General features: G+C 42.7%; 1 protein-coding gene across 2 annotated transcripts; it reads left to right on the top strand.

Annotated features, from left to right (window-relative positions):
- Positions 1-12896: 12896 nt before the first annotated feature.
- On the top strand, positions 12897-68903 carry MFGE8 (milk fat globule EGF and factor V/VIII domain containing). 2 transcript variants are annotated; one of them, XM_070762021.1, is made up of 10 exons: positions 12897-13080; positions 33096-33221; positions 35349-35474; positions 37207-37320; positions 42442-42623; positions 45241-45396; positions 56667-56811; positions 60771-60955; positions 61869-62024; positions 67214-68903. In XM_070762021.1, exons 1-10 carry the CDS (start codon positions 13008-13010, stop codon positions 67355-67357), a joined length of 1407 nt encoding a protein of 468 aa, XP_070618122.1. In that variant the 5' UTR covers positions 12897-13007; the 3' UTR covers positions 67358-68903. The 2 variants fall into 2 exon arrangements, with proteins under 2 accessions (XP_070618122.1, XP_070618121.1); XM_070762020.1 differs by having other exon boundaries at positions 60753-60955.
- Positions 68904-72089: the final 3186 nt, after the last annotated feature.

Genomic DNA, 72089 nt, shown 5'->3' with positions numbered 1-72089 from the left:
AAGAATAAAATGATCAATGTTAGAGAGCTGAGCATAGATTAAAAGGTCTGAGTGAACATGCAAAGTGGCATAAGGAACTTGCAAATTATAAAAAAGAAAAGGAGGAGGAGGAGGAGGAAGAAGAGGAGGAGGAGGAAAAGGAGGAGGAGGAGGAAGAAAAGGAGGAGGAGGAGGAAGAAAAGGAGGAGGAGGAGGAGGAGGAGGAGAAAGTAATTATACTTCTCTCTATCACCTAGGCTTGGCTTAACATCACAGGATTAGGTGGCCATGGCTGCGAAGTAAATGGTTACAGCTCTAACAATGAATAAGAATATGAGTATCAATGTTAGATAGCTGTGCATAAATTAAAAGGTCTGAGTGAACAAAGTGGCACAAGGAACTGGCAAATTATAAAAAGAAAAAGGAGGAGGAGGAAGAGGAAGAGGAGGAGGAGGAGGAGAAGAACTTTTAGTTTTATTTGTGGTTTTCATTTTTATAGAGAAAGGGATGTTGAGTTATGCAAAAGAAACCTGTGTTTCCTCTCGACTTTACACCTCTCCAGCTGTGGCTAGAGAAGTTTTTTTTACCTGTTGTGTTGTTTTCCTATTGCCAGGTTGTCCCGGCGCCTCCTGCATCGCACCACATGACAAAGCTTCCTCCCGGATCATGTCAAGGCGGGTTGCAAGTAATCCCTGAGGAAATTGGACCCCCATTAATGACTAAAGGCTTGGCGTGCTTCGTAATCTCATGATCCTGCAGTCCAGATTCCTTCTCCAAGGCTGATAATTAGCCCCGGTGTCTCTGCAAGACAGAACAGAGGGACAGGAATTGACGCTTCTTTGCTTTCAGATCTTAAAAGCAGGAATTTAAGAGATCTTGCAAATAAAAGCCTTCTAACCACCTACTACCAATTGATCTGAATATACGAGGGTCACCCAGAAAGGAATGCACCACATTCTTTTTCTCAGCCTACAGTAAAACTTTAGATATACATTATTTCAATTGTCAGGAATGCATGTGTAAATTTTGCGTTTCTTCAGACAGATAACAGTGTTTCGAAATGGGGTCTGTAAATGATGTACATTAGAAGCAGCGTGTCGTCATTGAATTTCTCACTGCGGAGAAAAAAACTGTTGGGAACATTCACAAATGTTTGTGTACAGTTTATGGAGAATCTGCAGTCGACAGAAGTACGGTTAGTCGCTGGACACAGAGGGTGAGGCCATTAGAGGTGATTCCCCCAGTGCAGAAATGGCTTCGTGACCAGAACAAGGAGTGGTACCGACAGGGCATAGACGCCCTTGTGTCTCACTGGAGGAAGGTCATAGAACGGGACGGAGATTATGTGGGAAAATAGGAAGTGTAAAAAGAAACATCATTCTTTCTTGTGTGTAAGTTTCATTGCGTTCATTCAATAATTGTTGAAGAAAAAAATGTGGTGAATTACTGTCTGGACGACCCTCAGAGAACAACTCAAAAACATTATTTGAAGGCCTTTGCAGGATCACATAACCTTGCTACATTTATCTCACAGCTCCAGAGTCACTCCTTCTTTTTATGTAGTAATCAACTTTTTTTGCTGTCTGTTTGCCGGCCTTGAATACTGTGGACATCTGTGCAATGTCTAGATAATTGCATTGTGTACTTTTACTCTTTTTATTTGCAGCTACAAAAGACCAAGACAAATTATGGTGGTGGAATCCGATGACAAAATTTTCAAGACAATGTTCATCACATATTTGCCTCGGCAGTCACACAGTGTTTGCGTGATGGTTGTGCATGAGTGTGCTCACTTTGCTAGCCTTGCAGTTTGCTGTAAAAAACCACTGGTCATCACAGCCTTTTTCTCAAAGACTGTCTAGCTCCACGTGCCACAACTTTCAAGGCTGTGAGTAGAACATTCTTTGAGTAGCCTGCTAGAGCCCCCAGGCCTTCAACTTTGCTATCTAGCCAAGGCAAACATCAAAACATTCCTCACGTGTTTCAATATCTCAAAGGCTGCAACAAAGAAGAGGGGACAATCTATTCTTCAAAGCACCTGGAGGCAGAAACAGCAGCAGCAATGAATGGAAATGTCTGTGGAGATCTCAGTCATCCAGGTTCGTGGTTGTCCCAAAGAGGCTTTTTCAAGAGGCAACTGGGCTTGTTCTGCTCCTCATAGAAATAGAAAAAGACCTCATGGTCCATCTACTCTGCCCTTATACTATTTCCTGTATTGTATCTTAGGAAGGATATATCCCAGGCATGTTTCAATTCAGTTACTGTGAATTTACCAGCCACGTCTGCTGGAAGTTTGTTCCAAATATCTACTACTCTTTCGGTAAAATAATATTTTCTCACCTTGCTTCTGATCTTTTCCCCAACTAACCTCAGATTGTGCCTCCATGTTCTCATGTTCATTTTCCTATTAAAAACACTTCCCTCCTGAACTTTATTTATCCCTTTAACATATTTAAATGTTTTGATCATGTCCCCCCTTTCCCTCCTGTCCTTCACCCTCAAAGAAAAACCAGAAACTCCAGTTGCCTCTTGAAAAAGCCACCTTTGGGGCGATGGATGGAAACCAACCAAGGAGTGACCCCAACCTGGAGCTAAGAAGAAACTTCCTGATAGTTAGAACAATTACCAGTGGAATCTCCTTGTCTCCAATGGAATGTTCCAATGCTGGAGGTTTTTATTTATTAATTTGACTTATATGCCACCCTTCTCCGAAGACTCAGGGTGGCTGATAACATATATACATAATATAAAACAACAATTCTGAAGCCCGATTATAAAAAGGGGGGACATGATCGAAACATTTAAATAGGGGTGGGGAGGGCGTTTTTACCCTGCCCCGGTTCCAGAGAAACCTTTGGAGCATGGGGAGGGCAAAAAACGAAGTTGGGAACAGGCCATTTCTGGCCTCTATAGGACCTCTGGGGGGGGAGCTCTTTTTGCCCTCCCCAGGCATTGAATTATGGGTGTGGGCACTCGTGCATGCTCTTTTGGCCCCCGAGGGGAAAAAAGGTTCACTAGACCTTTCCATCTTTTTTCTTTTAGTTCTCTTAATGCTGCAACACAACTACAATGATTGACACATAGACTGATTCATTATTACCGGTATTTCACAACAAAGAAGAGGCAAGGATCCTCAACTTGCCCATCAAATTTCAAGGAAGACATTTTTGCAGTCTGCCAAGTTCATCAGAACCCTTAATTTATCAGATCTTGGTTTATCATGTTTATATGATGGTATCACTGAACCTAATTTGTATATAGGAGAGATATTATCACCCAAATGGCATAAATCAGTCTAGTGATGTGCGTGGCTACTTCATGGACTTTCTCCAGGAGCTCAAATCCTCAATTAATTTCCTATGATACTGCATGTTGTTTACTGCTTGCAAATCCTTTGGAAGCATCCTACTTTGGACATATTACCTGAAGACCAAAAAGGGACTCTAATGTTGGGAAAAGTAGAAGGAAAGAAGAAGAGACAAAGTTGATGGACTTAGTTATGGTGGTGATGAGTGCACTTTAAAGAATACACAAGGGATGGATTGTCATGGAGAAAAAAAATCATGTGGTTTATAGGAGTCAACAATGGCACATAATAAATCAATCAACACAAAACTTTGGACTGTAACATAAAACTAGAGAAATGGCAAAATTTATGGGAAAGAAAGTATAGGTTAACAATGGCAACCTCTTATTAAAAATTTTTATATAAAATCTTTTGTAGATGGCATTTACCACCTGCCAGGTTAGCTAAAATGTTTAAAAATAGCAAATGTTGGATATGTAATTAAAAAAGTGGGCATATTTTATCATATGGTGGAATTGTGTTAAAGCAAAAAAATGTGGGCAAAAATACACAGATGGATAGAAAAGACAATAGGGAAACGTGTAGATTTTAAACTTGAATTGTTTTTAATTATTCCTGTCATTCCTATCATCCATTTCCTCCCACTTATGACTGTAACTTGTTGCTTGTGTCCTTAAGATTTTTATTAATATTGTTTCTTCATTGCTTATTTGACCCCTATGACAATCATTGTACCTCATGATTCTTGACAAATGTATCTTTTTCTTTTATGTACACTGAGAGCATCTGCACCAAAGACAAATTCCTTGTGCGTCCAATCACACTTGGCCAATAAAGAATTCTGTTCTATTCTATTCTATTCTTGACAAATGTATCTTTTTCTTTTATGTACACTGAGAGCATCTGCACCAAAGACAAATTCCTTGTGTATCCAATCACACTTGGCCAATAAAGAATTCTATTCTATTCTATTCTATTCTTAGGGATGACGCCAAAAGTTTGATTAAAAAATGCATTTAATATTACAAATTTTAACAGCAGCGAGCGATTATCTTCACACAATATTGGAAAGATGAAGAAACGCCTTAAAGATGAAGAGATAATTACGAAGATATTAGACTAGTGCAAAAGTGGATGGACTTACATCATAAAATAAACAGCAAGATGACACAGAATATTTTCAAACATGAAACTTATTTTATCAATGTCTAGGAAAAAGGGTTGAAGGAGAATAAGAAGGAAATTTCTATCGTTCAGCAATTTAAATACCCAGACAACACAGTATTTATTAAGCACTAAGAAATGTAATAAATAGAAAATTAGTTACATTTTTTTTAAAAAAAAAATCGATTAACCAAAGCCTGTCAATCACATAACAACTGCTAGTGTTTGCAAGGACCTACCGATACCTCTATCAGACTTATCTGGATTGCTGAGTCAAAATCAATAATCTCTGATAAGAAGGACCTCCCCCATCTGATGTTTGCGAGTTTCTTTTTTTTCCTGGCAATATTTTGCCTTTCTCAATAAAGTAAAGGAATGCAAAATACTTTTGATGAAATATTTTTGATGAATATTTTTTGGAGTATAATATAAAATAATATAAAATATTTAATATTTTAATGAATATTTTTTGAAGTATAAAATGCATTGGAGTATAATTTGTACCTTAGTTTTTGGGTAGGAAAATGGGGGGGGGGGAGAATGAAAGAAAATGGATTGGCTTTTTCAAAAAACGGAGCTGCCTCCCCCACATGCAATAAGATATTTATGTAAATAATTAGTTTTCAATACATTTGCTATTGGGTTTTTGATGAGGTTTTATTTTTTTATTTAACTGCAGTAATAGAATCTGGGCCTTGGGCAGATTAAAGTAAAAGAGTGTAATTTGTTTTAAAAGCTAGAAAACATATTTTTTTATTATAGTAATTATTTATTTATTATTTATTTATTACTTAGATTTGTATGCCGCCCCTCTCCGAAGACTCGGGGCGGCTCACAACATGTAAAAACAAATCATAAGCAATCAGACAAATTTAAAATATTTAAATATTTAAAAAACCCCATATGCTAACAGTCACACACACAGACATACCATGCATAAATTAAACGTGCCCAGGGGGAGATGTTTCAGTTCCCCCATGCCTGACATTTGGCTATTAAGCCAAATTGATTGGCTTAATAGTATAGTAGGAGTTATAATCAATATTTATTGCTTTTATCCCATTTTTTTAGCACTAAACATCTAGTTGTCGATGCGTAAACTTTTCCTAAAGGTTTTTGTAATAACACTTTAAATATCTGTTTTGTTTTAAAATTTGTTTTAATACGCATATTAATTTTTTTTTAATATGCAAGTGAAGGAATATGCACTAGTTTTTCTTTGCATGTCTGTTTTTAAAATGATAGAGGCTATGCAAACATTGAAGTTGTGTTTCAAATTGAGTGTCAGGAACTAGAAATTTGATTTCTTTTGGGTTCAGCTCAGAAGAGTGGAGACACTTCTGTAAAACAGTCTATCCTATTTGCAGAATTATGAAAAGATTGGTAAGCAAGTTTTTCGATGTGGCTTTAGATGAGGAATCAGCTACAGGCAACTTCTTGTTGGGCATAAACTTTGATTTACCTTCTCCTCTGTTTCTTTATTACTTCTGCTTTTTTACTCCTGGGGGTTTCCATACCTCTATGACCTAGAATATAGAATAACAGATTTGGAAGGGACCTTGGAAGTCTTCTACTCCAACCCTTTCCAGACAAATGGCAGTCTAATCTCTTTTTGAAAATCTCTAGTGATGGAGCACCCACAACCTCTGAAGGCAAGCCATTCCACTAATGGTTCTCACATGTCAGGAAATATCTCCTTAGTCCTAGGTTGAATCTCCCCTTCATAAGTTTCCATTTAGTCTTGTTCTTTCCTCAAGACGCTTTGGAGAATAGGTTGACCCCCTCCTTTCTTTAATAGTCTGTCTGTAGCTTTTAACTGGGTGAAATGGTGCATTAGGACCCAGATTGTTGGGGGCAAGAAGCTGACTCTGTAAACCACTTAGAGCAGTGGTTCTAAACCTGGGGGTCGGGACCCCTTTGGGGGTCAAAAGACCGTTTCACAAGGGTCGCCTAGCTAAGACCATGGGAAAAGACAAATTTCTCATGGTGTTAGGAACTAAAGTTTCTATTTTGGCTCCTTGGGTTATATTTTTACAATCTGACAGTGGGGGTGTCCCTCTGACCTTCCTGCCAATCAGCTTCAAGCTCTGTTGGGGAGAATTGGCGCTAGACTTATGGTTGGAGGCCACCACAACATAAGGAACTGTATTAAGGGGTCGCGGCATTAGAAAGGTTGAGAACCACTGACTTAGAGGGAGCTATAAAAGCACTGTGAAGCATTATATAAGTCTAAATGCTATTGCTACTGCTATCACAGAGCAAAAATGTGTGAACCAATCAAATGGACCAACTTACAGAAGACATCAAAACTCTAGAATCCGTGACTCCTCTGGAATTCAAATTTGGCCAAGTTTTATAAAACAATACATGACATGAAATTAATCACAAAGCATTTTATGAGATAATACCAAACATCACCAAATATTTCCTGCTGATGTTTGTCCATGCTATGCAGTCCAACATCCTGCTTTACATAGCACAAACTCTGCTATGCCATTCCAGATGAATTATTTCCAAGGCAGATGCCTCAGTAAATATTTCCCTGTGGAATTCAAATTTGGCAACTTTTATAAAAAAACCAGTACATGACAGAAAATTAATCCTAATTTTTTTAAAAGGAAATTGGATGCTGAACCATGCGCAGAAGCAAAATCTCCCTGGGACGAATGCACACACCTGCAGCAGAAGCATGCACAGCGCACTAGTAGCAATGGAATCGGGGATCGGCCCCTGCCCCCTGCCCAAACAGGAGACCCTACACCAGTGATGTTCTGCTGGTGTGTCCCAACTGCCTGTAATTACAGGGTAATTAGTCCAAAAAGACACACACCACGCAATAGAAGGAAAACCAAAAGTCTTTATCAACAGAAAAACAGAAAAAAATCCCTTTTTAAATGTCAAAGGGATTTTCTGGTACACACAAGGCACAGGTTAAATGCAATCCAATTTCTCACCCAATAACTTGGAAATTGAGTCCAATTCTAAAGTCCAGAAAGTCCATACATAGTCTTGAACAGGGAAACAGCAAAAACCACGATCTTGATGAAACTATGAATCAGATAAACTGCCACAAGTCTAAACCAGCACGCTGCTCTTTTTATCTGTAGCACTAATTACAGCAGCCCCACCCAACCACAGGTGGCCTCACTTATCTCCTGTAATAATCCTTCAGTTGTTCTCTCCTATGCATCACTCTACGCATGCGTGTGTCTGTCATAAGTTCTTGTTCAGAATCCAGGGATGATAAGGATGATTGATATCCTCCTGGGCTATCTGCCAAATCCCCCCCTTCCCTGCTACCCATGCTTCCTTCGTCAGAGGAGCCTTCGTAAGGAAGATTCTATCGGGAGCAAAACAGACCTGTGGCATGTGGATGTTTCCCCCACCTCCACCTCCACATTCCTTGGGGCAGGAGCTGGGACAGAGCCAACCACAACAAGTGATGGCAAACCTTTTTTTTCTTGAGTGCTGAAAGAGCGTGGGTGCATGCTATCTGTTGTGCTATCTGTGCCGGCAGAACACTATCACACATGCACAAGTGTCCACACCCATAATTCAATGCCCGGGTAGGGCAAAAATGGTTTACCCCACCCCTGGAGGCCCTCTGGAAGCTGGAAACAGACTGTTTCCCAACTTCTGGTGGGCCTAGTAGGCTCATGTTTCACCCTCCCCAGGCTCCAAAGGCTTCCCTGGAGGCTAAAAACGCCCTCCACCATCCCCACGGAGGCTCTCTGGAATTCAAAAATGCCTTCTCAGAGCCTCCCAGAGCCCCAAATCAGCTGGCTGGCACACACATGCTCATTGGAGCTATGCTAGGGCAATGGCTCATGTGCCAGCAGATATGGCTCCGTGTGCCACCTGTGGCACCCGTGCCATAGGTTCGCCATCACTGCCCTACACAGCATTTCTGCCAAATGGCAGTCCAATCTCGTTGAAGGCCTTGAGGAATCTGGGAAGGAAATATCTCTGCAAAGATATTTGGCCCAAAGAGAATCATGAAATGTTTTATCTGAAAATTAAAAATGTTCCCGTTTGAAACAAAACAACTATCCTCTGGATGTTGGCATAAGCCAAGGCTTCCATTTAGGAAACTAGCCAACTAGTCCAGTGACTCATAGAGAGATGCCTCAGAGCCTCTGATTAATCTCTACACCATTCCTGCATGGAGAATGGTTGAAGGCTCTGGCCACACCCTGTCCAAAAATGTGGGTCAGTGTCTCTTGTGAAGATTAGGTTCCAAACAGGTCTTGCAGGCTGCTGTAATGAGCATTTTACTTATGGAGCAAACAGCCTGTGATCGTTGACATTCGCTTGATGTTGAAGCAATATTGGAAGTTCTAGTTTGACAACATGATGGAACATTATCATTATGGAACTAGAAAAGGTGCAAAAAAGGGCAACAAGAATGATCAAGGAAATGGAGCACCTCCCTTATGAAACCAGGTTGCAACGCCTTGGTCTCTTCAGTCTTGAAAGACAGCGTTTAAGAGGTGACTTGATCGAAGTATATAAAATCATGCATGGGATAGAAAAGGTGGATAGAGAAAAATTCTTTTCTCTGTCACACAATACTAGGACAAGGGGGCCCTCCCTAAAGCTCATAGGTAAGAAAGTGAGGACAAATAAAGGGAAATACAGTATTTCTTTACCCAGAGAGTTGTTGGTTTATGGAATTCCCTTCCAGACGAGGTCATGACAGCTGTCAGCCTGGATAGCTTCAAGGCAGGATTAGACAGATTCAGGGATGCCAAGTGTATCGGTGGTTATTGAAACGGATGTCCAAGTGGTTGGTTGAGGTCGGCAGGATTCCCTTGGGTACCATCTGTTGGGGATCAAGGGAAAGGGAGGGTTTTGGCTTCTCTTTCTGCTGAAGATCCCCATGTACAATTGGTGGATCACTGGGTGACACAGAATACTGGACTCAGTGGGCTTTGGCCTGATTCAGCGTGGCTCTTCTTATTTCCTAACATCTGGAGCCAGACAAATCTTCCAGCAGAGCAATCAAAACTTGAGCTCTCACAGAGATGCAGTATATGTCTTGGGTTGCAATCAGGGGTAAAATTCAGCAGGTTCTGGCAGGTTCTGGAGAACCGGTGGTGGAAATTTTGAGTAGTTCAGAGATCCAGCAAATACCACCTCTGGCTGGCCCCCCAAGTGGGGAGGGAATGGGGATTTTGCAGTATTCTTCCCCTGCCACGCCCACTAAGCCACACCCACAGAACCAGTAAGGAAGATGTTGAATTTCACCTTGGCTGCAATCAGTGATGGGCTCCTACGGTCAGGCACCCAGAACCAGTAGATTTCCCCCCCTTTTTTCCCCTTCTGGGCTCTGGGTGTGTTTTTCCTATCGCAGTAAATGAGGTTGAATGTGTATAATTTTAGAAGAGCTGTGTGTGTGTGTGTGTGTGTGTGTGTGTATACATACACATACAGTTTATATAGTAGATCATATATATTTTTGTGTGCCTGTGTGTAATATGTATGTACACATGGCATATATACATAGAATTAAATAGTATAGTTTGGATGTTCGGTAATAGTAAATAGATAGGGAAATTGTATCTCTTTGAGGTGAGGAGAGGCCAGGCGCCCTAACCCTAACCTTGACCCTTGACATGAGTGACATCAAGTTGGCCCCCTTTAAGCCAGTCACAATGACCTTTAAGCCTCCTTCCAGTCACATGATCATCAAGCCACTCCCACCTGGTCACATGGCTGGCAAGCCAAACCCACAAAATAAGTCACGCCCACAGTGTGGTAGTAAACATTTTTGCAGCCCTTCACTGATTGCAATTTATTTAATTTATTTTATTTTTTATGCCGTCCTTCTCCTTAGACTCAGGGTGACTTACAGCATGTTAGCAATAGCACTTTTTAACAGAGCCAGCCTATTGCCCCCACAATCCAGGGCCTCATTTGACCCACCTCGGAAGGATGGAACCCTGAGACAACCTTGAGTCAGTGGTGAGATTTGAACCGCTGACCTGAATATCTAGCAGTCAGCTTTAGTGGCCTGCAGTACTGCACTCTACCTGCTGCGCCACCTCGGCTCATGCAATGTAACAGTAAAAAACATGGTACATCCCATAGAACAGTGTTTCCCAATCTGGGGAATTCTGGGAGTTGAAGTCCAGATCTCTTCAAGTTGCCAAGGTTGGGAAACACTGCCATAGAACAATTAGTCAGCTGTTCTAAGCAGTGGTTGAGGTGGAGGTAATCCTTGTCTTATAACAGTTTGTTTAGTGACTTTTAGAAGTTACGACAGTACTGAAACAAAGCCACTGATGACTGGTTTTTTGTGACATTTCCATCCCCCCCCACCTGTGGTCATGTGATCAAAATTCAGACGCTCGGGGCCGGAGTGGCGCAGTGGTTAGAGTGCAGCACTGCAGGATACTTCCGCTAACTGCTAGTTGTAGTTCAGCGGTTCAAATCTCACCAGGTTGACTCAGCCTTCCCCCCTTCCGAGGTGGGTCAAACGAGGACCAAGATTGTTGGGGGCAAGAGGCTGATTCTGTAAACTGCTTAAAGAGGGCTGTAAAAGCGCTATGAAGTGGTATATAAGTCTAAATCAGGGGTGGACTGCTAACCAGAATGCTAAATTGGGCTCGCCGCAGTGGCTCGTGAGTGCTAGTGGAGCCAGTGTGATTTTGTTTCTACACCTGCCACAGGTGTGCCAGTGTTTCGGCAAGGTTTTTTTTTTACTTCTGCGCATGCCAAAACATGGGCGCACTACCTCTGCCTGTGCGTAAGCAAAATCGCGCTGGACCTGGAGCTGCGGCGGCAAGCCTAATTTAGCGTTCCAGCTAGCAGCCCACCCCTGGTCTAAATTTATTTTATTTATTTATTTATTTTGTCCAATACACAATGAGGGTTTTAGTGGGTATATAGAAGAAGAGATATAGGAATAGAATAAAGGTATAGGAGATATAGGAGAGCAATAGGACAGGGGACGGAAGGCACTTGTACTCGCCCCTTACTGTCCTCTTAGGATCTGGATAGATAATCTAAGGGTAAAGTGTTGGGGGTTTGGGGATGACACTATGGAGTCCGGTAATGAGTTCCATGCTTCGACAACTTGGTTACTGAAGTCATATTTTTTACAGTCAAGTTTGGAGTGGTTAATATTAAGTTTAAATCTGTTGTGTGCTCTTGTGTTGTTGTGGTTGAAGCTGAAGTAGTTGCCGACAGGCTAAAATGCTATTGCTATCATGCTATCATAAAATAGCTAAAATGCTGTTGCTATCATGCAGCAGTCATGATGTGGATCAAGTATTGGGTTCAATTGAAATGTAAGAGGATATTGACATTAGAAGGTCACGATCTGCGAATCGTCTGGCATGCATTCCTCTGGGAAGGGAAGAATAAAACTCATGCATGTTTTCAGAGACATATAGTGAGGGATGCCCTGTTAGCAGTCTGGGAGAAGATGAAAAAGAACCATTATAGGAAAGTTCCAATTTGTGCGTCTATGATGGGGGCTATGATATACCCAAATGCTCTAGCCTGGATTAGGCACTGTGGGCTCTTTTATGACTTGTGGACTTCAACTCCCAGAATTCCTGAGCCAATTATGTCAGTTTAGGAATTCTGGGAGTCCACATGTCATAGAAGAGCCGACTTTGCCTAGCCCTGCCCTAGACCTGAGTAAGATGGAGAGATTTTTATTTTAGTTTTTAGTTTTTATTTTTTAATTATTTTTTATTTTTTAATTATTTTTTAATTTTTAATTTTTAATTTATTATTAAAATCAGAACAGACACTGAAAAAAAAATCAAGGAATAAAGATTGGTCGGTGAGCCTATTTGCAAATCAAAACAATACATAAAAAAAGATGTAGTACAATTTGGTATTTACAGAAAGCAACTAAAATTAGACAAAACCTTGTTGTACGGCACGGGATAAAAATGATTACAAAAGCGTGCAATATACTTCTAAGCTTTAAAATAGCCACTTCGTTGTTGAGCTCAACCACGGAGGATGCTCCAGGGCTACCTTGTACAATGGAAACAGCTTGAGTCCGTGCAATAGGTTCACCTGAAGCCCCGTTGGTTGAGCTGGCAGACGCTGACCTACATTCAAAGGGGGGAAATCAGCCCAGTTTAGGTTGATTGGGCATTAGTCTAGTTCTCAGGGACTTGCGGGAATAAATCCGGCTAATAAAATCACGCGCTCTTGCGCACAATGGCTAAGGAGACCATCCTTGGAGCCCTGCAAAGGAGCGCACCGATTCTCTCCCACCCCGTTTTGGGGTTGACTGTGAACCGCCTAGCCCGGTTCATCAGCCGGGCTCACCGGAGCCAAAGGAGGCGACTTTTTGGAGTGGGGGTGGCGGAGTTAGGGAGGGAGGGAACCGATCCTGGCTTCTCCCCTACGCCTTCTCCATTGGCTGGCCGGCTGGAGCGCGTGGAGGCCGGGCGTAAACTTGGCAGGCTTTGAGTCCCCAGGGAAGGCGGGGGCGGAGGGCACTGAGTCAGTGGCTTACCCACGAGAAGAAGAGCAAAACACCAAACAGCCGCGGAGTTAAGGAGCCGATTGGTCGGGTGTCCGGAACCTCATGGAGCGATCCAGCGCCTGGCAGCTCCTGCTGGGGCTTTGGATCGCCTTCTCCAGCTTATCTGGCATCAGAGGTAAGGAAGCCAGCCGGGTAAAGACCCCGGGTTTGAGTTGGGGCTTTTAAAGGTTCTTTAGGGACTCCGGTTCCGTGCTACCAATTTATTAGGCGAGGGAGCGCGCGATGGGGGGACGCAGCCAGGTGGAGAGACCCCCGTTTCTCATCTGCTTGGCAAACCTGCCGCGGCGCTTCGTTGGCGTTCCCAAAGGTTGGAATCCGGTGGAATTTTCTGCTCCGGCTCCTCATTGTATTGCGCTTTTGTCGGGCTTTTCATTTTTTGGCCCGGCCAGCCAAATCGGTTCATCTCCAGGCTAAAAGGTTTCCATTTTGCACGTGAGCGCGAGCTGGCTAAATAAAATCTTCCCTGAGCTGGCTTATTACGTAGGTATGGCGCGCTAAATTTATTTTATTTATTTATATTGGTCAAACAATTATAGGATGGCAAATTTGTATAAATAGAACATTAGATAAGTACTGTACAGTAATGATAAAAAGTGATGGTAGAAGACGATAGAACAGTGAGTAGGACAGGGACGGTAGGCGCAATGGTGCGCTTCTGCACCCCTTTTACTTTGCTTGCCAGAAACAGCGAGGAATCCTGGTTTTAATCTTTCCCCGAGGTAACCCAGAACCCAGAAAAGCACCTGAGGGTAGGGACAAGAAGCAATGGGTGGAAGCTAAACAAGGAGAGAAGCAACTGAGAACTAAAGAGAAATTTCCTGACAGTCAGAAGAGTTGATCAGTGGAACAGCTTGCCTCCAGAAGTTGTGAATGCCCCAACCCTGAAGTTTTAAAGCAGATGTTGGATGACCATCTGTCTGAAGTAATGTAGGGTTTCCTGTCTAAGCAGGGGGTTGGACTAGAAGACCTCCAAGATCCCTTCCAACTCTGTTGCTATTATTATTGTTGTTGTTGTTGTTGTTGTTGATGTTGATATTATTATTATTATTATTATTATTATTATTATTATTATTATTATTATTATTATTTACTAGAATGCAAATCTTGCTTGGAAACCTCTCTGCCTGCTTAATTTCCTGAGCTGCTAATATCTAGCCCCAGCCAGTGATTGTATGCATGGGGTGTGATTGATTAATTTTAAGCATTGGGGTTTTCACACAGTGTTTTAAATGTAGATTTTATTGTAGATTTCTAACCTGTTTTGCATAATTGGCTGTGAGCCGCCCTGAGTCTTAGGAGAAGGGCGGCATAGAACTCAAATTAATAAATAAAGGATAAATAAAGAATAATTATTTGAGGGTTTTTAAAATTCTGTTTATTCTGGGGTTTGTACTCTTCCTTGAACCACGAGCTAAGACAATCTGAATAAGATATGCTGAATCAATCTTAATGCTAACCAAGTGAATAAGTTGTTAGGTTTGGCATAGCTGGGCTGTTGTGTGAACCTTGCCAATGCACTTTGCATGATTTCTTTTTCTCTTTTTTTAAAGGTTCAGGGTGACTAAAGAATTATAACTTCTTTAAGAGGGAGATTGTGATCCCACTGTACAGAGCGCTAGTGAGACCACATGCAGAATACTGTGTTCATTTCTGGAGACCTCACCTACAAAAAGATATGGATAAAATTGAATGGGTCCAAAGACGGGCTACAAAAATGGTGGAAGGTCTTAAGCATAAAACTGATCAGGAAAGACTTAATGAACTCAATCTGTATAGTCTGGAGGACAGAAGGGAAAGGGGGGACATGATCGAAACATTTAAATATGTTAAAGGGTTTAATAAAGTTCAGGAGGGAAGTGTTTTTAATAGGAAAGTGAACACAAGAACAAGGGGGCACAATCTGAGTTTAGTTGGGGGAAAGATCAGAAGCAACGTGAGAAAATATTATTTGACTGAAAGAGTAGTAGATGCTTGGAACAAACTTCCAGCAGACATGGTTAGTAAATCCACAGCAACTGAATTGAAACATGCCTGGGATAAACATATATCCACCCTAAGATAAAATACAGGAAATAGTATAAGGGCAGTCTAGATTGACCCCGAGGTCTTTTTCTGCCATCAATCTTCTATGTTTCTATGTAAACTATAGTTAAATGTAAGCTGACATATGTGAGCGCAGCTACTGAATCATAATTGAAAGAGGGTTCTTTCTTCAGCAACTGGGATAGCTGTTTTTGGAGCTTTGTGGGTTTCTCTCTCTCTCTCTCTCTCTCTCCCATTGATGTATTGAAGATATTTCTGACTTCTTGTTTGCATCTTAAAAAATCATATTGTTAATTTGGTTTGGGTTTAGAGTCATGGTTCCCAACATTGGGCCCACACCCCCACAGGGGGCAACTTGATTTTTAGTGGGGGCAATTGGAACCTTGTTTGAACCAAGTTAATGGCCTTTTAGGCTTCCTCTTCATGTGTAGTAGTTCATTTTTTGAATAGTTAGAATTATATGTCACGGAGGGGGCATGGCCAAAGGATTTTAGAGATGCTTGGGTAGGACATGGGCAAAAAAAAGATTAGGAACCACTGGTTTAGAGTGTTAAACTGACTTGTTGTGATTTGTAGGCAGCGTGGTTGGGATTGTGCATCATTTTATCCCAAGGTGCCCGAGACTCAACCTTAGCATTTTGGGGATTGTGCTTGCCAAGTCGATGAGACCATGTGGCATAATGAGTGACAGTGAATCATCCTTGGGTCCCATTTGTTGGAGGTCAAGGGAAAGGGAGGGTTTTGCCTTCTCTTTCTGCTCAAGATCCCCATGTACAATTGGTGGGCTACTGGGTGACACAGAATGCTGGACTCGATGGGCTTTGGCCTGATTCAGCATGGCTCTTCTCATGTTCTTATGTTCTTGAAGTGTGCTTGTGAGGCACCAATTAATTGCAGCACACTAACCTGTGATATATATCCTGCACCTTCAAACAGGCAACATTGTGCTGATCTCTGAAGGCCTCAAAAAGGAGAGGGGATCATCTTTGCTCTGAGCTGTGGAGAAAAGTCTGAATCCAGGCAATGGTGACTATTCAGCAAACCCTAGTTCAGACCTATGGTATCTTGGAATGATGTGTGAACTCAGCATGCATTTTTTGCAAAAAGAAATGTGGGAAGACTAGAATAGAACAGAACAAAATAGAGTAGAATAGAATAGAGTGGAATATATGGAATAGAATAGAATAGAATTAGAATAGAAATAGAATAGAATTAGAATAGAAATAGAATATAATTCTTTATTATCCAAATGTGATTGGAAGGCAACTTAGACTAAGCCAAACTATTTGTCCATTTGGCTCCGTACTGTTTATTTTTAAAACACTTTGCAGTATGTTATCTGAAGGATGCTTGGCTAGTTTGTGGGTCCAGTGTAGTGAGAAAATCCAGGCAGTTGAATTTATTATGTCCGGTTCAGTTATCCATGGGTTAATGTGCTGGGTGAAAGCAGGCACTGACTAAGAAGACTTTGAGGTTTTTGATCAGAGCTTTCCCTCCCTGGGACGAGAAAACTCAGGATCTTTGGTCAGTGAAACATATGTTTTACTGCTAAGCAACACGTCCCTCTGGGCTTCCTTGTCCTTGAAAATCTGGACATTTTTTGCCTTGATATGCACTTCCTAGCCGTGATTCCTGAGAATGAGAAGAACCTCTGTCCATGTCTTGATGAAAACATGCTTTTGACATTCCCATAGAGCCTGCCCCTGCATACTTGGCTGAAATGAAGCTAGCTCATTAACTTAAGTGTGTAGTTGGCTGGTTCAACTCCACTGCAGATTCTTTTTATTGAGGTAGTAGCTTTAAAACAAGATAAATTGTATAGTTGGCAGGGACAATCTTGGATCAAAGGAACTTCCATTTTTATAGAAACTCAAGATTTAATTTGAGATGGCTATTATTATTATTATTATTATTATTATTATTATTATTATTATTATTATTATTATTATTATTAACATTTAGATTTGTATGCTACTTCTCTTCGAAGACTCACAGCATATAATATAAAACAGTAAATACAAAGACAAATCTAATTAATCAACAACTACATAAGCTAAAAACCCAATTTATTAAAAACCAATCAAACAAATTCAAATCACAGTCATACATTACATGCCAAGATCTAATTACCCCAAGCCTGGTGACATAACTGAGTCTTAAGACTCTTGCAAAAGGCGAAGATGGTGGGGGCAGGGTGAATCTCCGGGGGGAGCTGATTCCAGAGGGCCGGGGCCCGCACAGACAAGGCTCTTCCACTTGATCCCACCAAATGACATTGTCTGGTTGACGGGACATGGAGAAGGCCGACTCTGTGGGACATAACCGGTCGCTGGGATTCGTACAGCAGAAGGCGATCCTGCAAGTAATCTGGCTCAATGCCAATAAGTAAATCTGCAAAACGCTGCTAGCCAGGATCTATTTTCGTAGCCATACTTAAGCTACTAATAAAGGAGAATATTTGTAGCTCAGAGTTCACATGAGGGGCCCTTAGTGATGTCCGAGTTTCCTTGCAAATGTTTCATTGCCCAAAATCGGTAACTTGCACTGATGATGTTATCTTGTTAGGTTAATGAAACGTTCTGCAAGAAAACAAGCAAGCTCAGAGATCACCAAAGACTCCTCCTCCTTCTCCTCCTTGCAAATCTCACTCCTTGCTAGCACTGCTGATGTTACCTAGTTAGGTTAATGAAACGTTCTGCAAGAAAGAAAGAAAGAAAGAAAGCTCAGAGACCAACAAGAAACTCTCAGTAAACCGTTTCTCTTCTCAGTGACCGCTTGCAAGTTTGAACTGTTGCCAGTAAGTAGCATATAATTTTTCTGTATGTGTGGAGAACAGAGTGTTTTTTCTGGTGAATAAGGCAAATAAGGATAATAACATCCTCCTCCCTTCGTACACTTCCGCAGGGATCGACTTGAGGTTGAGCTGAAGCTGGATACTTTGTGGTTTACGTTTTGGAGATGGATTGCGGGGGGAAAAAACAAGCTGTGGATCCTAACTTGTCCCTGAGGCATCCTAATTACTCCTGCACTAAGTTGCCATCTGACAGCTTCTTAGTGATCTGATGCTTATCTCTCGGATCATGTTATAATATTTGGAGTTTAATGAAGTATAAATATTTTGAAAGTGAGTTCTTAAAACTTGGAACACACCATTACAGGTTTATTTATTTATTTATTAGATTTGTATGCCGCCCCTCTCCATAGACTCGGGGCGGCTCACAGCATACAATTAAACAATTCATGACAAATCTAATAAATTTCAAAAACATTTAAAAACCCCATTATTAAACCAGACATACACACAGACATACCATACATAAATAGTATAGGCCCGGGGGAGGGGGAGAATGCCTCAATTCTCCCATGCCTAACGGCAGAGGTGAGTTTAAAGGAGTTTACGGAAGGTAAGGAGGGTGAGGGCAGTTCTAATCTCTGGGGGGAGCTGGTTCCAGAGAGTTGGGGCCGCCACAGAGAAGGTTCTTCCCCTGGGACCTGCCAGACGACATTGTTTAGTCGACGGGACCCGGAGAAGGCCCACTCTGTGGGACCTAATCGTTCACTGGGATTTGTGCAGCAGAAGGCGGTCCCGGAGATATTCTGGTCCAATGCCATGAAGGGCTTTATAGGTCATAACCAACACTTTGAATTGTGACTGGAAATTGATCGGCATCCAATGCAGACTGCGGAGTGTTGGTGTGACATGGGCATACCTGGGGAAGCCCATGATTGCTCTCGCAGCTGCATTCTGCATGATCTGAAGTTTCCAAACTCTTTTCAGAGATAGCCCCATGTAGAGAGCATTACAGTAGTCGAATCTCGAGGTGATGAAGGCATGAGTGACTGTGAGCAGTGAGTCCCGGTCCAGATAGGGCCACAACTGGTGCATCAGGTGGACCTGGGCAAACGTCCCCCTCACCACAGCTGAAAGATGGTTCTCTAATGTGAGCTATGGATTAAGGAGGACGCCCAAGTTGCGGACCCTCTCTGAGGGGGTCAATATTTCCCCCCCAGGGTTATGGACGGACAGATGGAATTGTCCTTGTCCTTGGGAGGCAGATACGCAAGCAGATTCCTCCCTAATTCCAAATGACATTCAGGTATTAAATCAAAGATTGGGACATAAGAACATAAGAAGAACCATGCTGAATCGGGCCAAAGCCCACCGAGTCCAGCATTCTGTGTCACACAGTGGCCCACCGATTGTCCATGGGGATCTTGAGCAGAAAGAGAAGGCAAACCCCCCTTTCCATTGACCCCCAACAAATGGGACCCAAGGGAATCCTTCCCTTTTTCAGGGTTATTGGGGATGACGTTACTTTCCAGAAAAGGGTTAACTTAAATTATTTGGATGAAGAACAAAGCTATAAAAATAGTTTGTGTATTGCAAATAATAATTGGTTGACTAAGCCCCTGTTGAATTCACACAACACTAAATCATCAATCATGGCTTGTGAATTACAGGGGCTTGCTTTGTACAACAGTCAAAAACCAAGCTGGTCATATTTTGGCTTAGCATACGGTGTGATGTTGATCCTAATTCAGCACAGGACAAGGTTACAAGCTTTAAGTAAACTATCCTGCGATGTTTGTCACTCTATCTGAGAGCCTTTTTTGTTTCTGTTGAGGAGTTGTCTCATTTCCAAAACAAGCACCGACGGGAGAAAGCATAATGTACCTTTATTCCTGATTGATGATGACAGCAGGAAGAAACTGTTTAAATTTCTACCGTGAGCTGCTTGCGTGAGGTTGTGGCCTGAATTTGCAGCAGTAAGCATTTACCTGCCCAGGCAGTGGAGATGCTTCTAAGCAGATTCAGCACATTCAGCCCTTTTTACAATGGAAAATGAAACCAGTTAGTTTTGAAGAGGTTTGGGTAAAGTCAGTTAGAGAAATGAAAATCTCAGTGTGAGGTTTCTTGCTGTCGCAAGCGTTTAAAAACAGGACAGCTTTTCACGAATGTTGGCGAATAAGCGGGATGAAGTCTGGCAATTGAGTGTTTTAATGGCCAGATGCCTTTCCTGTCACCAGTGTGGAGTTATGTTCAGCAGATATTATTTACTTACTTACTTACTTACTTACTTACTTACTTACTTACTTACTTATTTATTATTAGAGTTGAAAGGGACCTTACAGGTCATCAAGTTCAACCCCCTGCCTGAACAGGAAATCCTACAGCACCCCAGCCAAATGGCAGTCGAATCTCCTCTTGAAAATGTCCAAAGTTGGGGAGTCCACAACCTCCGCTGGCAGGCCGTTCCACTGGTTGATCGCTCTCACTGTCAGGAAATTCTTTCTTATCTCCAGGTTGAATATTTCCTTGGTCAGTTTCCAACCGTTGTTCCTCGTTCGGCCCTCTGGTGCCCTGGAAAACAGTGTCCCCCCCTCCTCTCCGTGGCAACCCCTTAAGTACCTGTATACAGCTATCATCTCCCCTCTAGCCCTTCTTTTTACTAGACTATCCATGCCCAGTTCCAGCAACCTTTCCTCGTATGACCTGGTCTCTAGTCCCCTTATCATTTTAGTTGCTCTTTTCTGCACCCTCTCTAGAGTCTCTATATCTTTTTTGAAGTGTGGTGACCAGAACTGGATGCAATACTCCAGGTGCGGTCTGACCAGGGCCTTATAGAGTGGTATTATTACCTCTCTGGTCTTGGAGTGTATCCCCCTGTTCATTATTATTATTATTATCATCATCATCATCATCATCATCATCATCATCATCATCATCACCATTAATCTCCTGGTGGGATTGTTGTGAGAAGGAGCAATGACGAAGGGAGAACTGTTTTTTTGATGATGGGATACAGCTAAGACCTCAGAGTGACCTAATAATTCTATGCATTCTGTAAATCTTACATGCTTCTAAAATCCTTCTATCATGTTTATAGATTGTCATCTTAATGGACATAAAGAGTGGAAACAATGAACACGAAGAGCAAACTATACTGCTCAAAAATAAATAAATAAAGGGAACACAATATAACTCCAAGTAAATCAAACTTCTGTAAAACCAAACTGTCCACTTAGGAAGCAACACTGGTTGACAATTTCTAGTTGGCCAACATACATTCCATTCAACATACATTTCATCCGTAGGCAGGGGGGGATGATTAGCGTCCCCAGGTCTGTCGGCACAAGTGTGTCTTCATTCTCTTATGGAAGGCAAGGAGGGTGGGGGCAGTGCAAATCTCTGGGGGGGGGGGAGCCGGGGCCCCCACAGAGAAGGCTCTTCCCCTAGGCCCCATCAACTGACATTGCCTAGTGGACAGGATCTGTGAGGGCTGACTCTGTGGGACCTAACTGTCCGCTGAGATACACGAGGCAGAAGGCGGTCCCATTCCAATGACCAGGTCATTAAGTGAATGAACATATGACAGGGCTGGAGGGAGGGAGGGGGAGAGAATGAGAGAGACAGACAGACAGACAGACAGAGAGAAAAGCAGGGATAGGAAAAAAGACACACAATATTAAGATGTTGAACATCTGGTGAGGAGGCCTATATGCAAATTCTTTAAGTGCCTTCGGGAGAGTAACAAATGCAATTTTTAGCCAGATTTGGAGAAGTGGTGAAGCCTTAGTACTACTTTTGAAGTTGTCTGATTTTCACTCTCCCCCCTTTGTGTTCAGCACTTTGGGTTTTTAACCCAAACCCTAATCCACCACAACCCCCAAACCTCCATAAACATGAATAGATTTGGGGGAGAAGCTCCTGCACAATTGAAGCTGTATCCAGTGAAGGGCTACCAAAATTTTTGCTACCACACTGTGGTGTGTGGCTTATGCATTTTCTTGCAACATCTTTCAGTGCAAATTGGGTGCTCTGGGGTGGAGCTCCATTTTTGCTCCCCCCACTGCGTTTCCCCCCATCCGGGCAATAGCCCACCCCCTGGCTGTATCTATATTAAATAGGTGCAATGATCCCAATTCCTGAAAAATGAGTAAAGTTATGACAACAAGAAGCTGGCTTGGACCCAGCTTTCTTGACACGAAGCTGCAATTCTTTAGGCGGTCCTTCCCTTGTTAGCTTGTTATCCTTGCAGCCAGATAAGGTTTCTGTCCTCATTGTTCCTTGGCTGTTTATTTAAGCGACAGGAAGGTTGCTTAATTAAGGGACAGAAATGGGCTTCTTGCAATTTTGAAAGTAAATATCAAAATGACAAAAAAACATGACTTGGCTCACTGAAGCAGGAAGAGAAGAGGATTGAATGAGATGCCCTTCAACCTTCTCCAGTCCGGCATGCTGCAGTTATATTTGGGTGGCAATCAGTATACAGTGGAATTTAATTCATTTTGTGACCAGGATCTTAAGTAGAAAAGTTTGTAAGTAGAAGCAATTTTTCAAATAGGAATCAATATAAAAGCAAATACAGGTAGTCCCCGACTTACGATGGGGATCCGTTCCCACGGCCCGTCGTAAGCCGAGTTTGGTGTAAGTCAGAATATTCCGATTTACATGAATATTCCGACTTACAGGGCGGCGGCTTCTTCAAGGGACCAACAGCCGGTCCTTCTTGGTGCTGCGTTGCTGCAGCCTCCAAGGCTGCCGCCGCCGCCGCCTCTGTTTGGGCAAGGGAATCTGTTTGGGCAGCCTCAGAGGCTACAGCAACGCAGCGCCGAGAAGGACCGGCTGTTGGTTCCTTGAAGCCGCCACTGCCTCCGTTCAGGCGAGGGGATCTCCGCGGGGTCTCTAAAGCCGCTGCCCACCACGGAGATCCCTTTGCCCGAACGGAGGTGGCAGCAGTGGCTTTGAAGCTGTCCCCGGGTCGTTGTAACGACGAAATGTCGTACATCGGGGATGACGTAACCCGGGGACTATCTGTAATGCGTACAAACCCATTAGGAGAGAAATAAAAGCTTGGAATTTGGGTGGGAGGAGGACGGGGAAGAAGAGGAGGAGGACAGTTGCTGCCGAAGGAAGAAGGGGAGGGGAGGGGAATAAAAAAAATCCAAAACTTTAAGGCTTAAAAAAAAAGAGGTACTCTTAGGCGGCGAGGAGGAGCACGCACCTCCCATACATTGCACCAGAGAGAGAAACCCAGGCGGGCAAGAGGGGGGAACCTCCCACTCCTTTGACCGAAAGGCGGCTGCTCCTGGTGCTGCTACCTGCTTCCTCTTTCTTCCCGTGCTGAAGGGCACCCCTCTTCTCTCGTTCACTCGCTTTGTATCCTTTCCTTCACTGTGGTGACTCCTCAGTTTGGCTGAAGCCGAGTTGATCCGGCGGCGCGAAGCACCCCCATTTGCCTTTCCATGCCCAAATGATCCAGGAGGCAACCTTACGCCGGGTATATGGGAGACAGTGTGAGGGAGTCACCCCAGCGAAGTGGTTTATTCCCTCTCTAAGCACCCAGAGAAAGGAAAATGCTTCACTCTGGGCTGCCAAAGCCTCCTTAAGTGCCACCAAAAGGCTCCTCTAGCAGCCCAGAAAAGCCCGAGATGACTGGGATTAAAGGCAAAAAACTGGCTGGGCCCTCGTGCTGCTCTCAAACTTCCTGGGAAATTTTTCCGGGCTCGGGTTCTTAAGTAGAAAATGGTTCTTAAGAAGAGGCAAAAAAATCTTGAATACTCTGTTCTTATCTAGAAAAGCTCTTAAGTAGAGGCTTCTTAAGTAGAGGTACCACTGTATTGGGTTACTACCCGATGCAGGCCATACTGCACACTGGTAGTAAAATGGGAGCAGTTTGTGCAGCTTCGGGTGTCTGGTATGTGCATGTGCACATTCCAGCGAGATTTTGCTGCTGCGCATGTGTGCATGAAGTAAAATCTCATGGGGGGATTTGTGCGTGCATGAGATTTCGGTGATATTTTGCTTCAGAGATTTTTTGCCCCACCGGCAGTAGGAGCAATCTGCCCCTGGACTCGACCACACCCACTCTGGCCACGCCCACCCAGCAACCAAGCAGACACCCGCCCTTGGTAAAATCTTTGAAGCCGACCCCTGATTATAACCATTTGTTTAGTGCCTGTTCAAAACTCTTAAAAACACCGAAAAAGGTGATTTACGACTAGTCCTCACATGGATGATGATTGCAGCGTCAAAATTTGGGTGCGTCTTATACTCTGAATGTAGCTTTTTTGAAGCTTTTTTCCACCAGCCCTAATAAGGTTCTTACCAGCTTGCAGGCTTTTTTTTCATTGCTAATCAATTCGAAGAATGTTTTTTTTCCAGTCCTAACCAGCTTGCAGGCTTTTCTATTGCTACTCTCTCCAAGAAGTTTTCCCCCCCAGCCCTAACAGTCTTTGCAGGCTTTATTTCATTGCTACTCGCTGCAAATAAGGTTTTTTAAAGCCCTAATCAGGGGATAAAATAATGTGCTGAAACTGAGCAGACTAAAGACGCTAGCCAGATAAATACCTGGTAGGCAGATTTCCCCCCCCCCCCCACTATTTTCCTCCCCAAAAAACTAAGGTGCGTCTTATGCTCTGAAAAAATACGGTATTTACAGTATATAAATAGGTTGTAAAATCAGTTGTGACTCACTTAACCACATTGCTTAGCAACAGAAATTCTGGCTCCAGTTGTGATTGTAAATCAAGAGCTACCTGTGTAGAAGAAGGACCAACCTTGATTCCACACAACTGTCCCTTCTGGGACATTTCTGTAATAATAATGCTGAGATACCTGCAAGAGAAATCCAACTACTGTTGACAGCCAAGACAATAGGTGATAACTAGGGTCATGTTTTTGACTGTTTGGGGCACAAATCTTCCCTCTTAATCCCCTGTTCACATTGCACTTGTCAGATGAAATCAACTTGGCCAGCATCTGAGCACTGTGAGCTGGTAATTCAGTTTTCCTGCCTTTTAACAACTCAACTTTAGCAGCCCTCATCCTCTTTGTACACTGATTCAGAGAAGTTGGAAGATTAATGTGCAATTGAAATCAGAATTATTTTTTTTAGGGCAGTGATAACGAACCTTCTTTTCCTCAGGTGCCGAAAGCATGTGTGTTATTTTGCATGCGTAATTGCCCGCACCCATAACTCAATGCCTGAGGAGGGCCAAAATGTGCTCCTCCATTCCGCGGAGGCCCTCTGGAGGTTGGAAATGCCCTCCCAGAGCCTCTTTGCAAGCTGAAAATCAGCTGGTCGGCGCACACATATGCGCTGGAGCTGAGCTAGGGCAACAGCTTGCCTGCTGGCAAATATGGCAGGCATGCAGTGGTGGGCTCCTACAGGTACAGTCAGGTATGTAGTACTGGTAGCAAAATTTTGGTTAGGTACGCAGTACCGGCAGCAAAATTTTGATTTCCCCCCCCCCCCTTTCTTTCCCTTCTGGGCTCTGGGTATGTTTTTCCTATCATAGTAAATGAGGTTGAATGTGTATAATTTTAGGACAGCTGTGCATGCGTGTGTATATATACACTTTATATAGTAGATAATTGGGTGGGCTACTGTCCGGATGGGGGAAAACGTAGTGGGGTAGCGAAAATGGAGCTCCACCCCAGAGCACCCAATTTGCACTGAAGGATGTTGAAATAAAATGCATAAACCACAGCCACAGTGTGGTAGTAAAAATTTTGGTAGCCCATCACTGCACGCGTGCTATAGGTTTGTCATCAATGCTTTAGGGCAGTGTTTCCCAACCTTGGCAACTTGAAGCTATTTGGACTTCAACTCCCAGAATTCCCCCGCCAGAGAATGCTGGTGGGGGAATTCTGGGAGTTGAAGTCCAGATAGCTTCAAGTTGCCAAGGTTGGGAAACCCTGCTTTAGGGGAATTGATGGACAAAACTGGAAAAAGTCACGTAGCTTTGTTTTTACCAGTTGATTCGAGATGACTTTAGTTTTACATGTGACAACTGCAACAAGAAATGAAATGACTCAACATTATTACTCACCATGGTGGAATGGTTGGCAACAACGACGGGCTTTGCAGAGATCAGCTCAATCAATCGGAGCAAAGACAGTAATAATACGCTGCTCAATAAAACAAAATAAAATAAAGGGAACACTTAAACAACACAATATAACTTCAATTAAATCAACCTTCTGTGAAATCAAACTATCCACTTAGGTAGCAACATTGATTGACAATCAATTTCACATGCTGTTGTACACATTCAACTTTGTGCAGAACAAAGCATTCAATGAGAATATTTCATTCATTCAGATCTAGGATGTGTTATTTGAGTGTTCCGTTTATTTTTTTTGAGCAGTATATTTATTGCTGATTGAAAATTCCTTAGAAATCTTTTGCATGAAATGGAAATAAATAAATATCCGATTTGGGTCATTCTTTGTCAAGTGGTGTCCCCACTCAACCACCTTCTATTTCAATGACACTTTGCACATATATTCCTTATGGTATAAAACTAAGCTGTGCAACATTTTAGGTCCATTATCCTAAAATTTTGCACACCTCAATTTTATAACATAAGGAATATTTGTGCAAAGTTTCATTGAAATTAATAATAACAATAATAATTTTTGTATGCCGCCCCTCTCCGAAGACTCAGGGCAGAATTGAAGGTGCTTGAGTGGGGACATCTGGTCCACTTAACAAAGAATGAGCCATTTACTGTTTTGATGTTCAGACAGAATCTGTATACTACTAAAAGCATCCTGGCTATTTAATTAGCTCAAATGATGCATTCTAGTGTTAAAGTATTTGAATCAAGCTGGCGACCTCAAATCTGCTGACTTTAAAAATGTATACAAAATCGGGAAGTCATTACTCCCATGCAATTGAAATTTCAAGGATCTTTAGCCCATCTGTATTCATTAACTTGTGACTATTACAATGCCTCCATGGTCAGCTGTGGTCACATTATCAGGATTTCTGACATTCTTTGTCAATTTCCCACAAACAAAGTCAATGTTTATTGGGATTTCTTTTGCCCAAATATGGTCATTTTGTTTATCTCTTTAGGTAAGTAAATATTTACCAAAGGATGAACCGCCAAATATTATCTAGCAGATGATAGAAAGAAGAGAGTTAAATTGTAGCCATGGGATAAGATGCACATTTATAATTGTACCTATCGCTGCCAAAGTTTGATAGCTAATACTGTGCAGCCGCCACCAAACGAGGTGAGTATGTCCAGTTTAATGAAAAGAAGGGGCAGGGGAGACACGATAGCAATCTTCCAATATTTCAGGGGTTGCCACAAAGAAGAAGGAGTCAACCTATTCTCCAAATAACCTGAGAGTAGAACAAGAAGCAACAGATGGAAACTAAAGATCATATGCTGCAACGTCCTGCCTGTCGGCGACTACTTCAACTACAACAACACAAGAGCACACAACAGATTTAAACTTAACATTAACCCCTCCAAACTTGACTATAAAAAATATGACTTCAGTAACCGAGTTGTCGAAGCGTGGAACTCATTACCGGACTCCATAGTGTCATCCCCAAACCCCCAACAATTTACCCTTAGATTATCTATGGTTGACCTATCCAGATTCCTAAGAGGTCAGTAAAGGGGCGAATTCAAGTGCACTAGAGTGCCTTCCGTCCCCTGTCCTATTGCTCTCCTATATCTCCTATACCTTTCTTCTATTCCTATATCTCTTCTTCTATTCTTTCATTGATATGTTCTATTACTATATCTTCTTTTCTAATCTTTCTTAGATATATTTTTACTATGAGTATATCCTCTACAACCTTCATCATGTATTTTACTATGTGTATGTATGTATGTATGTATGTATGTATGTATGTATGTATGTATGTGTATATATATATATACATACACACACACACACACACACACACACACACTAAAACCCTCATTGTGTATTGGATAAAATAAATAAATAAAATAAATAAATAAACAAACCAGGAGAGAAGTAACTTAGAACTAAGGAGATATTTCCTGTCTAAGCAGGGGGTTGGACTAGAAGACCTCCAAGGTCCCTTCCACCTCTGTTGTTGTTGTAGTTGTTGTTGTTGTTGTTGATTCTGCTGCTGCTGCTGCTGCTGCTATTATATTATTATTATTATTATTATTATTATTATTATTATTATTATTATTATTATTATTATTATTAAGCCTGGGTGGGTTAGTATGGAGGATAGACTGTTACCTATCCAGGGCATGATACCATGGTCTTTTGAGACTGAAGGATGCCAATGCAATTCTTATAATCTAATGAAAAGAAGGACTTAAGGGAGACTTGAAAGCAGTGTTCCAATTTTTGAGGGGCTCCCGAAGGTGCTTTTTCAGGAGGCAACTGGACTTTCATGTTTGTTTTCTTTTGAAGATGTTTCGCTTCTCATCCAAGCAGCTTCTTCAGCTCTGACAGGATAGCGGGGAATGGAAAGATTTGCATTCCTTGCAGACTGCTGGTCATTTGATAGAAATCCTTCCATTCCTTACTGCCCTGTCAGAGCTGAAGAAATTTATGATTTGATTTGATTTGATTTGATTTGTATGCCGCCCCTCTCCGTAGACTTCTTGGATGAGAAGCAAAACGTCTTCAAAAGGGAAAAAAAACCCCAAGAAAATCCAGTTGCCTCCTGAAAAAACACCTTTGGGATAAACATGACCTGGATGACTGATAATCTCCACAGATTTGAGATTTTTCCAAAGCACCAAAAGGCAAGGCAAGAAACAATGCATGGGAAGTAACCAAGGAGAGAAGCAACCTAGAAATTCTAAGGAGAAATGTATTCACAGTGAGAGCAATCCACCGATGGAATAGCTTGCCTTCCGAAGTTGTGAATGCTTCATCAGTGGAGGTTTTCCAAAAAAGAGATTGGACAACCATTTGTATGGAATGCTATAGGCTCTCTGCCTGAGGAGGGTTGGACTAGAACTGTGTTTCCCAACCTTGGCCACTTGAAGATATCTGGACTTCAACTCCCAGAATTCCCCAGCCAGCATTCGCTGGCTGGGGAATTCTGGGAGTTGAAGTCCAGATATCTTCAAGTGGCCAAGGTTGGGAAACACTGGACTAGAAGACCTCCAAGGTCCCTTCCAATTCTAATATTCTACATTCGATTTCTTAGTATCTTTTTCCCTTTCTTTTCTACTTTCTTTTAATCTCCTGCATATTTAGCTTTTACGTTGGCTTCTTCTTTCTCTTTTAATTTCCCCCACTTTGATCTGAGTTTCTATTAGTTTTTAATCTTTTTTAAAAAAAATAACTTTAATAACCTTGCCTCTGAGATTTCGCACCTGCTGGAAGCGAGTGGATGAACCTTGACTTCAAAGGAGCCCTGAAGGGATAAGAGAGAAGAATCCAAACAAACAAAAGGACACATGGTTATTCAAACATTCCTTGTCTTCCAAGAGCCCTGGGGTTTTTTACAGTAGCTTGGCAGGAACTTTAGCTGAAAGCTGTTCAAGAGTCAGACTCTCTTCCCAGCCTTTGATGGTCTGGTCTGGATGAAGACCATGTTTTGCTTTCTTCCAATGGCAAGCCAAGGCCCTTCTCCTTTGGTTCTATCTCATGGTGATGCATAGATAGATGGTGAAGTCATCCAGAACCAGCCAGGGAGACAGTAGAAGCAAGGATTTGAACCCCTGCCCCAAATGCTGCTGCTTGGTTTCTTTCCCCCAGGGTTGGCTGTAGGAGTCACACCAGAACCTTTGAACTCCTTCCGTGGAGCCAAGTTTCTTTGGCAAAGTCCACTCGAAGTCTGCGGAATGGCAGGAAGCGAGATTAACTCCAAGGAACGTGTGCTATAAAAAGATCTTGGGAGCAGCTTAAGCCAAAGAAAGCTGCCTTTCACGAGGCAGCGTGGGAAGCTCCTCCGTCTGTCTGATCACAAGAGAGTTTTGAGTTTGCGATGGTGACTTCGGTGACTTCTGGTTCTTTTTCTTTTTGGCTTTTCGTTTTGGAGGCCCTGCAGTAAGTAAGCACAAGCGATTTGGTATGGACCAGGTAGCTCTTTACCAATGGTCATTTGATATTTAAGGACCACGGACCTCACAGTTTTAAGCTGGGCCATGCAGTGTTTGGCTGGGGTGCAGGTGACGGATGGGATGACAAATGTGATTTTCATGTAGATTTTTTTACCAGTCATTTATTATTTTTAGTATAAGGGCAGACTAGATGGACCATGAGGTCTTTTGCTGCTGTCAAGCTTCTATGTTTCCATGTTTCTATTCTAGATTTTTAAACTGGATATGCGTTGAGTGTTTTAATTGGCTCACATCTCTGGCCTTTTGACTCGACTTAGAATTAAAGATTGTTTTTTCAAAAGGCAACTGGAGTTTTTTCCATCAGGAGGAAGCAGCAGCAAATGTTTTGCTTCTCATCCAAGAAGCTTCATCAATTCTGATGGGAGGGGTCTCTCAACTGTCAGTACCTATCCATCCATGTCCCCGCTATCAGATCTGATGAAACTTCTTGCATGCAAAGCGAAAATTTTCTCCTTCTTCTTCTTCTTCTTCTTCTTCTTCTTCTTCTTCTTCTTCTTCTTCTTCTTCTTCTTCTTCTTCTTCTTCTTCTTCGTCTTCTTCTTCTTCTTCGTCTTCTTCTTCTTCTTCTTCTTCTTCTTCTTTCCTCCTCCTCCTCCTCTTCCTCCTCCTCCCTCTTCATCCTCTTCCTCTTTCTCCTCTTCTTCCTTTTCTTCCTCCCCCTTCCTCCTCCTCCTCCACTTCTTCTTCTTCCTCTTCCTCCTCTTCTTCCTCCTCCTCCTCCTTCTCCTCCTCTTCCTCCTCTTCCTCCTCCTTCTCCTCTTCTTCTTCTTCCTCCCCCTCCTTCCTCAGGGAAAAAAACAATCCATCTGCCTTTTGAAAAAACACCTTTGAGACAATTCTGATCTGGAGACTGAAAACCTCCACAGACATTTACGAAAGGTTAGCCTGAGAAGGGAAATTAAACTTCAGATCGTGCAGAATGCAGCTGCGAGAGCAGTCATGGGCTTACCTAGGTATGCCCATGTTTCACCATCACTCCGCAGTCTGCATTGGCTGCCGATCAGTTTCCGGTCACAATTCAAAGTGTTGGTTATGACCTTTAAAGCCCTTCATGGCATCGGACCAGAATATCTCCGAGACCGCCTTCTGCGCACGAATCCCAGCGACCGATTAGGTCCCACAGAGTGGGCCTCCTCCGGGTCCCGTCAACTAAACAATGTCGGTTGGTGGGGCCCCAGGGGGAGAGCCTTCTCTGTGGCGGCACCGACTCTCTGGAACCCACTCCCCCCGGAGATCAGAACTGCCCCTACTCTTCCTGCCTTCCGTAAACTCCTCAAAACCCACCTTTGCCGTCAGGCATGGGGGAACTAAACATCTCCCCCTGGGCACATTTAATTTATACATGGTATGCCTGTGTGTGTGTCTGTTAGTATATGGTTTTTTTAAAATCTTTAAATATTTTAATTAATTGAATTATTTATTATTTGTTTTACACTTGTTGTGAGCCGCCCCGAGTCTTCGGAGAGGGGCGGCATACAAATCCAAATAATAAATAAATAATAAATAAATAAAATAAATATCCAGGGTCTATTTTCCAAGTCTTTGAGAAGAGATTAAACTAATTCATAGATGATAAGACTTTTTATCTTCTTCGGTTAGAATGGTGGATGGTATGTCTAAGGTCAGAATGGTTTACAACACTGAAAGCCACTCATTGTAAAACAAGAACAGGAGAGAGGCCAATGACCATTTCCCCTGCTTGTCAATTGCCCAGAATCATTTCCTCGTTCTGGGGTGGCACAGACTGGTTAGAGTGCAGCACTGCAGGATACTTCGGCTAATTGCTAGCTGTAGTTCAGCAGTTCAAATCTCACCACCGGCTCATGGTTTGAGTCTGCCTTCCATCCTTCCAAGGTGGGTCAAATGAGGACCCAGATTGTTGGGGGCAAGAGGCTGATTCTGTAAACCTCTTAAAGAGGGCTGTAAAAGCACTATGAATCAGTATATAAGTAATAATAATAATAATAATAATAATAATAATAATAATAATAATAATTTATTAGATTTGTATGAAAGTCTATATTGTATTGCCGTTAATGTTGTGAGCCGCCCCGAGTCTTCGGAGAGGGGCAGCTCACAACATTAACGAGAATGCAATACAGTACAAATCTAATATTAAAAAATTAAAAAACAAATTTAAAATACATTATCATAAAAAACATCTACTACCCAGTCATACACACTCAATCCAACTAGTCATAATACAGAAGTCAGAAAAGGGGGGGGCATTAATCCCCCCATGCCTGGTGACAGAGGTGGGTCTTCAGCATTTTACGGAAGGCGAGGAGGGTGGGACCGGTTCAAATTTCCAGGGGGAGTTGATTCCAGAGGGTTGAGGCTGCCACAGAGAAGGCTCTTCCCCTGTGTCCCACCAGACGACATTGTTTAGTCGATGGGACCCGGAGAAGGGCCAACTCTGTGGGACCTAATTGGCCGCAGGGATTCATGCAGCAGAAGGCGGTCCCGGAGGTATTCTGGTCCAATGCTATGTAGGGCTTTATAGGTTATTACCAACACTTTGAATTGTGACTGGAAACTGATTGGCAGCCAATGCAGACTGCGGAGTGTTAATGAAACATGGGCATATCTAGGAAAGCCCATGATTGCTCTCGCGGCTGCATTCTGCATGATCTGAAGTTTACAAACACTCTTCAAAGGTAACACCATGTAGAGAAATGCTATTGCTATTGTTCCTCTACGAACAGAACTATCCACGCCGATCATCTTTTGTTCTGATCTAGCAGCTTTCCCCCTCCTTGTCATGTGTGACTCTATAGATTTAGCTGCCTATTCGATGAGATGGGTGAGACCTGAGTCAGCTCCATGCAGTAATTATTTCTTTTGACCTATAGACAAAGAAATGAATCAATAATTAGCTCAGTGGCAATGATATTGAAAGCTTCACTGCCTTGACATGCAATCTTGCTCTTGCCTTGCCTTGGCCAGCGTGTCACTCATATGTTAGTGCAACCCTTGACCTGGAATGGGTTTCATGCCCTTGTTTGGAAGTGTGTGAGTGTGTTCTTTTGCCGCAACCTCTTCCCCCGTTTTCCATCTACAGGAGCCCTGAGGCTGCTAAATCTGCACAATGCTGGAAGCAAGAGAGAGAGGGTTCGATCAATGCTCCAAAGGGCAGATAGGAAGGAAGCAACCCCTTTCTTCTCTATTGTGCTGATAATTTAAATTGTTTGTTTGTTTGTGTGTGTTTTTAAATAGGTGATTTCTGCGATATAAATCAGTGCCAGAATGGAGGAACTTGCCTCAAGACGGTAGAAGATCAATCTTTCTTCTGTATCTGTGAAGACGGCTTCACTGGCCCTACCTGCAATGAAACTGAGAAAGGTAAGTATGATGTTCTTAGCCCAGATATTCTCTCTTCTAGACTAGGGGAAACATTTAATTTAATTTAATTAATTTAATGTATTCGACTTCTATGCCGCCCAATCCCATAGGCCTCAGGGCGGCTTACAACAACAAAAACAATACAATGATACAATGATTAAAAAGAAGTCAAACAACAGTGATAAATAAAACCCCAAGGCCCTAACAAACCCAGTTATAACCCCTCCCCATCCCCATTAAAAAAATCTAACGAACATCCATATCAACTAAAATAATTCGGGCATGTTTGGTATTAAAATTCACGGTCCCCAGATTCCGTGTGATCTAATAGGTCTCTGGGAGGTATGTGGCAAGAGGCGGGGTGATAGCGGGGTTCGAGTATCTCAGGAACTGCCACAAAGAAGAGGGAGTCAAGCTATATTCTCCAAAGCACCTGACAGTAGGACAAGAAGCAATGGGTGGAAACTAATCAAGGAGAAAAGCAACCTAAAACTAAGGAGAAATTTCCTGACAGGGAGAACAATTAACCAGTGGAACAGCTTGCCTCCAGAAGTTGTGAATGCTTCAACTCTGGAAGTTCTTAAGAAGATGTTGGATAACCATTTGTCTGAAGTAGCGTAGGGTTTCCTGCCTAAGCAGGGGGTTGGACTAGATGACCTCCAAGGTCGCTTCCAACTCTGTTATTCTATTCTAAGTGTTCCAGATGTAGTACTAGACAGTTTTGGCAACTGTGCTACTGAACTTAGCCAGAACAGAGGGGACCCCTAGGGCCATGAAGAAAAGGTCCAGAAGCCACAAATTTCCCTTGGTTATAGAATAGGCCATGTTTGAATGTCCACTAAGCCAGAATTCTTGTGAATGTTGCCTTCTCTCACAAAGCTTCTGGGGCAGCAGAGGATCGGCCAGCAAATCTGGACAGCTCATTGGATTATTATTATTATTATTATTATTATTATTATTATTATTATTATTATTATTAATATTATTATCATCATCATCGTCGTCATTGTTGTTGTTATTATTATTATTATTATTATTATTATTATTATTAATTAGATTTGTATGCCGCCCCTCTCCAAACACTCGGAGCGGCTCACAACAGCAATGAACAATGTGACGAATCCAATACTTAAAAACAACATCTAAAAACCCATATCATTAAAAAAAACCCATACAATTCAATCATACCATACATAAGTATGCTTTCTGTCAGTGAAGACTCAATCACCTCAAGTCTCAATGTATCTAAAGGTTGAATCATGGCGAATGGATCAAACTTTGTTAATCATTCTTTGGCCTGGGTTATTGAATCTTCTTTGATAAATGTAATTTCATTTAATTTCATTTATTAGACTTCTAAGCTACCCAACTGCTTGCAAGACTTTAAAGTTGGTGTAACCAGAATTGATCCATTCTAGCGACTCTCTGACGTCCCAAGTCAGTTTGTTCTGACTGATGAAGTTGAAACATCTCAGATTAACAAAGTTTGCTCCAGTTGCCATTGATTCAGACACAAGCTATGGTGTATTCCTGCAACAGTGTGGTTTTCTAATCAGATCTGATGGAGGCTTAACAAATGCCATTTCTTTGGAAATAATATCCATGCTAAAGGCCATTATAATATACAGATCATGGTTGCTCTTACATTTAGGATTCAACAGCCATTCATTCTTTCTCCTGAATTAAAATGCAGGCAATGGGGAGAGAGCAATATTTACAACCAGCCTATTGTCTGCAATACTGCATTGTAACCACTAGGTAGGCAGGTAGGTACTGTAGGTAGGTAGGTAGGAAGGAGTGGCACTTAGACTTATACAGTATACCGCTTCGCAGAGCTTTACAGCCCTCTCTAAGCGGTTTACAGAGTCAGCATAAACCCCCCCCCCCAACAATCGGGGTCCTCATTTTACCCACCATGGAAGGATGGAAGGCTGAGTCAACCTTGAGCCTAGTAGGAATCGAACTGCCAAACTTCAGGCAGTCAGCACTCAGCAGATATAGCCAGCAGTACCGCACACTAACCACTGCACCACCAGCCAATACTACTGTTAAGAGAGATGGATTGTGCAGAGGCTGTTTGTGTTCCTTTTCTTCCCAATTTCTTTGTCTTGCATCTCATTCTTTTAGGTCCCTGCCATCCAAATCCATGCAAGAACGAGGGGGAATGCCGGTTAGTTCCCAATCGGGGTGATGCCTTCAATGAATACATGTGCATATGTCGGCCTGGGTACAATGGCAAACACTGCCAGAACAGTGAGTATGATTTTCTTCTGCAAAGATGTCCCACAGGTCACAGAAGATCAGCTAATTTCGAAGTGGTTTCTGAGAAGCTCATAAGTGGGGCTTAAAACTAAGGGCTTCCCTACTCAAATCTCTCCGGTCTATCCAGAAAATGTCAGCATTTGTGCCATTCTTGCCTCCTACAGAGACTCACCAAGAGCCTCTTCTCTCCTCGTGGCATTGGTGAGATGCAAAACCTGGGCAATGAGCCGGATTCCCTCGTCCTTCATCTTATCTCCCTCTGTTTCTTTCCACAGTGGTAGAAAGGGCATTTGGGATAGGATGTCATTCCTTGGAGATAGGCCAAGTTAAGAAACAGGCACCACAGGAATTGCAGGAATATCTTTTGTTAGAATATTCATATCCGGGAGAGCCAGGGGCAACAAGCTCAGCATAGCAGAGTTGGGAGTTAAACACTTCTGAATCTGTGCAGAGAATTGAAACTAAAGCTTAAGATCTGGGCCTCCACTCTGTGCTCTCTGTGCTTGTCTGCTCTGCTGAAATGCAACTAACTGTTCTCTGCAGTCTGTAACTGTAGCTAATGGTATTGCAAGTTCATCTGTTACTTGTCCCAACTTTTGCCAACCTAGCAGTTCGAAAGCACATAAAATAGGGACCACCTTTGGTGAGAGGGCAACAGCGTTCCGTGCACCTTCGGCATTGAGTCATGCCGGCCACATGACCAAGGAGACATCTTCGGACAGCGCAGGTTCTTCAGCTTTGAAACGGAGCTGAGTACTGCCCCCTAGAGTCGGGAATGACTAGCACATACAGTATGTACAAGGCAAATCTTGACCTTTAATCTTTTCTGAAAGCCACACCTCCCCCTCCTCATGGTTTCTTTAGCTCTTCTCCATTCTCAAGGTCAGGTCCACACCTGTTCATTTAGGGGCAGGATGGACAGAAGTGTCCCCTCAGCCTGATAAACATTCATGTTGAAACAATGGTGGAAACCGTGTCCAGTGAAACATGGTTAACAAAGCTGTAGGGTAATACAATGCAATGTCTCTTCCCAGAAGAGAAAGGAAAAGGGGGAGAGAAAGGGATTGTGATAGACACAAACTTTGCCCTCTTAATAGCTAGTTATACAACTAACAAACCACTGGCATCCTTCCAACCTTGAAGAATCCATATTTTTTATTGCAATAATAAAAAACATGCCATTGGAGATGTCCTCTTGTTATGTTTTTTTCCAAACCATCACTTTGGAAAAAGAGCAGGAAGGTCTGTTCTGTTTTCTATTCTATTCTACTCTACTCTACTCTACTCTACTCTATTCCATTTGATTCCATTCCATTCTATTCTATTCTATTCTATTCTATTCATTATTTCTTTTGTTATTCTATTCTGTTCTGTTCTATTCATTATTTCTTTTGTTACTCTGTTCTATTCTATTCATTATTTCCTTTTTTATTCCATTCTGTTCTGTTCATTATTTCTTTTGTTGTTCTGTTCTGTTCTATTCAATTCAATTCATTATTTCTTTTGTTATTCTATTCTATTCATTATTTCTATTGTTACTCTGTTCTATTTTGTTCTGTTCTGTTCTATTCTATTCATTATTCCTTTTTTTATTCCATTCCGTTCTTTTCATTATTTCTTCTGTTGTTCTGTTCTGTTCTATTGTATTCATTATTTCTTTTTCTGTTCTGTTCTATTCTATTTCTTCTAATTGTGTTGCATCTGTCGTTTTCTTTTGCCGTAGACGTGGATGAATGCACTCCCCAGCCCTGCAAGAACGGAGGGACCTGCGTGGATCTGAATGGCAACTTTGACTGCAAATGCCCCTCACCCTTTGTGGGGAAGACCTGCCAGTTGCGTAAGTCTTTAGCCCAAATAGTGAGTTGGCAGAGAGTGAAGACACGGAGAAGGCTCAGAACACCATTGCTGGAGCACCATTGCCCTGGGAAGACAGTTTTTTTCCTCCCCAGACAAAGGTCACTTGCATTGGCCTGAGAAGAGCAGTTCTTCAGTTCAAGGAATGCTGAGGCTCACCAAACATTTAACTCATAAGTTAACTTTTCCTTGGTGGATCTTAGCTCCTGGTGGTTTGGTGGAGATGTCCAGGCAATGTTCATGGTTGCAACTGATGCTGCTTCTCGGATGATTTCCGATTCTCACCGTTCTTTCTCACATCCGAATACTAAGCAGGTCTGACCCAATTTGATTTCAGACCTCCACCATCTCCTCTTCGCATTTCCTACCTTTACTTCCCACTACTTTGTTCTTTCCCTTAATATCAGTGAAGAGCTGCAAAAAATTTTAGTACCACACTGTGGGCTTGGCTTACTTTGTGGGTGTGGCTTTCTGGCCATGTGACCCAGTGGGATTGGCTTGATGATCATATGACTGGAGGAGTGTCTTAAAGGTCATGTGACTGGCTTAAAGTTGGCCAAATTGACGTCACTTACGTCAAGGATTTGGCTTAGGGTGCCTGGCCTCTCCTCGCCACAAAGAGATAAAATTCCCCTCTTTATTTACTATTACTGAACATTCAAATTTTCTATTTAATTCTATGTATATTTGCCATATGTGTACATACTTATTACACACAGGCGCACAAAAATATATATTATCTACTATATAAATTGTATGTGTATGTACACACACACACACAAACGCACGCACAGCTCTTCTAAAATTATACACAATTAGCAAGGGGAACCTTTACATTTACCTTTTATGAGCAAGAAAGTAATTCCAGGTGACTCTGGGTATATGCCCTAGCTCAGTGGTTCTCAACCTGGGGGCAGGGCCGCCGATAGACGGGTAAGAGGCAGCTTCGCTGGCTGAGGAACTCTAGGAGTTGAAGTCCGCAAGTCTTAAAGTCGCCAAGATTGGAGACCTCCTGCTCTATCTACAGTGTAATCTGCCCAACGAGGTCTTTTAACCGGCCCGCCGCAGCTCACGAGATTTGAGGGACCGCTTATCCAGGTGGGCGTGGACCGGCAAGTCGCCCTCCGCTCTCTCTCTTTCTCTCTCTGTTGCTGGCGTGGTGTATGAGAGAGAAAGAGAGAGAGCGGAGGGCGGCTTGCCGGTCCACGCCCGCCTGGATAAGCGGTCCCGCATGGCCCCAGCGCCGGACTCCGCCGTTGATCTCCGCCCCCCGTTCGGCTCTGCAGCTGAGAAGCAGCAGCCACGTCCACCCCTTTGCCCTCCCCCCGCGTCCCCGGCACCCAGCGTCTGGCCCCACACCGCCTCCACCACCCGGTAACGCGCCCGATCTCTACCTCTCTCTTTCTCTCTCTGCTGCTGGTTTGGTGCATGAGAGAGAAAGAGAGAGAGAAAAAAAATAAGGGAGAGAGAAAGAGAGAGAAAGAAAGAGAGAAAGGAAGAGGAGAGATAGAAAGGGGGAGAGAGAAAGAGGGAGAGATAGAGAAGGAGAGAGAGAAAGAGAGAGATACAAAGAGAGTGAGTGAGAGAAGGAGAGATAAGAGAGAGAAAGAAAGAGAGGGGCAGAGAGAAAGAAAGAGGGACAGAGAGAAAGAAAGAGGGACAGAGAGAAAGAAAGAGGGACAGAGAGAAAGAGAGGGACAGAGAGAAAGAAAGAGAGGGACAGAGAGAAAGAAAGAGAGGGACAGAGAGAAAGAAAGAGGGACAGAGAGAAAGAGAGGGACAGAGAGAAAGACAGAAAGAGAGGGACAGAGAGAAAGAAAGAGGGACAGAGAGAAAGAGAGGGACAGAGAGAAAGAAAGAGAGGGACAGAGAGAAAGAAAGAGGGACAGAGAGAAAGAAAGAGAGGGACAGAGAGAAAGAAAGAGAAGAACAGAGAGAAAGAAAGAGAGGGACAGAGAAAGGGAGAGAGAGAAAGAGAAAGAAAGGTAGAGAGAAAGAGGGAGAGATAGAAAGAGAGTGAGTGAGAGAAAGAGAAGAGAGAGAGAAAGAAAGAGAGAGGGGGGAGAGAAAGAGGGAAAGATAGAGAGGGAGAGAGAAAGGAAGAAGAGAGATAGAAAGGGAGAGAGAGAGAGAAAGGAGGAGACAGAGAGAGGGAGAGAGAAAGAGGGAGAGATACAAAGAGAGTGATTGAGAGAAAGAGAGAAGAGAGAGAAAGAGAGAAGAGAGAGAAAGAAAGAAAGAGAGAAAGAGAAAGAGAGGACAGAGAGAAAGAGAGAGAGAGAATTAGAAAGACAGAAGGACAGAGAGAAAGGGAGAGAGAGAGAAAGAGGAAGAATAAATATTAAATATTGTATTTGTTCCCATTTTGTTTTTTACTTTAAATAAGGTATGTGCAGTGTGCATAGGGATTTGTTCACACGTTTTTTTAATAGTCCGACCCTCCAACAGTCTGAGGGACAGTGAACTGGCCCCCTGTGTAAAAAGTTTGGGGACCCCTGATCTACACTGTTCAAAAAAATAGAGGAAACACTTAAACAACACAATATAATTCCAAGTAAATCAAACTTCTGTGAAATCAAACTGTCCACTTAGGAAGCAACGCTGATTGACAACTTGGAGTTTATATTGTGTTGTTTAAGTGTTCCCTTCACTTTTTTTTGAGCAGTGTACTTTGAAATTAACTTGGATACCACGGGCTCGTTCAGACCTGCGTTCACCGATGGGCGTAAAAACTAGATAGAAAAGGATATTGAGATGTGAAGCAATATGAAATTGTATTTTTTTTTTTAACAGCTCCTATTTTAATACCACTGATAACTACACAACCCCCTGGATAATTAGAATAGAATAACAGTGGGAAGGCACCTTGGAGGTCTTCTAGTCCAACCCCCTTCTTAGACAGGAATCCTACACTACTTCAGACAGATGATTTTTTTTTAAAGTAGTTATTATGTAAACATTAAAAAAATAAGATAGTACATAATCTATCATTTTACAATATACTTATTTGTTTGTTTAAATTTTGTATTTGCATTTTATAAGACAAGCAACAAAACAACACAACATAACAAACACCACCCCCGTCCCTTTTGAACTGTTATCCTCACAGTTCCTTCTTTATATAGTTATACGGCCTGTAACATCAGCGGTTATTATATGATTATTCTATAGTTCCAGTAAAACTAAGGTCAAGTTGTTGCTATCATAATCTTATGAATAAAGTTAATTCTGGGAACATCGGGTTTTATTTACAGCTATTTTCAGATGATTATCTAACATCTTCTTAAAAACTTAAAAAAAGTAGTTTTAAAATGGCGGGGGGGGGGCAGACACTTAGGCTGTATGGGGCCCCAAAATTCCTGATGGCGGCCCTGACCTGGGGGTCAGGACCCCTTTGGGGGTTGAACGACTATTTCACAGGGGTTGCCCAAGACTATGGGAAAAGACAAATTTCCCATGGTGTTAGGAACTAAAGTTTCTATTCTGGCGCCTTGGAACATATTTTTACAATCCGACCAATCAGGCATATACAGTGGGGGCGTCCCTCTGACCTTCCTGCCAATCAGCTTAAAGCTCTGTTGGGAGAATCAGTGCTAGGCTTATGGTTGGGGGTCACCACAACATGAAGAACTGTATTAAGCAGTCGTGACATTAGAAGGGTTGAAGGGACGAGTACAAGTGCACTAGAGTGCCTTCCGTCCCCTGTCCTATTGCTCTCCTATATCTCCTATACCTTTCTTCTATTCCTATATCTCTTCTATTCTTTCATTGATATGTTCTATTACTATACCTTCTTTTCTATTATTTCTTAGATATATTTTACTATGAGTATCTCCTCTATAACCTTCATCATGTATTTTACTATGTGTATATAGATATATACCCACTAAAACCCTCATTGTGTATTGGACAAAAGAAATAAATAGAATAAAATAAATAAACCAATGGACTAGCTAGGAATTTTCAGGGCAGTAAAATTATCTTCCCAATTGGTGTAACTCTTCATAGATATTCTCGCGCTGAGGTTTGTTTTTTTAATGGACTATGTGGGTCTGCTTGTTCCTTTTAGTGATTCCTTGTAGCCAAAAGTGAAGTGATTTCACACACAAGCACACATACCGCTACTTGAACCTAGGGCTCAGTCCTAAGGCAAGAGAACGCTCGGACATTTTCGCTTTTCTGAACAAATGCAAAAGCTTGCTTCCATTAGCAGAGCAGCACAGCACAGTGCAAAACAAAACGAGCTGCACAAAAGCTCATTGTGCTTTTTTTTTAAAAAATGCATTTTTAAAAAAAAAAAGCATAACAAGAGCTTTGTCTTTTTGTTTGTTTAATCCTACAACTGCCTGATGAGGTGGGCTGTATTGCAACACTTAATTCATGGCTGCTTAGCATGTGTGAAATTAGGGTTAAAAACTTGAATGAGGTTTTTCTAACCACCTTGTTCTTTGGTGATTTATTTTTTTTAAATTCAGGAGGTAAATGGAATTCTCTGTCCCATACTTCCTTTCCTTTCATTCCATTCCATTCCTTTCCTTCCTTTCTCTCCTTTCCTTTCCTTTCTTTTCTTTTCCTTTCCTTTCCTTCCCTTCCTTTCTCTCCTTCCCTTCCCTTCCTTTCCTTTCCTTTCCTCCTTTCCCTCCCTTTCTTTCTCTTTCCTTTCCTTCCCCTCCCTTCCCCTTCCATTATGTTATTCCATTCCATTTCTATTCTTTGTTTCTCTTCCCCTCCCCTCCCTCCCTTTTTCCTAATTTTCATGCCACCCACTTCATCAAAGGCATCTTTTGCCACCTTGCAGATAGCCCCCTCCCCAATTATTTAGCACTTCTGCACTTCCCTCTGAGTCCTTTCTTGAACTACTTGATGTGTGTGAATGATGCTCCTTCCATTGCAGCCAGATCCATATTTGGAGCCCAAATTCCCTAGGAGTATATTGGATAATTGGGTCCTAATTTTATCAGAAAGACTTCTCCTTTGTTTTTGTATTTTAAAATCCTGATTCTTACATGCCTCCTCTGCCCTTTGATTCGAGCTTTGTTCCAATGTTCTTGGTTTTTTTGTTTTGTTTTTCCTTTTCTTCCCTTCCAAAATTCACCCACTCCAGGTTGCAAAGATGATCTGGGCATGCAGACAAGAGCTATCTCAGACAACCAGCTTACAGCCTCATCGGTATATTACGGCTTCCTGGGTGTGCAACGCTGGGGCCCTGACCGTGCTCGCCTCCACAACAGAGGAGTTGTGAATGCCTGGACAGCCAGCAGCTATGACAAGAAACCTTGGATTCAGGTATGGGTGGAGAGGAAGCCTCTATTCCTTGGATGTTAGAAAACCATCTGTCTGAAGTAGTGTAGGATTCCTGCCTAAGTAGTGGGTTGGAGTACAAGACCTCCAAGGTCCCTTCCAACTCTATTGTTGTTTATTGTGGTTTATTGTTCCTGGAGGCAAGAAGGGGGGTCAGGGCTGAAAATGGTTCCAGGGTTGACAAAAGGAGAATGGAAACGCGTGGCCATTATCCTGCATTCAGTTTTGGTCACCACGATGCAAAAAGGATGTTGAAACTCTAGAAAAAGTGCAGAGAAGAGCAACAAAGAAGATTAGGGGACTAGAGGCTAAAACATATGAAGAACGGTTGCAGGAACTGGGCTTGGCTAGTTCAATGAAAAGAAGGACCAGGGGAGACATGATAGCAGTCTTCCAATATCTCAGGGGCTGCCACAACGAAGAGGGAGTCAAGCTATTCTCCAAAGGGTTGAAATTAAACAATTTTATTTATTTATTTATTTTTCTGTCCTTGTTCTAAGGCGAACACTGCGAGACCTGAGCTGCCTTCCTTCTATAAATACTGATGGGTTTTTTCTCCTATTTTGTGCCATGCGTTTATGAAATCAACTAGGTGTTGTTAGATTGCAGCTCCTTTATCTTTTTAGTGGGACAAGCCTGCCGAGGCTGATGGAGTTAAAGAACATCTGGAGAAATACACATGCCTGCCAAAATTAAACTTCTTTTTATGCTTCCTTTGATACCACGAAAGCTTTCTTTAAAACATAAACACAGTGTCAGGATTTGCTGGCGGTGATGTGATAGATCTGAGGAAGGAAAGATAAACTTCTCTCTGGTTAAGTTTCCTTACAATTCTACCTCTTTTTATTTGAGCCGATTTTATTAGTTTCAGAAAGAGATAAAATACAAAATGACAGGAAAAGAAGGCAGGGAATCAAAGGGAGTAAGAAATTAGAAAGGACAAGGGGAAAAAATGGAAGAAAGAAATACAAAAAGAGTGACTTCCAACTTTCTTCAGTACAGATCCCAATATACTGTATAATAAAATAACAATCTACATTGAAACACAAAATGCTAACACTGGGGAACAGCAATTTCATTGTCTTAAATCTGTAACTTGTTTTCAACTGGTCTCTGGATCCAAAAATAACCACAGTTTTTGTCTATCAGGATACAGGATACCTTCAAAAGTCATACAAATTGTGCACATAAAGGAAAGCAAAGTAAAAACTTACTGTTTACAAAGAATAATTTTATTCATGCAAAGGCTATAATAGTTACTACAAGTTAAATTGTGTTCATACAAATAGTTATTTTTTTAATCGAATGGTCATTATACATATTAAAGTAAAATTTTTCACTTATAGCTTTTTCTGGAGTGTTAAATCTGTGGACATTCTCGCTTGATGCTCCAACAATAGTCAGCCATCATATGTACATGCCATCTACCTTGATATACTGCTTCCATGACTTTCAAATCTTGGTGGAATCGCTCACTTTGCTCATAATTGCACCAAGATTTTCCAGGAAGTTAGCAAGTAGAATGTACAAAAAATGCAATTTGATGCTCATGTTGCCTAATTCTATTACAGTGTTCCCTCGATTTTCGCGGGGGATGCGTTCCGAGACCGCCCGCGAAAGTCGAATTTCCGCGAAGTAGAGATGCGGAAGTAAATACACTATTTTTGGCTATGAACAGTATCACAAGCCTTCCCTTAACACTTTAAACACCTAAATTGCAATTTCCCATTCCCTTAGCAACCATTTAGATTATTACTTACCCTGTTTATTTATTAAAGTTTATTTAAAAAAATATTTATTAAAGGCAAACAAAAGGTTGGCAATGACATATGACGTCATCGGGCGGGAAAAACCGTGGTATAGGGAAAAAACCCATGAAGTATTTTTTAATTAATATTTTTCAAAAACCGTGGTATAGACTTTTCACGAAGTTTGAACCCGTAAAAATCGAGGGAACACTGTATATATATATATAAGTTGTAGAGAAAAAACTTGACGTGGTAGAAGAAAACTAACTACAGTTTTGAAACCAGCATGCCTCATTAACTATAAAAAAGCTCAAAAATCAAAGTCAACATAAATTGTGTTACAAATTGTTCCCCAGTGTAATATAAAAAGTATTCCAATTTAACAAGCCTATCTGTTGTTTACAGTGAGATGGGAAACAAAACTCTGTTATATTTTTAAAAACAATAACAACAACAAAGCTTGAGTTGGTCCTTTGTTAGACAGAGCTTGGCATGGAAATTCTTACAGAATTTTTCATTTTCTGGTGATAAATTCATACTGTAAATGTTAGTTTTAAGTTCTTAGCCTTCTTTTAACAAACAAACAGATCCAGGCCCAAGGGAGATTACAATTTTACCCTTTCTTATGAAAATTACTGTGTTGAGCTAATTAACGAAACCCGAGTTCACATTTGTAGAACAGATGCAAAGAACAATGTAACTTCAGTACAGTTTGATTTTTGACACAGGATCAAGTGCTCGGTTTTGCTATTTTCATTTGCTATTTCATTTGCTGTTTTCATTTAAGTACCCAGCCAATTTGATTCATTCTGCCTCTTTTAAAGCCACTTTTTTTTTTTTTTAAATCCATGCAGGTCAATCTGTTGAAGACGATGTTCATCTCTGGGGTTGCTACTCAAGGAGCAGGCCGTGCAGGATTATCGGAGTACGTCGAGTCTTACAAAGTTTCCTACAGTCTAGATGGACGAGTATTTGAATTCTACAAAGATGACAACCAGAACCAGGGAAAGGTGGGTAAGAGAGAGTGACCAAAGGCGAAAGAAAGAAAAAAACCCAAAGATGATATTATTATTATTATTATTATTATTATTATTATTATTATTATTATTATTATCATCATCATCATCATCATCATCATCATCATCATCATCATCATCAATGCAACACAGCTAACAAGATCACTATGCTGGATTTTGTATTTCATCACCAGTCGGGCACTTCCCAAGCACCTAGGACTGCGTGATGTAGCGGCGAATTATATTTGCCGATCCCAGTAAAGCGGCTTTTTGCAATTGACAGATGGAGATTTTGTCAATTCCGATGGTTTTCAAATGTCCGCTGAGATCCTTTGATACTGCGCCCAGCGTGCCAAGTACCACTGGGACCACTTTCACTGGCTTATGCCAGAGTCATTGCAGCTCAATTTTCAGATCTTCGTATTTCACTAATTTCTCTAGCCGCTTCTCCTCAATTCTGCTGTCCCCTGGGATTGCGATGTCGATGATCCATACTTTCTTTTTCTCCACGATCACAATGTCTGGTGTGTTATGCTTCAGAATTCGGTCAGTCGGAAATCGGAAGTCCCACAGTAGTTTTGCTTGCTCATTTCCAACCACTTTTTGGCTTATTTTAAACCACGTTTATGATGTGTTTACATTACAGTGTTATCCTTTCAAGAGCATAAAAGTAGACAACAAAAACATTTTCAGGTATTCTCCAGCAGGGAGCTCTTTGGCTTCCTTTACCTCTTCACTAATTCTTCCCTTAATTCTTCTTTTTATTAAAGCAAACGCCTAAAGCTTTTATATAAAAGAGGATATTATTTTTCTCTTCCTCTTCTCTTCCTGTTTTTTTCCTTCCTTTCTCCCTCCCTCTGTCTTTCCTCCCCTTCCCTCCTCTTCTCTTCCTCTTTCTTTCCTCCCTCCTTCTCTCTTTTCTTCCTCCCTCCCTTTCTCTCCCACTTCCTCCCTCCCTTCTCTTTCTGTCTTTCACACAGGAAAAAAAAAATTCCCATCAGGAAAATATATGAGTTGCATGTGTAAAGTAGCACCATTCACATTTAAAAGAAGGGAAAGGCCTTGGCAATTTATCTGAGCAATGGTGTAAATTGTTGTAAGATGCATAGAAATTCTTTCTATATGATGAAATATTATAAACATACATGGGAACAAAATGTTCTGTGATTTTTTTCCCCCAAAGCCCTGGAGGGCTGGGTTTTTTGGGGTGGGTGGGGTGGGTGCCCTTGAGTTAGTGTTAATTCCTGGCAAGGGGTCTAGGTGGGGGTTGCCACTACCAATGTGCTGTGCATGCAGCTTTAGGTCTCTGGTGTGCGTGCACATCCCAATGAGATTTTGCTATGTTTTTGGCTCCCTGCGCATGCGCAGAAGCAAATCTTGCTGGGATGTGTGCAGATACCAGACACCCAAAGCTGCACGCGCAGCTCAACTTTGACTACTGGTGCGCCATCCCTAGTGGAGGACTCCCGCTGCAGGTGCGGGCACGACTGGCACATGTGTGCCTGCACACAAGATTCAGCTTCTGTGCATGCGCCCGAAGCCGGATCTCATGCGAGGATGCTCTCATGCGTGAGATTTAAGTGATTTTTGCCTATTTCTTTGCTTCTGAGCATGCGTGGAAGCAAAAAATTGGTGAAAATAGCCAAAATCTCTCTCGCACCAGCTTTCTTGCATGAGATTTGGATCTCGTGCGGGCACTTGCGGGCACGCCTAGGGGGCACACAATTGCATGCACAACCCAATAAATTCTACCAGGATGGAGCACCTGACTTTTCCGGCTGCTGCCCATCATTGGCCATCCCCTACCATTCCAGTAGGACCCTACTACTGAAGTGGTCAGACTACAACAGTAGTATGTGTAGTTTTCTTGGCAAGATTTTCTTGGAAGTGGGTCACCATTGTTTGCTTCCCAGGCTGAGAGTGAAGGGCTGGCCCAACATCACCCCCCTGGCTTTGGGTTTAATACAGCAATGGCGAACCTATGGCATGAGTGCCACAGGTGGCACGTGGAACCATATCTGCTGGCACACAGGCCATTGATTGCTCTCACTCAGCTCCAACGTGCATGTGAATGCCCGCCAGTTGATTTTCGGCCCGCATGGAGGCTCTGGGAGGGCGTTTTTGGCTTACAGAGGGACTCCGGAGAAATGGGGGAGGGCATTTTTGCCCTCTCCAGGCTCCAGGGAAACCTTTAGAGCCGTGACGGAGCACCTATGGCATGTGTACCACATATCTGCTGGCACATGAGGAATTGCCCTAGCTCAGCTCCATCACTCATGTGGGCATATGCCAGCTGATTTTTGGCTCACATGGAGGCTCTGGGAGGGCTTTTTTGGCCTCTAGAGGTCCTCCAGCGGGGCAGGAGAGGATCTTTTTGCCCTCCGCAAGCTCCATGAAAGCCTCTGGAGCCTGGGGATGGTGAAAAATGGGCTTTCTGGGCCCACTGGAAGTCAGGAAACGGGGGACCTTGGGCATGTGGAGTGGTATTGAATATGACTATGGGCACACACACATGTGCAATAGCACACATGTGCTTTATTTCGGCACCGGAGGAAAAGAATGGTTTGCCATCACTGGTCTAAGGTGAGCCTAGAACTCACGGTCTTCCCATTTCTAGCCTGGCACCTTAACCAGGGGTGAAATGCTCCCGGTTCGCTTGTGCCTGTCGGTCATCAGAGAGCCAAGCACGAAGGCAGTTTGAGGCTCCGCCCACTATTTGGGTTCTTTTACCCTCTGCGCATGGAGAGAATGCTTTGCGCATGCGCTGAGGGTGAAAGAACCCAAATCACAGCGTCCAGGTGAATAATAATAATAATATAATAATAATAATTTATTAGATTTGTATGCCGCCCCTCTCCGAAGACTTGGGGCGGCTCACAACAACATAAACAGTGTACAAATACAATTTTAAAAATACAATTTAAAACCCTTATAATAAAATAACCACACAATCCAATCAAACCATACACCAACCTTGACAATTGGGTGTATGTGTTAATTTCCCCATGCCTGGAGGCAAAGATGAGTTTTTAATAACTTACGAAAGGCGAGGAGGGTGAGGGCAGTCCTAATCTGGGGGGGGAGTTGGTTCCAGAGGGCCGGGCCCCCCACAAAGAAGGCTCTTACCCTGGGTCCCTCCAGACGGCATTGTTTAGTCGACGGGACCTGGGGAAGGCCAACTTTGTGGGACCTTTGGCCGCTGGGATTCGTGCGGCAGAAGGCGGTCTCGGAGGTGAGTGGGCGGAGTCTCGCCACGCCGTCGCGACTGACTCTCCGACAACCAACAGGCATGAGTGAACCAGTAGTATTTCACCCCTGACCTTAACCACGACCCCAAACTTGGCTCTTGTATAGAAAATTATATGTTATGCCATATTGTAAACAAACAGGAACAAAATTTTCTACTTTTTTAAAAATAAAAGCCTTGGGGATATGAGGTGTGTGTGTGTAGATGACTTTGTGTCTGCATTACTAGAATTCCATTCCTATAGGCTGACTTTTTAGCACCTTGCCCTCCTCTATACTTAATGCTAATTACATTTAATTTTCACCCTGCTCCAGATGGGTCGGTAGCGCTCAGTTTTTATAGCTTGAGGGTATCTGAAGAGCTGCAGTTGGTGTTAAATATTTGGAAATCCAGCAGCTCTGGGTGTTTTTTTAATTTGTTTTAAAATTTTTGCAAGCCCTGACTTAGCAATATAATCAGAAGCACATTTCTCTTCAAGCATCATTGACTTTGTCAGTTCCTCTTGGGGTTCCTTTCTCTTTCTGCTCTCTCTCTTCCCCCCTCCACCCCACTGAAGTTCTTCTTACCTTGTGGGGAAGAAAAGGCACCAAGCACCTTTGGGGGAATTAGTTTCAGTATTAACTTGAGGCATGTGGGGTGTAGCCTGTAAAAACTGAATGCTGACTTGACCTCATTCTTTAAAAATAAATAAATAAAATGGCTATGTAAAGTTACTCTCCAGGTCCCTGCATTAATGAGCAATCAGAACTGTTAGAAAAAGCTGTCATCTGAATTTTCCAGCATCATGTTTACTCAGGGCTAAGTTTTACTAAGCCAGCCAAAGTTTGTTGATCTAGTTAAATTAACCAAGCTGTTGCATCCTGGCTCTCTTGTTCAATATTATTGAATGCCGGATACTAAAAGCCCACATGCTGTTACTGGGTTTAACGAGTTTTTATTTTATTTATTAAATGTAGATGCCGCCCATCTCGCTATCCCACTGTACAGCAATAAAAACATAAATATAAAAATGGTTAAAATCCACAAGATAAGGACTAAAAACCAAGAGCTTTGCTTAGCTTAGAAACATAGACGTAGAAGACTGACGGCAGAAAAAGACCTCATGGTCCATCTAGTCTGCCCTTATATTTAAATTCATCTAGTCTGCCCTTATATTTAAATTCAGTTACTGTGGATTTATCAACCACGTCTGCTGGAAGTTTGTTCCAAGCATCTACTTCTCTTTCACTAAAATAATATTTTCTCATGTTGCTTTTGATCTTTCCCCCAACTAACCTCAGATTGTGTCCCCTTGTTCTTGTGTTCACTTTCATATTAAAAACATTTGCCTCCTGAACCTTATTTAACCCTTTGACATATTTAAATGTTTTGATCATGTCCCCCCTTTTCCTTCTGTCCTCCAGACTATACAGATTGAGTTTATTAAGTCTTTCCTGAAGACTTTCCTTAAGACCTTCCACCATTCTTGTAGCCCGTCTTTGGACCCATTCAATTTTGTCAATATCTTTTTGTAGGTGAGGTCTCCAGAACTGAACACAGTATTCTAAATGTGGTCTCACCAGCACTCTATATAGCGGGATCACATCTCCCTCTTCCTGCTTGTTATACCTCTAGCTATGCAGCCAAGCATCCTACTTGCTTTTCCTACCGCCGGACCACACTGCTCACCCATTTGGAGACTGTCAGAAATCACTACTCCTAAATCCTTCTCTTCTGAAGTTTTTGCTAACACAGAACTGCCAATACAATACTCAGATTGAAGATTCCTTTTCCCCAAGTACATTATTTTACATTTGGAAACATTAAACTGCAGTTTCCATTGCTTTGTCCATTTATCTAGTAAAGCTAAATCATTTACCATATTATACACGCCTCCAGGAATATCAACCCTATTGCACACTTTAGAGTCATTGGCAATGACACTTTATAGTCATTGTGATATGTTATACATAATTTACATATATGTTATGTATTCACTTTTGTTGTGAGCCGCCATGAGTCTGAGGAATAGGGAAGCATAGAAATCTAATAAATAAACAAACAGACATTCCTAAATGCAGGTTCCTGATAATTCAGGGGTAGCTCGATCACTTTTCCTTAACAGTGTCTTTTAATGTGGAATTTAACAAATGAATATTATTTTGCCTTGATTAATCTGCTGGCTATAGGAGTGGTACGTTGGCCTAGAGGTGGCGCTCTCACCTCACAATCAGGAGGCTCTGAGTTCAATCCTAGGTAGCAGCAGATATTTCTCTATCTCTGGGCATAAAGAGAAAATATCTGCTGTGAACTCTGCAGAGGCATCGGAAAGGGCGTCCGTCCAGTAAAAACTCAGCTCCATTCAATCACCCCAATTCTACCCTGATGCAAAGGATTGCAGGGTCATTAAAAGAAAAAAAAAACCTTTCATTAACAGGCGTTTGTTTAATCTATCAGTTGCAAAGCTTAATGCTTTTTAGTTCATCAATTATGGGGATTATCTTTTATTTATTTTTAAGCAGTAATCTACAATAGTATAATTGTTGAGTTGTATTATCCTAGGCATACACCTCACCTTAGTACAATGCAATCTTTATTTTGCTCGGCGATCCATGCGCAATAAAATAGAAAAGCTTATGAGAACAAATAAATGTAAAGCAATTGGGGATATTAGTACTTGGTGTATCTTGAATTCTGCCACAGGAAATTTGCCTATGGTGTTGTCATTAAGATCAGAAGGTAAATACTTTGGACACCAAAGATCTTATTGTCGTAAGACATACACAATGAGTGAATGCCTTGTATTCCTCTAAACACGACAATATGTCAATGATGCGATGGTTTAGATTTCTCTTGAATTGCATGGACAAGCTTGTTTAAGTAAAGGCGGTATAGTATATGTTCTGCAGTCCCAGCCTCCATTTTCGCTTATACTGTAGTGGGCTGGTCGGCTTGTTTCCAGGGCAACCCTGCAGGCCCGATTTAAGCACCCTGTGAGCCCAATCCGGCCCATGAACATTTGGTTTGACACCCCTGCTGTAGAGGATAATAGCTTCCATTGTTTGGGGTTGGGTTTTTTTGAGTCCTATTGGGCTTTAGGAACTTAAATTAGTCTGTATCTACATAGGTTAACCCATTATTATTATTATTATTATTATTATTATTATTATTATTATTAATTGGATTTGTATGCCGCCCCTCTCCGTAGACTCGGGGCGGCTAACAACAGTAATACAAAACAGCATGTAAATCCAATACTAAAACAGCTAAAAAACCCTTATTTGTAAAACCAAACATACATACAAACATACCATGCATAAATTGTAAGGGCCTAGGGGGAAAGAATATCTCAGTTCCCCCATGCCTGACGGCAGAGTTGGGTTTTAAGGAGATTACGAAAGGCGAGGAGGGTGGGGGCAATTCTAATCTCTGGGGGGAGTTGGTTCCAGAGGGCCGGGGCCGCCACAGAGAAGGCTCTTCCCCTGGGTCCCGCCTATTGGCATTGTTTAGTTGACGGGACCCGGAGAAGGCCCACTCTGTGGGACCTAACCAGTCGCTGGGATTTGTGCGGCAGAAGGCGGTCTCGTAGATACCCTGGTCCGGTGTCATGAAGGGCTTTATAGGTAATGACCAACACTTTGAATTGTGACCGGAAATTGATTGGCAACCAATGCAGACTGTGGAGTGTTGGTGTTACATGGGCATTTTTGGGAAAGCCCATGATTGCTCTCGCAGCTGCATTCTGCACGATCTGAAGTTTCTGAACACTTTTCAAAGGTAGCCCCATGTAGAGAGCATTACAGTAGTCGACCCTCAAGGTGATGAGGGCAGGAGTGACTGTGAGCAGTGACTCCCGTCCAAATACTGGTGCACCATGTTTCTGTCCTACCCTATTTTCCCCAAAATAAGACCTCCCCTGATAATAAACCCAACTGGGCTTTTGAGTGCGTGGCAATAAGGCCAAGCGCTTATTTCAGGATTAACATAAAGTAAAATAAAATAAGGCAGGGTCTTATTTGGGGGAAAACATAGTACTGTACTTATTTTTGAAAGTTGACTTAAAAGTATAAGTGGTTCAAGATTGAAACTGCTTTGCTTGTGCTGATGGATGATCTCTGGTGGGCCTGGGATAGGGGATTGACCTCTATCTTGGTGCTACTTGACCTCTCAGTGGCTTTCAATACCATTGACGATGGTATCCTTCTGCACCGACTGGAGGAGTTGAGAGTGGGGGGCACCATCCTGCAGTGGTTCTCTTCCTACCTCTCCAGTCAGTCACAATGGGTGATGGTGGGGGGACAGAGGTCGTCTCCTAGTCCCCTTCTCTTGGGGTTCCTCAGGGATTGGCTCCCCCCCCCCCTACTGTTTAATATCTACATGAAACCACTGGGTGAGATTATCTGTGGGCAAGGGGTGAGATTCCATCAGTGCGCTGATGACACTCAGCTGTACGTATCTACCCTATGCCAATTCAGTGAAGCAGTTGAAATTATTATTATTATTTATTATTATTTATTCGATTTGTATGCCGCCCCTCTCCGAAGACTCGGGGCAGCTCACAACATGTAACAACAAATCATAAATAATCCAACAGTTTTTAAAATGTTTAAAGATTTAAAAGACCCCATATACTAACAGACATACACACAAACATACCATATATAAATTAAACATGCCCAGGGGGAGATGTTTCAATTCCCCCATGCCTGACGACAGAGGTGGGTTTTAAGGAGTTTACGGAAGGCAGGAAGAGTAGGGGCAATCCTAATCTCCGGGGGGAGTTGGTTCCATAGGGCCGGTGCCGCCACAGAGAAGGCTCTTCCCCTGGGGCCCGCCAACCGACATTGTTTAGTTGACGGGACCCGGAGAAGGCCCACTCTGTGGGACCTAATCGGTCGCTGGGATTCGTGCGGCAGTAGGCGGTCTCGGAGATATTCTGGTCCAGTGCCATGAAGGGCTTTAAAGGTCATAACCAACACTTTGAATTGTGACCGGAAATTGATCGGCAGCCAATGCAGACTGCGGAGTGATGGAGAAACATGGGCATACCTAGGTAAGCCCATGACTGCTCTCGCAGCTGCATTCTGCACGATCTGAAGTTTCCGAACACTTTTCAAAGGTAGCCCCATGTAGAGAGCATTACAGTAGTCGAACCTCGAGGTGATGAGGGCATGAGTGACTGTGAGCAGTGAGTCCCGGTCCAGATAGGGCCGCAACTGGTGCACCAGGCGAACCTGGGCAAACGCCCCCCTCGCCACAGCTGAGAGATGTTTTTCTAATGTGAGCTGTGGATCGAGGAGGACGCCCAAGTTGCGGACCCTCTCTGAGGGGGTCAATGATTCCTCCCCCAGGGTAATGGACGGACAGATGGAATTGTCCTTGGGAGGCAAAACCCACAGCCACTCCGTCTTATCCGGGTTGAGCTTGAGTCTGTTGACACCCATCCAGGCCCCAACAGCCTCCAGGCACCGGCACATCACTTCCGCCGCTTCGTTCACTGGGCATGGGGTGGAGATGTAGAGCTGGGTATCATCCGCATATTGATGATACCTCACCCCATGTCCTTGGATGATCTCGCCCAGCGGTTTCATGTAGATGTTGAATAGCAGGGGGGAGAGGACCGACCCCTGAGGCACCCCACAAGGGAGAAACCTAGGAGTCGACCTCTGGCCCCCCACTAACACCGACTGCGACCGGCCAGAGAGGTAGGAGGAGAACCACTGAAGCACAGTGCCTCCCACCCCCAACCCCTCCAACCGGTGCAGAAGGATACCATGGTCGATGGTATCGAAAGCCGCTGAGAGGTCAAGGAGCACCAGGACAGAGGATAAACCCCTGTCCCGGGCCCGCCAGAGATCATCCATCAACGCGACCAAAGCGGTTTCCGTGCTGTAACCGGGCCTGAAACCCGACTGCTGGGGACCTAGATAATCGGCTTCTTCCAAGGACCGCTGGAGCTGGAGCGCCACCACCTTCTCGACAACCTTCCCCATAAAGGGAAGGTTGGAGACTGGACGATAGTTGTTAAGCACAGCTGGGTCCAGGGAGGGCTTCTTGAGGAGGGGGCGCACGAGCGCTTCTTTATAGAGAGATGGAAAAACTCCCCTCCCCAAGGAGGCGTTGGTAATCTCCTGGGCCCAGCTCCGTGTCACCTCCCTGCTGGCCGAAACCAACCAGGAGGGACACGGATCCAGTAAACAGGTGGCGGAACTCACAGCTCCAATGGCCTTGTCCACTTCATCAGGTGTCACCAGATCAAACTCTTCCCAGACAGGTGGACAAGTACGTAAGTATGATGTGCTAGTGCCTGGAGCCTGTGAGGATCTGGATGGGCATCAACAGGCTCAAGCTCAACAAGACAAGACTGAGTGGCAGTGGGTTTTGCCTCCCAAGGACAATCCCATCTGTCCATCCTTCACTTGCAGGGGGGGTGGGGGGAATTTTGACCCCTTCAGAGAGGATCCACAAATTGGGAGCAACTTCTCTTGGCTGTGGCTCGGGGCACTTTCGCACATGTTTGCCTGGTGCGCCAAATGCAGGCCTATTTGGACATGGAGTCTCTTCTCACAGTCACTCACACCCTCATTACCTCTATGTTTGATTAATGCAATGTGCTCTACTTGGGGCTACCCTTGAAGAACACTTGGAGACTTCAATTAGTCCAGCACGCAGCCGCGAGAGCTGTGTTGGTCATACCTCGGAATTCCCACATCAGTCCAGCACTCCATGAGCTGCACTGGCTGCCAATTGTTCTCTGAATGCAATTCAAGGCACTGGTTATTATCTATAAAGCCCTACATGGCGTATAAAATCATGGATGAGGGGCCACTCCCTAAAGCTCATAGGTAAGAAACGAGGACAAATAAAGGGAAATATTTCTTGCCCCAGAGGGTTGTTGGTTTATGGAATTTATTTCCAGAAGAGGTCTTGACAGCTGTCAGCCTTGATAGCTTCAAGGCAGGATTAGACAGATTCATGGATGCCAAGTATATTGGTGGTTATAGAAATGGATGTCCATGTGCCGCCTCTATGATGGTTGGGGCAGGTGGGATTCCCTTGAGTACCATTTGTTGGGGGTCAAGAGAAAGGGAGGGTCTTGCCTTCTCTTTCTGCTCAAGATCCCCATGGACAATTGGTGGGCCACTGCGTGACACAGAATTCTGGACTTGAGGGGCTTTGGACCAATTGAGCATGGCTCTTCTTATGTTTGTTTGTTCGTTTAGTTAGTTAGTTAGTTAGTTAGTTAGTTAGTTAGTTAGTTAGTTAGTTAGTTAGTTAGTTAGTTAGTTAGTTAATTATTAGAGTTGAAAGAGATCTTGTAAGGCTTTGGCCTGATTCAGCATGGCTCTTCTTAGGTTCTTATGCATGGGACCAGATTATTAGCGAGACTGTCGTCTGCCTCACAGGGACAAGCAAACAGTTAAGTCGCACAGAGTCGACCTCCTCCAGGTCCCATTGGCCAAATAATGCCAACTAGCAGGTCTGCGGGGGAGAGCCTTTTCTGCTGTGGCCCCAGTCCTCTAGAACCAACTCCCCAAAGAGATTCATACCACCCACACTCTTCTCGCCTTCCGAAAGACACTAAAAATACATTTATGCCGGGAGGCCTGGGAACTGTGAGCTCCAGCCATTAGTATCAATGAGAGATGTTTGATTGTTTTTATATTGGGTTTTATCTACTTTTTTCTAATGTTTTAATAGTATTCTACTTTTACCTGTCTATTTTATCTTGTCTATTTTTATTCTTGTAAGCCACCCTGAGTCCACGAGGAGAAGAGCAGCCTATAAATCTAACAAATAAATAAGACAAATTATCCATGTATCCAAAAAGGGATTCACATTCTCCTATCCCTAACCAAAAGCTTCATAACTCAACCTTGTATTGTATTATTGTATTGTATCATATCGTATCGCATTGTATTGCATTATTGTATAAGTATATATGGTAAAGCAGTGTCTCCAGGGCTGTGTAGCATTGGAAAGGGATTCGTATTCCTACTCTTAAGATACTCTTCATTTTGTATTTTCTTTGCTGCAGATTTTCTGGGCCAATAAAGACAAACATACCCCGGCGACCAATATGTTTAATTCCCCAATCATCGCCCAGTATTTTCGAATCCATCCAGAAAAGTGCTATCGCGGCTGCACTCTGCGGTTTGAAGTGATTGGCTGTGAAATGAATGGTAAGTGCTTCCCTTTGGTCTAATGAATTTGGGTGGAGGCGCGCACTCTTGCATGGACAATTAGGAAATGGGGCTCTTGTACCTTCAAGTAGTTTTCCCCCCACACCCTATATGACAGTGATGCCGAACCTATGGCACAGGTGGCACATGAGCCATTGCCCTAGCTCAGCTCCATCGTCCATGTGTGTGCCGGCCAGCTTTTTTTTGGCTCACACAGAGGCTCTGGGAGGGCAGTTTTGGCTTCCAGAGAGCCTCCAGGGGATGAGGAGGGCTTTTTTACTCTCCCCCATCTTCAGCGAAGCCTTTGGAGCCTGGGGAGGGCAAAACAGGAGCCTACTGGGCCCACCAGAAGTTGGGAAACAGGCCGTTTCCCGCTTCCAGAGGGCCCCTGGAGGGCAGAGGAAGCTGTTTTCCCTTTCCCAGACATTGATTTATGGGTGTGAGTGTGGGCACTCATGCATGAACGATAGCACCCACCCACCCTCTTTCGGCCCCCGAGGAAAAAAAGGTGAGCCATCACTGCTATATGACATCCTTTTTCTTAACTGGAGACTGAGCCCGCGGAAAGCAAAAATGTTTACAGAAATTATGGAAACTTCTCTGGAATCAAACCCTTCATTTTGGAGCTCTTTTACTTTCCAGTAGCCCTTGAACATCAGGTCCGTCCTTCTGGCACTTGGCACAGTTGGCAAGCTTGGTGTATTATGAGTATGAGCTGTGGTGGCGCAGCAGGTAGAGTGCTGTACTGCAGGCCATTGAAGCTGACTGTAGATCTGTAGGTCAGCGGTTCAAATCTCATCACCGGCTCAAGGTTGACTCAGCCTTCCATCCTTCTGAGGTGGGTAAAATGAGGACCCGGATTGTGGGGGCAATATGCTGGCTCTGTTAAAAAGTGCTATTGCTAACTTGTTGTAAGCCACCCTGAGTCTAAGGAGAAGGGCAGCATAAAAAATTGAATAAATAAATAAAATAAAACAAATAAATAAATTATAAAAAATTAAAACAGTGCCTGGGTGGTTTAAATTACCCTACAGGAAAGGCAGAATTTTGCAAGCTGTGTGAATGAGGTAGATAATTAATAATAATAATTTATTAGATTTGTATGCTGCCCCTCTCCGAAGACTCGGAGCAGCTCACAACAATAGTGAACAATGTAAACAAATCCAGTACTTAAAAGCTATCTAAAAACCCTTATCATTAAAATAACCACACAACTCAATCATACGATACATGAACCATATTAGCAAGGGGCTACATCAGTTACCCCATGCCTGGCGACGGGTCAGGTTTTTTTTACATAATTTGGGGCTTTGCTCAGTGAAGGGCTACTAAAATTTTTACTACCACACTGTGGCCGTGGCTTATGCATTTTCTTTCAACATCTTTCAGTGCAAATTGGGAGCTTTGGGGTGGAGCTCCATTGTCACTACCCACCCCCCAATCCGGGCAGTAGCCCATGCCTGGGTTTGCTCCAAAAATAAGGAAAGCTAGAATGATGGACAGTCTTGATTCTTTTAATTAGATAGTGACATGTTGATGCAGAAGAGGGAATGCTAAGTATTTTTTTTGTTTAGAAAAAAATTATTTACACATACATATACGTAACTACAGCCACGAGGACAACATTTGCACAAGCATGGAAAAATGATGATATACTGAAAGAAGTAGAGATAATTTAAGAAATAACAGTGTGCTGAAATGGATAAATTAACATATGAAATAAAAAACAAGGATGGTTCAGATTATTATAAATGCTGGGATAGATTTTACCATTGGATGGAAAAGTTCAGAATAGATAGTTAAAATAAAAGACATAATGATTGAGGAGAAAGAAATAGAAGCTTAAATATTGGGGGGGGGGGAAGGGAGAAAGAGGGAAAGACCTATTTGAAAGGATGTATAGAAACTGTAAATGAATTGTTAATACTAGCTATATAAGTATGAATAAGTATTAATGATTGTCATGAGAAATGTGAACTGACTTGTCACATAATGTCCTCTGTTTTTAAATGTTCTTTGTTTGTTATATGTATTTGGGAATGCTAAGTATTTTCTTTAGAAGGCAAGTCTTCTATATTTGACATTACACATCGTTTGAAATGGGTACCTTCTGCTAAAGGATGGGACATGCCACCATGGCTGAGTTAAACCAGGCTTCAACCACCTTGACTTATTGTCCTGGGAGCCTTTCTTGCTAACTGTGAAGTCTCTATAGTCCAGCTTGGGTTTCTTTCTCATTTATTGCTTTCAGATTGATAATATCTAAGAATCACATATGTGGTACCTTGCTCAACAGTAGTAACAGTGAGAGGGGCCTTGGAGTCCTAGTGGACAACCATTTAAATATGAGCCAACAGTGTGCAGCAGCTGCCGAAAAAGGCCAACACATTTCTGGGCTGCATTAACAGAGGGATAGAATCAAGATCACGTCAAGTGTTGATACCACTTTATAAGGCCTTGGTAAGGCCACACTTGGAATACGGCATTCAGTTTTGGTCGCCGCGATGCAAAAAGGATATTGAGACTCTAGAAAGAGTGCAGAGAAGAGCAACAAAGATGATTAGGGGACTGGAGGCTAAAACATATAAAGAAGGGTTGCAGGAACAGAGTACTGTATGTTTTGCCTAATAAAAAGTGGGACTAGGGGTGACGTGATAGCTGTGTTCCAATATCTCAGGGGTTGCCACAAAGAATAAGGAATCAAGCTATTCTCCAAAGCACCCGAGGGTAGAACAAGAAGCAGTGGGTGGAAACTAATGAAGAAGAGAAGCAACTTAGAACTAATTTCCTGACAGTTAGAACAATTAATCAGTGGAACAACTTGCCTCCAGAATTTGTAAATGCTCCACACTGGAAGTTTTTAAGAAGATGTTGGATAATCATCTGTCTGAAGTGGTGTAGGGTTTCCTGCCTAATCAGAGGGTTGGACTAGAAAACCTCCAAGGTCTTTCCCAACTGTGTTATTCTATTCTATAGGACACCCTGAAGTTGTCTCAGTCCCATCTCTGACTTTAGTAGACTAGGCGTAAAGTAGAGATGTTCAGAAGACTTCATTGGACTTTTCTGCTATGCTGGGTGGAGAATCCTGGGGTTTTTATTTTATTTATTTTATTTATTTATTTATTGGATTTGTATGCCGCCCCTCTCCGTAGACTCGGGGAAGCTAACAACAATGATAAAAACAGCATGTAACAATCCAATCCAATACTAAAATAACTTTTAAAAACCCTTATTATAAAAACCAAACATACATACAGACATACCATGTGTAAATTGTAAAGGCCTAGGGGGAAAGAATATCTCAGTTCCCCCATACCTGACAGCAGAGGTGGGTTTTAAGAAGTTTACAAAAGGCGAAGAGGGTGGGGGCAATTCTAATTTCTGGGGAGAGTTGGTTCCAAAGGGCCGGGGCCACCACAGAGAAGGCTCTTCCCCTGGGGGACGGGACCCGGAGAAGACCCACTCTGTGGGAACTAACCGGTCGCTGGGATTCGTGCAGCAGAAGGCGGTCCCTAAGATAATCTGGTCCGGTGCCTTGAAGGACTTTATAGGTCATAACCAACACTTTGAATTGTGACCGGAAACTGATCGGCAACCAACGCAGACTGCGCAGTGTTGGTGTAACATGGGCATATTTGGAAAAACCCATGATTGCTCTCGTAGCTGCATTCTGCACAATCTGAAGTTTCCGAATACTTGGTTCACAAGTATTAAAGTTGCCCAAGTTTGAAGAATTCTGCTTTATCTGCATCAGCAAACCTTCAAGATACTCTCTGGTGGTGGTTTCTACCTAAATGTACTGTTGTTGCTTTTAAAAATTAATCTTTCTCTTGGGGGACTTTTTTTGGGTGGGGTTCTCCTTAATGCCACCATGATTGAAAGAATCATCTTCCTTCAAAACTCTCGCCTTTCACTCCTGTCTATAAATCGTTGTGTTACAGTGTATTTCAACACGGCAGGTTGCTCTAATCCACTGGGCATGAAGTCGCGTCTCATCTCTGACCGGCAGATCAAAGCTTCCAGCGTGTACAAGACCTGGGGCATAAGTAAGATGACTTGGCACCCTCACTACGCCCGCCTTGACAACACCGGGAAATCCAACGCCTGGACAGCCCTCACCAAGAAGGAAGGCGAGTGGCTTCAGGTATGTCCTAGCCAGAGTTTAAGTTGGTTAGTTTAGTTTACTTTATTGTCATCACGCATGGTACAGTGAAATTAAATGCCGTCTTCAGTGTACGTCGTAACTATAGAAATACAGTGGTACCTCTACCTAAGAAGGCCTCTACTTGCGAACTTTTCTAGATAAGAACCGGGTGTTCAAGATTTTTTTGCCTCTTCTTAGGAACCATTTTCCACTTACAAACCCGAGCTTCCGAAACTGTAACCGGAAAAGACAGGGAGAAGCCTCCGTGGAACCTCTCTAGGAATCTCCTGGGAGGAAACAGGACCGGAAAAGGCGGGGAGCTCTTGTGCCTTCATGTAGTTTCCCCCCACACCCTATATGACAGTGATGGCAAGCCTATGGCACGGGTGCCACAGGTGGCACGTGGAGGCATATCTGCTGGCACACGAGCCATTGCCCTAGCTCAGCTCCAACATGCATGTGTGTGCCGGCCAGCTGATTTTTGGCTCACACAGAGGCTCTGGGAGGGTGTTTTTGGCTTCCAGAGAGTCTCCAGGGGGATGGAGGAGGGGTTTTTTAACCAGGGAAGACTTTGGAGCCTGGGGAGGGTGAAATATGAGCTTACTGGGCCCACCAGAAGTTGGGAAACAGGCCATTTCCGGCCTCCAGAGGACCTCTGGGGAGTGGGGGAAGCTGTTTTCGCCCTCCCCAGGCATCGAATTATGGGTGTGGGTACTAATGCATGCGCGATAGTGCACGCACATGCTCTCTTGGCACCTGAGGGAAAAAAGGTTCGCTATCATGGGTATGGGGGTCTCCTGCTTGAGCAAGGGACTGGAGTAGAAGTCCTCCAAGGTTCCTTCAAGCTCTACTCTGATTGATTGATTGATTGATTTACTTCTACCGATGGAACTGTTATGCTTGTTTTCTGCAGGTTGATCTTCAGAAATTAAAAAAAGTGACTGGGATCATAACGCAGGGAGCACGAGATTTTGGCCACATTCAATATGTAGCAGCTTACAAAGTGGCTTACAGCAATGATGGGAAAACCTGGACTTTCTACCAGGACAACAAGACAAACAAAATCAAGGTAGAATTGGGCAACATCTTTCGGTAGAATTGGGAGTCAGTGCAGGTTCATTCAATCACTCGTTCATTCTTTCATCCAGTCAGTTCAGGTTCATTCGTTCATTCATTCATCCACTGAGTCTTGTTGGCGCAGTGGTTAGAGTGCAGTACTGCAAGCTGCTTCTGCTGACTGCTGGCTGTAGTTCACCAGTTCAAATCTCACCAGGCTCAAGGTTGACTCATCCTTCCATCCTTCCGAAGTGGGTAAAATGAGGACCCAGATTGTTGGGGGCAAGAGGCTGATTCAGTAAACCGCTTAGAGAGGTATATAAATCTCTATGAAGCAATATGTAAGTCTAAGTGCTATTGTTATTCATCCATCCATCCATTCAGCTCAATTTGCAAAATAGTTGACGAAACCGTTGACAAAAACGTCAGTTAAAGTTATAAATGTTGGTATGTCTCAGTATAGCTAGGCTATGAGACCTTTGACATACACTGAGCAGAGAAATTTAACAGAGTGTGGATGTGTGGTAAAGCCAAAGAAAAAGACACACACTTAGTTATGCTTAATAAGTACTATTTACATATATACAAAATAGAAACAATCCATAACAAGCACTAAGCAAATACAATCTACCCTCAAGGCAAAGCAAAAGTGAATGAGCATCATTGAGGGAAGGAGTACTGGCACCCTCTTATGGCGAACCAGCCCAAAATATTTAAAGTGATAGTACAAGAGACTACAATAGATAGTTTACAATGGCAAACTCTAACAACCATGTACCTTGTACTAACAATAATGTTCCAAACAGATCTAAATAAATTAAAACAACTGATATCTACCAAGATACAATGACACCAGGATATTGTTCATTCTTTCACAATCCAAATGTTCTCCACAGCACATTTTCTATATGCCATGGAATAGTTCTTAGACTGTTCCATTAATGCAGTCCTGAAATGTTTCCTCTGGTTTATCCAGAATTTTATTCCTCTGTGAAAGAGAGAAAAGGAGGGATGGATGGACAGAAGGAGGAAGGAGGGAAAGGAGGGAGGGAGGAGACAAAAGTTATGGAATATGATTTCCAGCTTTTTTATTTTCCAAGAAAGCATTGCTCAGATATGATACTGCATCCTCTCTTTCAAATTCCCAGCATTTTCTTTCCCCCCTTTTTTCTTTGGTTAAAAAGTATTTTTATGACTTCTCTCTTATGGCATATTATGAAATTTTGGGATCTTTCTTCTATCCTGGCTTGATTGGCTTATCAGTTTTCCTTTTGAAAAAAATAAAATAAAATGCATGACAAAATGTAAACTCTCTTCTTTCAAAAGGCAGCTGGCCTTGCTTTGTTTTTCCTTGAAGATGTTTTGCTTCACTTCCAGCTTCTTCGATCCTGAAAACTTTCGGAACTGAAGAAGCTTCTGGAGAGAGAAGTGAAAAGTCTTCAAGGAAAAACAAAGCAAGTCGGGTTGCCTTTTGAAAGAACACTTTTGGGACAACCATGACCAAAAGGACTGAGAATCTCCATGGATATCTCCAAGGCATCTGTTATTTCTTGCCTTCTAGCATCAAAGTGCCAATGTTTTTTTTTATTGTCTCACCAGGTGGCAGCACTTAATCTAAAAAGAATTAAACAGGGTCAATTCTGCTTGGTACTACAGTGTCCCCTCAATTTTCACAGGGGATGCGTTCCGAGACCGCCCGTGAAAGTCGAATTTCTGCGAAGTAGAGACGTGGAAGTAAATGCACCATTTTTGGCTATGGACAGTATCACAAGCCTTCCCTTAACACTTTAAACCCCTAAATTACCATTTCCCATTCCCTTAACAACCATTTACTCACCACATTATTACTGGTACTCACCATTGAATAAGACACTTAGTGATCCTGATATTTATAAACATAATTATTTATTAACAATAATTTTTTTATTATTATTATTTTTGCAAAAATTATTAGTTTGGCGATGACGTATGACGTCATCAGGCGGGGAAAACCGTGGTATAGAAAAAAACCCGCCAAGTACTTTTTAATTAATATTTTTTTTAAAACCGTGGTATAGGATATTTGCGAAGTTCGAACCCGCGAAAATCGAGGGAACACTGTATTAGGAAAGTAGACTATCAGGAAATCCAAAGGCAGTAAACTAGATGGGATAATTTTAAAATATTCTGAAAGAAGCCAATAATGAATTATTTCTTACACTGCTCCCAAGAAAGCAACAGAGGTACTTGGAGTCAAATATAATTTGAAGAGACTTGACTTTTTTTAACATTTCCACTTTTTAAAAAAAATGGTGTCGCTTGCCTAATTGCCTGTGGTTTCCCTTACTAAAAATATCTGGAGTCAGTCTATGAATATAAGGCATCAAAAGAACGAGTAAAATCTCTCTCTCAGGCAATATTTCGAAGCTTGGGTTTCTGTTTCCACTTTCCCAGATGAATTAAAGTTGGTTATCTCAATCCACATATTCCAATAGCCCTTGATTTATGACCACAATTATTACTTTTTATTTTATTCATTTAAATTGGTTGGCCGCCCATCGCTCTGCAAAATGAGCCCAATATTTCTGATGCTAACATGGCAGTGGGCAAGTAGGTTTTGCCTCTTTTTTGCCAAAATTGTTTACGGAAGTTTAGTGGTGAGAATATCAGATCTTTGCTGAAATGTCTATGGCAGTGATGGCGAACCTGTTTGGGGTTGCATGCCAAAAGGGAACATAGAAACATAGGAGATTGACGGCTGAAAAAGACCTCATGATCCATCTAGTCTGCCCTTATACTATTTCTTGTATTTTATCTTAGGATGGATATATGTTTATTCCAGGCATGTTTAAATTCAGTTACTGTGGATTTACCAACCATGTCTGCAGGAAGTTTGTTCCAAGCATCTACTACTCTTTCAGTAAAATAATATTTTCTCACGTTGCTTCTGATCTTTCCCTCAACTAACCTCAGATTGTGGCCCCTTGTTCTTGGGTTCACTTTCCTATTAAAAACACTTCTCTCCTGAACCTTATTTAACCATTTCACATATTTAAATGTTCCGATCATGCCCCCCCTTCTGTCTTCCAAACTATACAGATTTAGTTCATGAAGTCTTTCCTGATAGGTTGTATGCTTAAGACCTTCCACCATTTCTGTAGCCCGTCTTTGGGTGTGTGGATGTGGGCATGTGCTAGCTTGCACACATGTGCCCGCCCCCATTCCTTCCTCCACCCCATGCATGCGCACCCCCCCTGTGCTGCCCCTGTGCATGCACATAAATCCCCCTGCCCCGGTGCCTGCACATAGGCCTCACCGAAGCCTGGGACAGTGAAAAAAATGGCCAAACAGACAAACAGGAAGTTTGGAAAAATAGACTTCTGGTTTGCCTGTTGGGCTGTTTTTCACACTTCAGGGCTTCCAGAAGCTTCCCTGAAGCCTCTGGAGTGCAAAAAACAGCCCGATGGGCAAACCAGAAGTCCGCTTTTTCAAACTTCCGGTTTTCCCATTGGATAGTTTTTCGTATTCCAGCTTAAGGGAAGCTTCCCTGAAGCCTCTGGAGGGTGAAATGGCCTTCCTCAAGGCTGAAAATTAAATGGATAGTGTGCATATGTGCGCTGGAGCTGACATAGAGCAATGCCTCGTGTGCTCTCCAATATGTCTCCGTGTGCCACTGGTCTATGGAGATTCCCAGTCACCCAGGTCATGGACTTTCTGTTATTTCTTTGAAGATATTTCGCTTCTCATCCCAGAAACTTTTTCAGCTTTTTTCAGAATAAATCCTTCCATTCTCCACCATGCAGTCAGAGCAGAGAAGGGGTGCAAAAAATTTACTACCATACTGCAGGCGTGGGTTATTTTGTAGGTGTGGCTTGCCAGTCATGTGACCAAATGGGAGTGGCTTGATGATCATGTGACTGGGGGAGGCTTAGTCATGTGTCTGGCTTAAAGGTGGCCAACTTGATGCCACTCACACCAAGGGTTTGGGTTGGGGTGCCTGGCTTCTCCTCGCCTCAGAGAGATACAATTTCCCTTACTGTTACTGAACATCCAAAATATACTACTTAATTCTATGTATATATGCCATATGTGTACACACATATTACACACAGGCACACAAAAATATACATTCTTTACTATTAAGTAAGAGCCGAGGTGGAAGAACAGATGTTTATTGCATAGTCGGAAGACAGAACAACAACCAAGGTAACTGACAGGGATTTATACCCGGCATAACATCTTTAACAGCCAATAGCATTACAGAGTTACTCCCGCCTAATCCAGGCTACTCTCCTTCGAGATAGAAACAACCAATGAGGTGACAGCAACGTATTACTAGGCAGATACCATAGTTCCTTCTAAGCTGAGCAGTGAGCAATCGCTCACTTAAAAATCATCATCAACTCAGAGTTTTCCAAACCTGCCCAGAAGCCGAGAGGGAAAGAGTGAGAGGGAAGGAGAGAGAGAGGAAGAGAGGAAGAGAGAGAAACAGATAGAAAAAAGAGGGGAAGGAAAAGAGAAAGAAAAAGAATGGGAGTAAGGAAGAGAGAAAGAAAATCAAAATCTAGTTTGAAACTAGCTCAACTATTTAAGTGGCATTTTGATATTGATAGAGTTGCCCTATTATGAGCTCACTGATATAGACACACAGTACAGTATTTTATTTTGAAATTCTCTGAAGCAAAACAGAGTGGGTTTTTTTGTTTGTTTGTTTATTTATTTATTTATTTATTTATTTATTATTTCTGTGCCGCCCAGTCCCGAAGGGACTGCCGCTCAGACACTATACTTTTCCGCCCACCCCAAAAAAAAATTAGAGGGAACACTGGCAGATACACTACATTTACTACATAAAGTGTATGTACACACACACACACACACACACACACACACACACACAGCTCTTCTAAAATTATTACCTCATTTACTGCCATAAGAAAAACATAGCTAGAGCCCAGAAGAGAAAAAAAGAAAAAAAATGCAATTTTTTTCTACTGGTACCTGACCAACATTTTTCTACCAATTCTGCGTACCTGACCGTATCCATAGGGGCCCATCACTGAGTCAGAGTCGAAGAAGCTTCTTGCCCGAGAAGCGAAATGCCTTCAAAGAAATGCCAGAAAGTCAGTTGCCTCTTGAGAAAAGCAAAAAGAAGACCTTTGGGAGACCTCACTTCTTCAAAACTAACCTCTTCTTTTTCTCCTCCTTCCCCTCTCCACGTAGATATTCCAAGGCAACCACGACAACAATTCCCACAAGAAGAACATGTTCGACCCGCCTTTTTTTGCACGCTTCATCCGCGTCTTCCCTGAGGCCTGGCACAACCGCATCACACTGCGAATGGAACTTCTGGGGTGCGATAACTAGACGGCTGGCCACAGGAGAGAGATGGTGTCAAGAGTCGGACTGCTCCACATTTCACCCGGATGTTCTTTCCCCCCTTCTTCCCAACCCCCCAGAGATCCCGCGGGGCTTACAATTTCCAGCATCCTCTCCTCCGTCTTTTATTTTTTGCACCATTTGTACGAATGTCTCATCTTTCACAAGTTGGGCATTGCCAAATTTTTAGAAGTGATACCAGGAGCTGGTAAAAGAAGGAATTTTAGTATCTCCTACCTGGTCCTTTTTTGCCCCTTTTTGCTTTCTCGAATTATGCAGCTGGCTCTTTGAGGCAAGGTTGCCCAGTCTGTATGATTCTGGTACGTCCTCCTCAACGGGTTTCCAACACTGCACTTTAAGGACCTTTTTCTGTGGCAGGAGTCTCTTATTTTTTAAGGTCCTGCCAGGTTTTGGGTTCTCCTGGAGCATGACCATACACTGTAGATAGATTTAAGTGAATTTAGCAGCGCTTCCTTCTCTCCGAGGCACCCCGCCAAACTATAGTTTTGGGGAAACTTTGAGCTCTCTAGCGAGATGTCCCCCCTTCCTCTAGAAATTGTTCTGTTTTTAGACAGATGATGTGCATTTTCTGGCCATCCCGGTTTTGAAAAATAAATAGATGCACCCAGTTTTGTATATGTATATATACACTGCTCAAAAGAATAAAGGAAACAATCGAAGAACACATCCTAGATCTGAATGAATGAAATATTCTCATTGAATACTTTGTTCGGTACAAATGTGCTGACAACATATGAAATTGATTGTCAATCAGTGTTGCTTCCTAAGTTTGATTTCACAGAAGTTTGATTTACTTGCAATTATATTGTGTTGTTTAAGCGTTCGCTTTTTTTTTTTTTTGAGCAGTATATATTTGTTCCATTCCAGTTGCTGAGGGAGAATAAATCATCTTCTCTAATCCCTCTGAGGAACATCCATCACCATTTTCTCAGCTCCAGCCAATTCCCACCTGGTTTCTATTTAAACTCTGCCACCATGAGGGCTAGAAACTTTATTTTTTTTCCTTTTTTTAAGCCACAAGAATGAGATTTTCCACTTGCACGGATCCTGCTGTTTTGTCTTCTTTCGCCTCCTATCCAGACTCTTCCGAAGCAAGTTCGTACAAAGTTTTGCTGACTGAAAGAACTGTTTTTCTTCCCCCTCCCTTCTACCGTTGTCGCAGCTGCCACCAAGGATTCTACACCGTCATGTCAACTTCGTACTTGGCAGAGACACTAAGAAGAAACAGAATTTTCTGAAGGGGAAGAAAAACATTTAAAACAAAAACGCAAATAGATGCGGGCTGTTCTTTTGGAAGAGCTGAGGGAGGGGAGAATTGGGACATATGTCTTTCTGTAGTTGGTGGCTGGCTTTGGGCTGGAGTGGGGAGAAACTGAGGATGTGGGTTCTGGAAGTAATTAACCCCAGTGCAAAGGAATCCAAAGTTGTAAGCAATTTTGATGACGGCTGTGACTTCGCGACGGGATGCAGTGTTAAAAAAGGACGGGCAATATTAAAACACGAACTCTTGCTTTCTGATGTCTCTTTCCATGTATGGGACTCGGAAAGAACTTTAAGCGCCGTGTCTCTGGCGTTCACGCACGTCTGAATGAGATTTTACTTCTGAGCATGCACAAGAAGCAAAATCTCGTCGGGATGCACCGGCGCATGAGATTTCAGCAAGTTTTTTGCTTCTGCGCAAACTCTCGCTCAGATGCGCACAGGCACATGCCAGAGATTTATTTATTACTATTTATTAATTGGATTTCTATGCCGCCCCTCTCCAAAGACTCCGGGCAGCTTACAACATATAAAAAACAGTGGTTTACCATAAAATTAACCCCATTAATATAAAAATTACATGACTATCTAAAATCCCCAATTGTTCAAAAGTCAGTCACACCCATTTGTACAACAATCACACAACCATTCGTTGGCCAGGGGCCAAGATCTAACTGGCTCAAACCTGACGACATAAATGAGTCTTAAGACTCTTATGAAAGGCGAGGAGGGATCCCCGGGGGCAGCTGATTCCAGAGGGCCGGGCCCCCCGCAGAGAAGGCTCCGTACTGCCCCTAGGTCCCAACAAACAACATTGTCTAGTTGAGATGAGCTGTGCACACGTGCGCATCGGAAGAAGCAGAAGCGGCAACCCCTGCCTAGATATCAGGGAGCCTTAAAGGACGGGTTCTCCTGAAACCCAACATTTTATTTATTTATTTTATTTATTATTTAGATTTGTATGCTGCCCCTCTCCGCAGACTCGGGGCGGCTCACAACAGAACAAAACAATTCATGACAAATCTAAATTATAGTTTAAAATATTAAAAAAAAACCATTTACTAAACAACCATACATACAAACATACCATGCATAAATTGTATATGCCCGGGGGAGATGTCTCAGTTCCCCCATGCCTGATGACAAAGGTGGGGTTTAAGGAGCTTACGAAAGGCAAGGAGAGTAGGGGCAGTTCTAATCTCCGGGGGGGAGTTGGTTCCAGAGGGCCGGGGCCACCACAGAGAAGGCTCTTCCCCTGGGGCCCGCCAACCGACATTGTTTAGTTGACGGGACCCGGAGAAGGCCCACTCTGTGGGACCTAATCGGTCGCTGGGATTCGTGCGGCAGAAGGCGGTCTCGGAGATATTCTGGTCCAATGCCATGAAGGGCTTTAAAGGTCATAATCAACACTTTGAATTGTGACCAGAAATTGATCGGCAACCAATGCAGACTGCGGAGTGTTGGTGAAACATGGGCATACCTAAGGTAAGCCCACGACTGCTCTCGCAGCTGCATTCTGCACGATCTGAAGTTTCTGAACACTTTTCAAAGGTAGCCCCATGTAGAGAGCATTACAGTAGTCGAACATTGGGAAATAAGAGAGCTAATTTTTTTTTAATTTGCCCAATGGAGCAGATTCTGCTTTTGCTGAACTCTTGCTAGGCAGACAATAAAGTAAAGGAATTGTGAGTTTTCATTAGGCTCATGAACGAGTGGTGTGGTGCTTAGAGATGGAGCTCTTGCAGTGATGGGCTCCTACAGGTACGGTCAGGTACGCAGTACCGGTAGCAAAATTTGGAGCTCTACCCAAGAGCACCCAAATTGCACTGAAAGATGTTGAAATAAAATGCATAAGCCACGCCCACAGTGTGGTAGTAAAAATTTTGGTAGCCCATCGCTGAGCTCTTGCCTCACAATCCGGAGGCTGTAAGTTCAATCCTAAGGTAGAGGCAGATATTTTTCTCTCTCTGAGCTATATCTTCTGAACAGAACTCTGCATTGGCAACAGGAAAGGCATCTGGCCAGTAAACGCTCCGCTCCATTCAGTTGCCCAGACACCGCCCTGCAAGGGATTATAGGGGAAGTAGAAAATAAGAAGAGGAGGCTCCCAAGCATGGATTTTAGGATGCCAGGATCAGTCTGCAGGTCCCAAATTTGAAGGGCTGTTGGATGAAGTTGCTGTTCTAGAGTTTAGGGCTATACTGTGTCTCTAAGACCCTCTATTTTCTGAGGGACTGTTTCAATTTATTGAAAGAGAGAAACTTCAGAGAAATGAGATAGAGGAGGGTGGAGACCCTTGGACCCTTGGCATTATTTATGATGTCCTGGTGTCATGTGATAGTAGCCATTTCTGAGCTTTCCAGCCAATTTCTGACAAGCAAACTCAATGGGAGAAGTTGGGTTTGTTGAACAAGAATGTGTTTCACTTTACAATTGCAATTAATTAACTGCAATTAATTTACTTAACCGTGTTTTTTTTAAAAAAATATCATTAAATTGGAAGTTGAATCCTTGGGCATCTTTCCTGTTGTTGGGGTGCAATTGTATCACATGTCTATATGTCTACATGTTCTGACCTGATTGCTTTCCGAGCCACCTTGACCCTCCAGCTACCTAGACCCTCCATCCACTTAAAGTGCTTCCGCTGGGCGCTTTAAGCAATGCACAATGTTATTGAATTGTTCCGTGAAAACCAATAAAACCACATCAACAGACACTATTCAATAAAGAATGTTATAACATTTGAATAACCCAGCCATTATCACCTCCCCCATTTATACTAAAGTTGTAGGATTTGTCGCTCTTCTATTTCTGTATGGATTAAGCTATCAAATCAACAGCAGTAGCACTTAGACTTATATACTGCTTTACAGCCCTCTCTAAGTGGTTTACAGAGTCAGCCTATTGTCCCCAACAATTTGGGTCCCCATTTTACCCATTTCAAAAGGATGGAAGGCTGAGTCAACCTTTTTTGGGGGGTAATTTTCCCCCCCATTCCACATACATTCATACAATACAATGTACCTTCTACTTCCAATACAATAAAATGCAATATTGTGTTAGTAAATCATGTATAATGACAAAACATTCTTAGTTTAATTTTGGTATAAATAATTTTTCCTCACTGCAAACTCTACAATTTTGTCATCCAGCTAAACCGATTGTCCTCTAATTAAGTTTCATCATTGACATTCCTTCAAATGTTTAACACACACAATATTTCTAACATGTTAAACCCTAAAACAGTGTTTCCCAACCTTGGCAACTTGAAGATATCTGGACTTCAACTCCCAGAATTCCCCAGCCAGCATTTGATGGCTGGAGAATTCTGGGAGTTGAAGTCCAAATATCTGGCTGGGAGTTGAAGTCCAAAATATCTTCAAGTTGCCAAGGTTGGGAAACATTGCCCTAAACCTCCTTCCTCTATATATACATTTAT

This window comes from Erythrolamprus reginae, chromosome 10 (assembly GCF_031021105.1).
Source record: "Erythrolamprus reginae isolate rEryReg1 chromosome 10, rEryReg1.hap1, whole genome shotgun sequence".
NCBI lineage: Eukaryota > Metazoa > Chordata > Lepidosauria > Squamata > Dipsadidae > Erythrolamprus > Erythrolamprus reginae.
This window is presented reverse-complemented; position numbering and strand designations above follow the sequence as displayed.

Coding starts and splice junctions, on each gene's coding strand:
- MFGE8 (XM_070762020.1), top strand. CDS start 13,008: ATGGAGCGATCCAGCGCCTGGCAGCTCCTGCTGGGGCTTTGGATCGCC. Junction 13,081..33,095: donor CAGCTTATCTGGCATCAGAG/GTAAGGAAGCCA, acceptor GTTTTTAAATAG/GTGATTTCTGCGATATAAAT. Junction 33,222..35,348: donor CTGCAATGAAACTGAGAAAG/GTAAGTATGATG, acceptor TCATTCTTTTAG/GTCCCTGCCATCCAAATCCA.